Source organism: Gallinula chloropus, assembly GCF_964237585.1.
Source record: "Gallinula chloropus genome assembly, chromosome: 1".
Taxonomy (NCBI): Eukaryota; Metazoa; Chordata; class Aves; order Gruiformes; family Rallidae; genus Gallinula; species Gallinula chloropus.
In genome coordinates, this window is record NC_140085.1 from 12,200,185 (window position 1) to 12,272,273 (window position 72,089).

At 38.4% G+C, this 72,089-nt stretch overlaps 1 protein-coding gene across 1 annotated transcript; it reads right to left on the reverse strand.

Moving 5' to 3' along the window:
* Nucleotides 1–3,410: 3,410 nt before the first annotated feature.
* Nucleotides 3,411–40,001, reverse strand: GNAI1 (G protein subunit alpha i1; the record flags this gene model as incomplete). Its single annotated transcript, XM_084261377.1, has 8 exons — nucleotides 3,411–4,492; nucleotides 5,457–5,610; nucleotides 6,792–6,921; nucleotides 13,523–13,651; nucleotides 15,367–15,524; nucleotides 19,997–20,138; nucleotides 20,225–20,267; nucleotides 39,884–40,001. 8 exons carry the CDS (start codon nucleotides 39,999–40,001, stop codon nucleotides 4,302–4,304), a joined length of 1,065 nt encoding a protein of 354 aa, XP_084117503.1. The 3' UTR covers nucleotides 3,411–4,301.
* Between the last annotated feature and the right edge of the window lie 32,088 nt (nucleotides 40,002–72,089).

The window sequence follows — 72,089 nt, forward strand, 5'->3', positions numbered from 1 at the left end:
TTTGCAGCATACAGTCTCCCAGTGCAGCCTGATTTGGTAGCAACAAGGACACTTCTTTTTAAGAAGTATTTGAGATGTACTCTGCACCCTACTGATCTGACTGTGTGCCACCCTGGAACTATAAGCTACATAACTGAAAAACTTCACCTGCTCAAGCTTCTTGTTTCCTAGACTTGTCTTCGTGCTTTTTGATATAAATACATGCAGTTTAAAGTACGCTTATTTATTCTCTCATTGTTCTGTATATTCTTATGTTATAATAATAATAGTTTTACATTACACACATCTATGTTATTTGGAAAAGAAACTAAAGATCAATGCATTTCACAGGTACCCATTCCTTCGATGTCCCCAGAATAGCAGAACCTGTGAGTAGGAAAGCACAGTTGACAACACCTCTTCCCAAACCTGTTAGTGGAAGGACAGAAAAGACCAAAAATGACATTACGCTGTCCCATACGGATCTGAATTTACTGACTGCACTTTAAAAGTAATCTGAAATAAGCTTTAGTCCAAGCAAATTAGTACTAAAACTGCTCAATAACCCTTATCTCTAAGGACAAAAGGAAAAAAAAGGGAAAAAAAAACCCAACAACAAAAAACCCCCAAACAACAAAGGAAAAAGAGCAAACTAACTGGAAACACCTTATCTGGAACCATAAAAATTACTGGTCCTTAACATGCTACAGATAAAATGTTTGATAAATACATTTTAACTCACACATTTTTAAATACAACATATTTCCATGGCTTGGAAACATAACCGATTGAAATGCTGCTCCTGGCTTCCTCTGCCTCAAGGCAGCTTTTCTGCAAAAGAACTGCCGACCCAGAACTAGAAATGGTTCTCTTGTACCTATGCAAGTGGCATTTTAATATTCCTGTTCTTCAGAGTCCAAAAGACCTAAACTTATGTGACAACCACAGGCAGCGATATCAGCTAATGACTGGTAATAATTAAGATACTCAACAAAACATGCCCCTTAGATTTGCATTTCCTCAGTACCACGTTCCTCATTCATAGCCTGTTAGCGCACTCTCACAGGCTATGAATTATTTGAGGATGAGCTCCTTTCAGCCTCTTATTGCACCTTCTGCACTTTTTTCAAAATGAAAGCGTCACAGATTTGAAGTTTAACAACCCTGGCATTACTCTTTGACCCACAAGCTATTAGTTATTAATATGAAGTATAACAACTTCAAGAGACATCCACACAGCAGGACAGCCAGTGTCTTGGTAGGGTTTCCTTTTTGCTTGATTTGGAACAGAAAGTTATAATTTTCCCCAATTCTAAATGCATACCAGCCATCATGCTGCTCAGCTCCCTAAGGCTTCATGTAGAATTTAAATCACGAAGCTGCTAATTGCACACAGGGAAACAGAAATTGCAATCCAGCAAATGCTACACTGTTCCCATGCTACCATCCTGACCCTGGTTTAGTTACTAAGAAGTTACTACATCAAACTTTCACCAAATTCAATAGGTCGCATCTTGAAGCCAAATAGCATTTTCTAACTCATGCCTTGACACGGTGAAGCCCATTAAAAATAACTACATGTCTAATGATATCTGAGCAACTTCAACCACAGACAATAAGCTCACAAGACCACAAAGGCTGGAGAAGCCTCATAAGGTTCCAATTTGCTACATATACTAAAAATGTAGAATATTTAAAACAATCTGAAGGAGTATCTAAGCTAGTAGAGGGAATGTCCTCATGCAAGACTAAAATAGCAATTTGCCCAGATACTTTGCACAAGAGGAATGGAGAACTGGAAGAGAACTGAGGCTGACTGCTGACGGACAAGACTGTTCTGGACAGAGGCAGAGCTGCAGGATTTCCTTCATACGTTTCCCAACAGAACAGAGATGGAGTGGACCCTTATTACAATGGCAGTGAAAACCGTGTGGCTCTCACTATTGCCCATAAATCCTCTGGTAGCTTTTCCTAGTGCAGTGCCTAAGGCTGACAACCTTCACCTCAGGACCAAGACTGATCAACCAGTATAGAGCAGCTATAAGGAAACATACCTGCTGCCCATTCATCACGCCAGAAGAAACATGGTCATCTGCCTAGACTAGCAAGCAAAAGTATTTCACAATTTTGTCTGTGTTAAAATGTAATTACTTCAGAAAATGCCACTTACAAAATTCTAAAAATTCTCCAACTGAATGTGTTAGGAACAATGGTAAAGGAAAAATACTTCAGAATTAATCATAATCCATTTAGACTTTTTTCATTTTACTGTTTCTTGCATGAAGCTTTTGAATTTACTCTTGACTTCGTATCTTCTGATTTTTATTACATAGTTATCTCCCAAGGATGGATGTAAAAAGATTTCCATCAGCACATGTAATGAAAAACATTTCTTTCAAGCAAGGCACAAAATTTAGATTTATTTATGTAATCTGATTAATCCCAATTTTTGTTTTACATTAAGTACAAAAACCAACTTGAACGTATGCGTAATTACAATTTCCACAAAGTAGTTCAATGAGATTTTAAGTCAGTTATCTCTCCAGAACTGTAAAGCACAATTAAAAGCAGCCTAGGATATACAGATTGCTTACCATAACTGCCGAAAGAGCTCATAACGTATGAACATATTTAACAACCTCCAGTAACACATTATCTCCTTTCTAATCTTTCATTTGAAATGCATTTAGAAATTCTGTACCTAACAAAAGAAGCATTAAGGAATGAGAAATGCAGGTAAGTTTTACTCAAGCTGAAGTCTAAATGGAACACATACAGAATTAAGAATTAAAATAGAGAACAATGACTTAAATATTTTAGTTCAACATTTCTAACATAAATGCTGAGATAACATAGAAAAATAGCAACAGGTTCAGACTCATTTACTTCTCAAAGAACTAACCATAGCTGCCTGAAATATTTTAACAATTATAGAAAACCTTATTTCCAAGTTAGGTACATTTGTATTTCCTAGATGACAAACATTTAAGACAACCAACCACGAACTTATTTACAAATAGAAGCGTATTAATTTTAAAATCTGTATAAAAAACCAGTTTTGGCACTACCCATAAGGCAATGGATGATAAGTACCTAAGATAGCAAATCACATAATGACAGCATAAGCAGAAGAAAATCATATTCTTTAACTTATTAAGGAGACTGTGAGACTTCAATTATAATTAAAGAGGAAATTAAAGAATTGGCATTTGCAAGTAACTAAAACACCCTATCCAAAATTCTGAAGATTCTTTTCATATGCAACAGGAAATTGCTTTAATCTGTGAAGCCACTGTGCCATGTCTTGTGGGAGAACTTGGTATTTCTATCTACGGTTATTTAATAATAAAACTAGTTTTATTACCATAAAATAGCAAAAAGCTCAAGGAGAACATGATTTTACTTAAGTAGACAGAAAAAGTCCAGCCTGTGTTAACGCTCTATTAAAAAAACCCAAGGTAATTTTGCCATTCACTCCACTGAGTAAAGACCACAGTTTCAAACTTTTTTTTTAATTGGTATAAATGGTTTTAATAACCTCCTTTGCGCATTTCCATCAGCTTCAATGAGAGTTGAGCCTTAAAATTCAATTTCTCCATGTTGCCACATTTACACTGCAAAGACTGCAAGCCCAGATTTCATAAACTGTGGATTTAATTTAAATTTAAAAAATAATCTTTGCATTTATCTTAATTTTATCAAAAGATTTTTTCAAAACTTAAGGCAAAAACATTTTTATTGGTTATATTTTGTTAAATCTGAGCACGTGTATGAGGCTGTTTAAATATCAAAATAGCTAACGCCATATACAGTTTTACTAATAAAAATGAAGAATAAGGCAGCATGCACCCTTAAGTTTAAAAGAAAATTTAATTTTACAAGATGTTTAAATAATTCAAAGGCAAAAAGTGTCTGTCTCTTCTAAGAGTATCTTCATAAAACATGGAAATTTTAGAGGACATCAAGTTACTAAAATATTCCGTTCAACGTTTATACAAATACATTACTACAATTATAAGTTTACATACAATCAACTGACATCTCAGTGTTAACTAATTACTTAAATTTACAAGACAAACATAAATAAAGCTGTTAAAACAGGCAAGTACAGTACTGATCTATCATTCAGCACAATGCATTTATTTCTTTCACCTTGAAAAGAATCAGATTAGAATTGTGCGAAGTCGTTCTCCAAACCTAGAAATAAAATAAGAGAGAATTAAGTATATCTATGCAGGTTTTACACAGCATGGGCATATTCCAAATGCCTAAGTCCCGTTTTCAGGCATGTAATTCACCATTTAACAACCTTTTGTCTGTTCTCAGAAGAGGCCACAGTCTTTAAGGTTATTTTTAATAATGACATCAGTTACAGCATCAAAAACAAACTGCACATTTTTTGTGTCTGTGGCACATGTGAAGTGAGTGTAGATTTCCTTTGTGTCTTTTCTCTTGTTCAAATCTTCAAACTGACACTGAATATAAGCAGCTGCTTCTTCGTAAGTGTTTGATCCTAGAAGAAGAAAATTGCCTAGTAAGCAGATTTCAAACTGAGGAAGAACAAGATGCATACTTTGCCTCCGAAGGAAGTGTTTCTCTGGCCAGAGTTAACCTAAACTTGAAGAGGAGTAATTTCACAGCCGTTGCTTTAAAATATAAGTAAGTCTTTAATGGAAACCATTCGGACACATTTTTAAGAATAAAACTTAAGGAATCAATTCCAGCTGAAGGAACAATCTTTCCATTTGCTTCAGTGGCAGACAGGGCAAGCCATTAATGACCCATCACTTCTCCCTAGATTAGGATATTTTGTTTCCTTTCAGTTTGTTTTTAAAAGGTTTGGGGTTTTCCTAAACCAAATTAAACACATTTGGCATACATATTTGTCCTACGCTTTTCAACTTTAATGCAGAAATTCTGTAGACTGCAGTTATAAAGAAAATGATATATAAAAAGGCTAAGAATAATTAAAAGAAATCATAGGATCATAGAATATCCTGAGTTGGAAGGGACCCATAAGGATCATCAAGTCTAACACAAGGCTCCACACAGGGCCAGCCAAGTCAGAGCACGTCATCCTCTTTTGCTCTGTATTTCCCATCTAAATCTACCTACTTCTAACATGTATGTAAACTCCCTGCTCAAATAAACTCTTTTGTATCTTCAGGGATTCCTGCTAGTGGAAAAAAATAAACTACACCCAAGTACAAAAATAGGACAAAGAAAAAAGAACAGGCTAAATAAATTAGGCTGGAAAGAGCTGCAGCAGAACAGCTGTCAGGGGACCAGTGTAATTTCACCTGGTTAAAAAGACGAATCTGACTTAGCATTATTTTATTTGTGATCCATCCCCTCCAACCCCCCACCCCCAACTTAAACTGTTTGACATCTAGAGCTTTTAAAGTCCTCCTGATCTGGGCATCAAAATGAGGTAATTTAATCAAAAACTAATTGACATCTCTGCCCCCCTCCAATACCTGCGTATTCAGGGTAGCAAATAGTGAGAGGACTCCTTTTGATTTTTTCTTCAAAAAGATCTTTCTTGTTCAAGAAGAGAATAATAGAAGTGTCTGTGAACCATTTATTGTTGCAGATACTGTCAAACAATTTCATGCTTTCATGCATCCGATTCTGTAATTGAAAGAAAACCATATTGTATTTTATCAGATGTCAGTACTAAAATCAGGATACATATTTTTGATTAGTTACAAACGAACCAGAAAAGTTACAGAACTCAGGTTCTGGCATCCAGAATTTCAGCTTACCACAGGGAAACACAGAAAGGCCAAGGTTACTATAAAGAACACTTTCCACAGCAGTTTCTAAGCAACTAGTTCCCCCCCTCATCCCACTCATTTTGAGGCTTAAGCTGATCGATATTTAGAAATTTTTGGTGTGTTTTGATATTTTGCAGTACACATATTCTACAAGAGTTGTAGAGTTACCTGAATGTGTCTTACACAGATTAGATGTTCTAGAATTTGATAATTAAATTCTGCACTTAGCTGAGATTCCAACACAAGGAAAAATCAAAAGTTCTATAGAACTAGCGAAGCAAGTGAGCAGGTTTTTTTTCCTCTTGCCCTAATTCTTAATGCTGTAGAAAAATTATAAAAAAAAATCTAAGTACTTTGGCCAGGCTCCAGTCATATAAGTAGATCCTCTTTGACTACATTTGAGTCGAAAGTGATTTATTTCACTTTCCTCCCATAACTGCATTTTATAAGAAGTAGCAGAACATGAGGAAGAGCACAGAAGTTTGTTAATGATTGACACACAACAGATAAGCATCACTTTAGACCACTAAAAAAAAAAAGCCTGCATGCTCTGTGCATACTGGTACAGGAGTCACACCTTGAACAAGAAGAAAGAAATGGAGAGGGTTGGAAGTGAAAAATTTCTGGAACTAATGAAAGAGATCACAGAAACATATTTGGAAAGAAACAAAAACCGAAGACTGAGGAAGGAAAGGAAAACAGAAAACAAAGTAGAAACAAATAAGTCAATCAATTTCTTATACTCCTAGTATTCATTAAGAGACTAGAATGTGTGTTACTGACAATCTATCCTCATGAATTTGCATGTCATTTAAAACATAAAAGAGTGTAGCTGAAAAGAACACTTCTGAGAACACGAAGAAATACTTTGTAACCTGAAAGCATGAATTACATCACCATTTCTCTGAGACCTTTCACACAAACCCCATACATCTTATAAAGCAGTAATAGTCTAAAGACATATATAGATTTCCTTTCAAACTTATTTAGTTTCTATCCAACAACTACTGTCGTCTTCAAAGTTAAGGTACTTGCCATTTCTTCATCTTCAGCCAAGACCAAGTCATAATCACTTAACGCCACACAAAAAATAATTGCTGTAACACCCTCAAAACAATGAATCCACTTCTTCCGCTCTGATCTTTGGCCTCCAACATCAAACATTCTGCAATACAGAAGTATAAAGCAGGAAATGAACTTTGGAATTTCTAACTTTCTCAATGTTAACCAATAAAATCTGTGTAAATCTGACCACAACATTTTAAGAGAGGCATAAAAATTTGCAGTGTTTATTACTATTTAATGCATTGGTGTAGAACAATAATATTAAACCCTAGCAAGCTTTCCTACACGTTTTACAAAACATGAGAAAAATAGAGATGAAAGCTAAACAAAACTGATTTACAACACTATATTTCATTAATAAAGTTAACTGTAAGCTGTAAAAAAATAAAAATACAGTTAGTTTTACTAAATGTAAACTAGATAAAAGTATTATTCAACCTTCAGGCCAAATGAATATAAAGCTACAATAATAAAGGGTATTGATTAACAATGTTATGATTCTTTAATACTTGTAAATAATGTAATACCAAGGAAGTGGTACAACTAACACTGACTTTATTATTGTTGTTTTAATATTCTGAATATAATCTTTCAATTTTTCAAAGTCATCAAGAATGTCTTATGTCCCAGTGAGTTTCAGCTCCTCTCTCACTCTCCAAAACCAGATTGCAACTTGATCTATTTTTCACTTGTCCATTTTTAAACACAGGTTTGGGTTTGAGACATTAAAATTATTTTCAACATTATCTTAAAAGACAATCTAAATATTACATAATAATAATAATTTTCCTTCTAATAAATACGTATTTGTGAAATGGCCAAGGGTGACTCTTGTTTTGTTTGATTTCTTAGCTTAGCAGAAATAAAGCAATAAAGAAAGACCACATTCCAAAACTTGGCAGCAGAGGGTCAGCAAATTATCAGAAAATGAATGGATTTGCTTTTTCTCTGCTATCAAAATGTTTTAAATGGCTATTTACTATTATGGGCTACTGCCACTTTGAAAGGCAGAGCTTTCATTAGACATTATTAGGAACTTCCAGTATTTTGCAAGCCAGATAAATTGCATCCTGATGTAATGAACTGTGGAGCCAGAGGAAAATGGGACCACCATCACACCCCCACCGCCTTACCCATACTCCACTCCCCCCGCAGAAAAAGAGAAAAAAAAAAAAAGTTAGACAAACAGTGGTATCCTGCAGTGATATATACATTGCACACTTTGTACAATCTTCTCAAAGAGGGAGAACATGGACTTCACAGAATCATAGAACATTAGGACTTGGAAGGGTCCTTGAAAGATCATCTAGTCCAACCCCCCTGCCAGAGCAGGATCACCTAGACTAAATCACACAGGAACGCATCCAGGTGGGCTTTGAATGTCTCCAGAGAAGCAGACTGCCCACAACCTCTCTGGGCAGTCTGTTCCAGTGCTCTATCACCCTCACAGTGAAGAAGTTTCTCCTTACATTCACATGGAAGTTCCTATGCTCCAGCTTGCACCTGTTGCCCCTTGTCCTATCCCTGGCCATCACTAAGAAAAGCCTCACTCCATCCTCCTGACTCTCACGTTTTAAATATTTATAAACATTAATAAAGTCACCCCTCACAGTCTCCTCCAAGCTAAAGAGGCCCAGTTCCTGTCCTCATAAGGAAGGTGTTCTACTCCCTTAATCATCTCAGTGGCCCTTCACCGGACTCCTTCAAGGAGTTCTATGTCCTTTAACTGAGGGGCCCAGAACTGGACACAATATTCCAGGTGTGGTCTCACCAGGGCAGAGTAGAGAGAAGGACCTCTTGACCTACTAACCACAGCCCTTCTAATACACTTCAGGATGCCATTGACCTTCTTAGCCATTGAGGGCACATTGCTGGCTCATCGTCATCCTGCTGTCCACCAGGATCCCCAGTTCTATCTCACCTATGCTGCTCTCCAACAGGCCAGTCCCCAACCTATACTGGTACCTGGGGTTGCTCTTCCCTAGATGCAAGATCCTACATTTGCTCTTGTTAAGTCTCATTAAACTTCTCCCCGCCCAGCTCTCCCACCTGTCTGTCTTGCTGAATGGCAGCACAGCCCTCTGGTGTGTCAGTCACCCTCCATCCACCCCCACCCTGCAAGTTTTGTGTCATCAGCAAACTTGCTGACTGTGCACTCTATATAGTCCATCATCCAGGTCATCAATAAATACATTGAACAGTACAGGTCCCACTACAGACCCCTGAGGGACTTGACTAGGTACAGGTCTCCAGCTAGACTCTGTCCCATTGATCAAAACTCACTGGCTTCTTCAACCAGCTCTCAATTCACCTCACTACTGGTCCTTCCAGAACACACTTCCTCAATTTGGCCACGAGGATGCTGTGGGAAATGATGTAAATGCTTTACTGAGGTCAAGATAGACCACATCTACCGCCCTACCATCATCTATCCATCTGGTGATATCCTCATAAAAGGCTATTAATTAAACATGACTTCCCCTTGGTAAAACCATGCTGACTGCTCCTAACAACCCTTTTATCCTTGATGTGCCTAGAGACAGCACCAAGGGTAAGTCTTTCCACCACCTTTCCAGGGATGGAAGTGAAGCTGACTGGTCTGTAGTTACTGGGGTCCTCCTTCTTGTCTTTTTTGAAGGCTGGAGTAGCATTTGCTTTCCTCCAGTCCTCAGGCACCTCTCCCGTTTCACAGTATTCAGCAAAGATGACGAACAGTGGGCTAGCAATGACTTCCACCAGCTCCCTCAGCACCCTCCGGTGCATCCCGTCAGGACCCATGTATTTATGGATGTCCAGATTGCTTAATTCATCCCTGACTCCTTTAATTCTCACCCACAAACTCTCAACTCATTTCTTGTCCACCCCGGACAGAACTCAATACAGTCTAGCTGCTCCTTCACATAAAGAGCAACTCCACCTCCTTTCCTTGTTGACCTGTCTTTCCTAAAGAGGACAGAGCCATCCATGGCCACATTCCAGTCATGTCAGTTGTCCTACCATGTTTCTGTAATTGCAACTAGATCATAGCCCCTTTACCACATGCATATTTCCAACTCCTCCTGTTTATTCCCTGTACTGTGTGCACTGGTATACAGGCATTTCAGGGAGCAAGCTGAGCACACCATTTTTGTCTTGGGGGGGGGGGGGGGGGGAGTGTGTGAGGTCTTCTGGTTCTCATTACTACCAGAACACTGCCCCACTGGTGGGAATCCAGCAACAGCCCCATCCCCCTTCAAATCTAGTTGGGACTTGTTGCTGTGTGGCTATCAAAGAAAAAGTCTGTTGTCTCAAATTCTTGCAACCACTTATGGCTTCAAAATAATCTAAATACATCACACGTTAGTTCCCTCACTATGTTCACCAATATTCAATCACACAAAGTTTTTCCTCTTATTTACAAGCTAATGCTTGTAACTTCTTTTCAAAGAAAAGGCCTGATTTTTGCTTAAAATTCAGTAGGTGCAAAAATACTCAAATGGGAGGGAGAAGGAAAAGAACGGAAGGCAGACCATTTCCTGCATCTCCATGCACTGCTGTAAGCCACAGAATGGCCAGTTTTATTACAAAAGCCTTATCTGGCAAAATGTCACAAAAATAGGAAATTTCTCCATTTGTATCAGTACAGGGAAGTAGAGACGCAGAAAAACACACACCTAGTCAGTACACAAAATTCCTGTTTAAAAAGAGAAGGCTGCAATTATCTTTCAGAAAAAAACAGCCATTCTGAACAGAGCAAAGTTCCATCTGCCCTGTTTTAAGTCATACTGAGGCCTATTAGGTCAGAGTCACAAAGAGACTGAAACACTCATAGAAGCAGCTTAACCTGCAGATAAAATTTTAAAATGTTTCGAGATGATAAATCACTGATTCCACCTTCTGACACGGTAGGGTGTGCACACAGGGTTGTGTGCAAGCCCATCTTTCTGCTTCAAGTGCTAAACTCTGTATTACCATCTGTGGTTTGACTAAAGAGAACCACATTTTGCCAATGCAAGGTACATCAGAGCCTGTTACAACATAAAAAGTAGTACAAGGCAGTGCTGAAAGAACCGAAGTTTGTAACAGCTGAATCTATGCCCCTCATCAAAAGAAGTTATTAAAGAAATGCTTTAGAAAGAGAAATTTAGAAATCAGAGAAATGCCAAACCCAGGACAATGACTTTCCATTATTTAAAGAGAACAGACTACTCCAATTAGATTTCAAGGAGACTATGCCACATTAAGACAAATTACTTGACTGAACTAGATGTAAAGCATTAAAGACACTTCTACAATCACCACAGAGGTATGTTACTTACTCAACCTTTCTGAACGGTTTATATGCAACTGTGCAAATTTAAGGCCTTGGACAAGGTGCTCTCATTAGCATAAGAGTTTTGAAAGCTGGGGTTGCCAGCTTTGCTATGTTCTGTTTCTTTCAGACTATTTAAGAACATGATTCCAGTACCCATATGCAATGTGACATAGGCCAAAAGGACACAAGATATTTATTACAACAGCTTTCCTCTAAGGTTATACAAGTTGTTTATTCCAGTCCCCAGTCTTGCAAAACACTAAATTTGACAGATACTTTTTGAGGCAGGATAAGTGTTCACAAAAACATGATACCTATCTGGAAAGTCTCTCATATTACATACTTATAATTTACATGTGTTTTATTATCCCACTTTACTGTTTTCCCTGTGCTGTAAGATTGCATGGGGGTAGACAGATAAAAAACCCTACACTGATTTAACATTGGTGTAATACATTTCTAGGTAATTGGTACTTGAAAAGATTCAGTTACAGTTGTTATTTTTAGAAACCTTAAAGCGTTTGGGGCTGCTAGATTTTTTATTTAAAAAACACAGTAAAATAGAAAAGGAAGCAAATTAGAAGAAAAGACAAGACCCTTGGCTTTCTGATCAAAAACCTTCAGAAAAATCAGAACTTCCTCTAATGAGGTTTCCTTTTTGGTTATAGTGCTCATTGTCCATTTAATACTCTACAGTGGAATAATGCCATACTAAAAACATTTTTAAAAACTTCCATCAAGTGGCAAGTCAGCCACCTAGTCCTACTTAGCTCTCAAATATCACTGATGACTATACCCCATAGGAAGACATTTTGTACTTGTGTACCTTAAATACCTTAGTCTCTACTTATGCCAATTCTAATGCTAATGTTTTATAATTTTTATTGAAACCTTAATTTCCATATGAGGCTAAGTCATGACAAGAACATTTTTACAAAGTAAGATGTTCTTAGACGACAAAATTCAGTAAATAATCACATTCAACTTTCTGAAGTAGTCTACAGAAACAGGATCAAGACGACTTGCTATTCAGATTGAATCAATAATCAAAGCTATGCTAAGTGCTTTACAGGGAAGGCTGAAATGAGATTCAGCTTCAAAGAATCTACACACCTAGCAAAACAGGAAAGAAACCAATGAAAAAATTAATTACACAATGTTGCACAGCCAGTCATGTCTATGTACCCTCACCTTGGTATAATCAAGCCTTTTATACCTTTAGTTGATCTTCCAAGTTCTTTTCAGATTACATCAGAGTATGCTTCTTCAAGTCCTTCCAATACCTCATTAAGCCTATCTCCTAAGGCACCTAAAATTTGAACACCTGCTGTACAGGTGTTTAAGTGTACAACGTACTTCCAAAGGTCTGCCTTAAAGTTACAAATTTTACAGAAATGTAATCCTATGGGCTTTTAACAGTCCAGACTTGATAGTAGCTACCTGCATACAAATCCATTGAGAATGTAGAGTAATTTAAACCCATCTACAATAGGGAACTGACCAAGAAATACTAGAAAATGAGAAAATGGATAGCTCCTTAGAATACTGAAGGCCTCTCTTGAGGCTTGGCTAAGGACACTCTCTGCTTACAAAAGATTCATTCCCATTTACCAGCTATTATTTTATGGATGAACATGAATTTTCTATACTTAAGCCCTAAAATAAGGATTGCCACAGTACTGATGACCCTGAAGCATTCATATTACAGTATTTGCTATGCATTTATACGAAAATATTGTCCCTGAAGATAGCAAACAAATAGACTGCACAGACAAGGTGACAGCAATCTCTGTACAATCTAAGTGCAGATACAATGTGAGTTTAACTGAGTTTTCTTCTCATTCCTCCTGATCAAAAGGACGTAGAATTTTATACTGGCCTATGCTTTCATCATTAATGTCTTTGGACATAAAATGTTCAGAAGAGTAACATTATTTTGTAAATCCTACATCACAGGAAACAGAAGTCACATACTTTCACACCTAAATAAAGTACTACCTTAATGTACAACACGTATTTGAGTCCAATTTTTCAGGAAAGTGGATTTACTCTTTCATACAAAACCAGAGAACATTTATAAGCCTTCATCCTTCCAAATGAATTCAAAGGATATAATCTGATGAAAGAACAGCTATTTAATATGGCAGAAAGCAGAATATTTTGAGACCTAATTTATATAAAAAATATTTTTATAAAAATCTTCAAAAAACCTGAAAACATTTATTATTTAATATCTCCATATTTGTTCTGAGTTATTCCACTCCACCCCTTCAGCAAATTGAGCCAAGCATGAGAACTTTTTTTTTTTAAAAAAAAAAAAAGAGGGGGACAACAGTGGGGAGGAATCAAATTCTTTTGGAACTTGACAGAAACTGTGACAGATGAACATGCAGAATCATTTACATACTTAAAATGAAGGTCTTTGAAAGTAAAGTGAGTTTCCACTATTCCTGTGGTTTTCACTCTAGTCCTGAGAACGTCCTGTTGGGTTGGAATGTAGCTGGTTTGTGCTATCCGGTCCAAGTCATTCAAGTAACTGCAGGCAAAAAATAAACACTGCTTTCAGTTGTTCTTCATAATTATCTTGTTATTATTTTATGAATTACGGAAGTTCTAGGTCCATTCATTATACTGTGCTTGACTTCTATAAAATAGCTTTCTCTAAGGCAACAGACAAGGCACATTGTTCCCCTCAATTTTCCAGTATTTTTTTAAATAAGCTTCAGAGACACCCAAATATTTTACCTTAAAAAGAAACCTTTCCATGACGCTGCTACAAATAATTCTTCTTTTGAAATCCCAAATGGAAACATGGTTCCACATACACCAATGTTATGTGCATTAACTAGAACACTACCTTCATCTCTGCAACCTACTGAACTACAAGTTAACTTTGAACTGTAACCAAAGCCTAAAATTACTCAGGATTTGATAATATGCATGAAAACAACTCAATGCTTTGGCCAAAATTTATTTGTTTGAGAAAATGCTTGATACATAACAATTAACTTTCTGTTGAGAATTTCTAATTGTATATTTTTTTTGCAATAATATACTTTCACTGCCAAAGTTCCTGTGACGCAGGCCAAGCAGCCCAGTGTTTCCAAAACCCATACAAATCTTATTTGTGCTTTGCTCATAACAAATAGGAAAGGCATCATGTTCTTTCAGTCTAACCAGGAGTTAGAAGTTTTAAGGATTCAACTGTATGGTTAGAAAAACAGTTTCCCTATGAAGGTAGCAGTATCTAAAAAACCAAAATAGGACAGAGTTGTTTACCAAAGAAAAATAAATGATCTTCTGAACGAAGCACTCCATATTGAAGGAAGTTTATACAAGTGCTATCTCTTACGTAAAGAGATCTGTCATTGTGAGCTTAGTTTGCTATCATCTACCCTCTATAACCTTAGAACAACTTCAGCAAACAAGTAACACTCTCGCTGGAAGCATCCCTTATTTCAGTACCATTTGATCGCCCTTCTATTCAATCAGCATGCCTAAAATAACATTACCCCAGCTTCTCAGAGTCACTTTGTTTACGTACAGGTAGCCTAAAGAACAGAAGTACCTTAAGGAAAGCAAAAAAAACCTTTAAAAACTATAAATTCAGCTTTTAAGAATTGCCCTGTAAGGCCAATACCACTGCTGTGCCATTCTCTACCATCTCACCTTTTCTTTAACTGCCTTACCATTACTTGCTGCCATCACATTTCTCACACCCTTGATGATTCCTTACTATTTTTATTTTAATTAAATACCCTAGCATAGAAGGCACATCCTGATTACTACCTCTGCTCAACACACTTCTAGCAGAGACAAAGAAATTAACAAAGAAAAATGCAGCAAAGTTGAACCACAGAAGAAACGATTATGAACACAGAAGTACTTGGTAATACAGATTCATATCACAATCAAGTTTCCTGTACATGTCCAGGTACTAACAGGTACCTGAGTCCTACTTTTCTAATAAAAATGTAACATATTCAAGCATCTTAAAGCAATTTTTGTTTTCCTCAAGAAGAAGAAACTACTGGTCAGGACATGACTCCAATTCCTAGATATACCAAACCTCTTCAACCCCAACCCTGAAGGTTAGTTGCAGCATTTTGACCCAAGATTTTTGTCCAGATAGAGCAGAAATCCTCAGAATGTAGAACTATCTACATGGGAGCAGAAATCCTCAGAAGGATGAGATTTCTATTCCTTTAGCTACTACTTAAAGGGCAGTCTTGCTTGTCACATAGTACTTACTAGGCAGCAGAGTCATTAAGCTGGTATTCTCTCGATCTGTTGAAACATGCTTGAACTCCAGTGTCTTTCCACAGTCTCTTGATAACTCCAGCAAGCTCTGCAGTCATAAATCCTTCTTCTGCTGCTCCAGCCAACACAAAGAGTTGACGAGCATCATCCTTTCAGATGCAAACAGAAAGAGATACAGACAGAAATACAACAGAAGTATTATCACCTAAGAATGATACTCAGCAAATAAGTTACTTAACCTAGGAAACATGAACAGAACCAAATCAAACACTGTGAAGGAAACAATTGGTTTCTGTGTGCTGCACAGGATATTAATTCCCACTTTTTCAACAACAGAAAAAGACTAGTTAAACAAATTTCTCACTAGCTGACAGAGCTTCTTCAGATCTGTTCATAACTTGAACTAAGCTTCTATAAACAGCAGTAGCATATTTTGTGCTCAAGTCAACCTTATTTGGTTATCAAATACCACAAACTGAATGGAATGGCTACAAAGCATACTAGAACCTTCAGAAATGCCAATGTATATTGATTGAAGAAAACACATTAATCACTAAAGCTTGAAAAAAGCCCACTGTCTTTGAAAGTGACAAATGATCATTTCTTCCCAAATCATGCATAAGGAAACAGAAAAATACCTCTTAAAACCATTCTATATGAATCAGTTAAAAATAAACATTACCTTAATTAGTCTACAGAGAGTGAATTTCATTGGTAATGCCATATCAAGCAAACATCAAGATTTTACGAGTGCAAATGCTGAGTTTTAAGACTGTAACACCTGCCTCCAAAAGTGACCCTAAGACCACAGGATATCAATCCACCAGTCTCTTTTTAACAGAATTTGACCAGTCACCCTCTTTCATACAATTTTGACTGAGGAAAGAAACTTAAACATGTTAGACCTCTAAGGCATTAGAAAAAAAAAAAGACAGCAGCTGGGAGAGGAAAGAGATCCATATTACTACTCTGTTGTGGGTAGCTGCTTGACCTTGGTTTTTAGCTGTATGTGATCTAATGCCAAGGTACATCCGCCAGAAAATCAGCATACTTGTGGCTTTTCAACACAGCATGTACTGTTTGTAAAAAAATAAAAATAAATAATAATAAAAACCCCCAACAAACCAAATGATAGTAGAAAGGACAAAGGGAAAAAAAAAAGACTTAGGCACATCAGCTAGGAACTGAAAGCATTTCAAGAAAGAGGAGGAATAAAAAGAATAAAAATAAGGTTACTCTCACAAAACACTAAGTATAGATACAGATGAAAATCTGTAGAAAAATCCTGTTCTATCACCTTTGCTGTTCAAACAATAAGCTGTGAAAAAAAGCCACAAGATCAGGATAAGCACAGGAAGTGGTGATTGTTCTAAAGATATTGTGTGCTGTAGACTTAACTCATCGAAGATTATGACAGATAAACGGTAAATTGTTTGTAGATGTTTAAGACTTATATTCATTGCTTGAAAACAAAAAAGCTTGCAGTTCAGACAACTAAATGCAAACCCAAAGAGATTCACATATATATGTCTACATAGGTAGCTATACATATGAACAACAGTTTTCATATATATATAGTCCCAAAAGTCTTTTCAAAGCTGGAGTAGCTACAAATCTAAAACATTTTTCAAACAAATTAACAGAATACTGTTTACTGTACATGCACAGGACAAACTGTGGGCAACTCATAAAACTTCAATGGATTTCACTAATAATTCCATAAAAAACCCACAGAGTAGTAAAGATCAAAGGACTGGATAATCAGATCTCACTGACTGGGGTTTGGGCAATGTGCCTGCACAAACAAATGTGAATGACAATTCTGGTCTCAAATATTGTTTGTGTGTACAAATGCCAAGGACCTACAATTCAGAGCAGCAGCAGATCTCAAAGAGCCAGTGTACTGAGACACATGATAGAAATAGTTTAGAAACTGACAATCAGTTTTGTCATGGATAATTACACCACTTTACAGGTGAAATGGTCTTTCAGACATGCAAAACATATTGGTTCAAATACTTCTAAAACTCTACACACTCCAAATAAGTGGGAAGGAAAAGGGGAAGTAAAGCAAGAGAATCAATTTCAACTTTTCAAAAGCCTAAACATTAAAAGTGGTCTCTGCTACCCCCATACTCCTTTTTCTAAGGATGATAAATACTGCAGACACAAATGAGGTAGTATGCTATGATAAAGATCAATTTTCATTATTCCCCAATGCTTTCCTTTAATTACATTGGAATGGGGCAGCTTCTTCTCCAGGTGCCACTATTTTTATACCAGATTTCATAAATGAGATAATGCAGTGAAAATAATTTAACGGTTTCTCTAGCTAATTACAGTAAGTCTCTTACTCAGAAAATGGTCCACAACAGTCCTTTAAAGCACATTCATTAACTTGTCTCTCTAAATATAGTTTAGACTTTAGTACTTAAACATCCTGTAGGACAAAGAAGGATACACTAGTCTTGAGACTGACCATTACTGAAGCTGCTGTGCTCCTTTGATTTAATAACTTTAAAAACATACTATTCAACTGGCTGTCTACCATTAGATTTATGGCAAGCAACAGCACATGATTTTCAAAACAAATATTCCATTTAGAGTAAAACCCTCAGAAATTTAAGGAAAATAATCTCCATGTAATTTTTTCTCATGAATTATGATTTTGATTTTTTTTTTGCAAACTCCCCCGCAAAAATTACAGTGAAAAAGAATAAAATTTGAAAGGCATAACGCAATTGTCAAGTAGTAACCATACTATTTTTTTAAGTGGGACTGATGTCTAAACACAAGCTCTGAATTCCTTTTTCTGCTTCTGACTTTACATTTGGTAAAAATTCAGCACTGACATTCCAAAGCATTGTCGCTCTGGAAAAAAAAAATTGTGCCACTAAGATGTAAGTGCAAAGGGGTGGGCATCTATATTAAAATTATCCCTGACAAAAGTTTGCATTACCATTTATACAGCTCTCTGAAGTCAACAAACTCAGTTGACCTCAAACTGATATAACATATAAAATAGCCCTCAAAATCATCTTGCTGGTAATTTTACCTGCCGACACCTAAATTTACTTCTCTTGTTTTCTCTTACTATGGATTTAGTAAAGTGGGTCTACCATCTGCCTCTTTCTAACATTAACTGCCAGACCCCAGAGAGGACTCCAGAGCACAAACACTGAATGAACGTGTGATAAGATACTGCTGTTGCCCTGGAAAACTTTGGTCTTAAGGCTAGACAACAGCAAACATGAGAACAAACGTAGACATTAATAACCAGGGAAAGCAAAGCTTTTGCTAGTTACTTTTACAATCCAAAAAGGTTTCAGGTATGTACATAAATGACTATCAAAGCAAAATGAACTAATAATTCATGACTGTCAATTAGATTTAGATTTCAGATACAACTTTATGACCCACTTTATGTAATCTTATCAATGTTTATCTTCCTTATGAAAACTATACATAATGCATTTCACAAAGTGAATTAACTATGACAAAATATCTGGCTCCCTTAAATATTTCAATACATGAACAGTAAAAAACATTCCAACTTCCTCCATCTTCACTGACAGACCTAGCGAGGGTAGTTCCTGCTTCAAAAACTACTGGTGGCCATTCCATATTTCTGTGGAAAGAAAATAAAGGCACACATCCCAAACTAAATTTCAATGCGATTCCGACTAACAAGTTGGGTGACGAATTTCTGCACTGCAGCACGGAGTGGATTCCTAGAAGCAGAGGACAAGCAAAAACACCCAACATAGGTATTTCACAGAAAGATTCAGAGCCTCTAACCTCCTGACCAGATGTGGACATAATCAGGGTCATCACATAAGATTAGGACTGAAGAAAAATAAGCCAAAAGAATAAGTTTTGCAGACCATCTTCAATAGCTGGAGTGGCACATAGAGGTTTGTATACTGGACATTAGGTGAAATCAGATGGAAAAGGTACAGAGAAGGTTAGAAAAAGGTCTCTTATTTCTTGGGAAAAATCCTAAATCCGTATCTTCAAAAAAAAAAAAAAAAAAAAAAGGGGGGTGGGTGGGGGTACCAGCAGCAGGTAAAGTCCTCCACTCTAGAACTCAGGATGAAAGAGGGTCAAGCCCAGAGGGTAGCAATGTTTGTAGGCACTGCTGTGCCTATGACTTATTTGAGAAGTGCAAACAATAGCAAGATGCCACCCTATTTAAGCTGTGCTTTTTTTAAGAACATGAAGCTCTCTAACTTACATTGATTTGCACAACAGTCCACAAGTCGATACAAATAAATAGACATGATTGCATGGTTTATTTTTTCATTTTATTCCCAAAAATTCCCTAAGGCTGAGATAGTTAGTTCTCCAAATTTAGATAGCACTTGGGAGAACTGTATCTAAATCAAACAGTTGTGAATCAACCCAGTACTGATTGCTCTGTAGGTCACCTTGCCATGTAAAGGCCAATGGCATTTAGTTTTCTATAAAACTTTGTATCCCACAGAGAAGTTTTTCAGATACCAAACTTTTTTCTGTAAAGGACAAAATCTGAAAGTGTATGGGTATTTCAGCTGTATATTGTATTTCATATATATATGTGATGATATTTCAGGTATATCTCTGTTTATACTTCAATACTCACAGCCCTCGTTGGATCACCAAAGTCTATCTTCAACCTCCCCATTGCTCTAATGATAGCAATAATGGACTGTATAGTGTTACTGTAGACAACAGCTTTGTACTGTTTACATTCTTCTTCTGAATAGCCAGCTTCATGGATAATCCTACAGAAGGAAGAAAAAAAAAATAAATGCTCTATCCAACTTATAAAAAACCCCATTTCTCTATCATAGTATTTCACCATACTTACTTCATTTGTTTGACAATTGTGCTTTTCCCTGATTCACCAGCTCCTGAAAAATACATGTGTGAGAATTCATTAGAGCAGACTTTTGTTCATATTTGAAAATACTTATAGTATTACAATACCTAATTGATATATGTCTTACTAGCTAAAAGTACATTTGTTACAAATTTATTTTAAATATAAAAATGTTAAGTGTCTTGAGCAGGAAGTTTCAAAAATCAAGTAATTTTACGAACAAATCATTTGGCTCTAAAATATTTTCTTTTTTCAAAAGTGTGCATAATCTTGACACAGTGTTCTGTTGTTTCTAATGCAAACAGATGATCAGCTTTTCAGCTTCAAAGGGGTCTGAAGCTCAAGTCCTCTAATTGCATAAGTTCTCCATGCTGTATTAATGGTTGTCAGTCTGGCAAACAAACATCTCCAATGTCTTCAGGTTTCTAGGCCTTCTAACTATCTTTTGTCCCTTGCAAGAATATATCAAGAGTCAGGACTACCTTTTGTTGGAACTGACTACATGAGGTTTGCCAGACATGCTGATAACATCAATTAAACAAATTAAAAAATAAAAAATGCTACATTAAAATACAAAGTTTACACAAGTGATTCATATGTCTGTCAGCAAACAAGGAAAAAAAAATGCAAGTTTTTCTGTCTCCACCACCTTAGTTTACCCCCACTTTCTTTAGTCTGCTGCTTTCTCCGAAAAAATGATGGAACTCTTAGAATTGTGACCTATTCCCTTTAGACAGCATGCTCCTGGTTTGCCTGGTACTTGTGCAGAATTCTCACTCTGACATTTCCTCTCTCCAACACAGTTTTTCAGAAGTGAGTACAATCCTCACACAGTCTACAGGTGTTTCTAATGCAAACAGATCACCAGTTGTCCAATTCCACCACAACCAAAGAAAACTCTCTTCCTTAGAGGTCACTGTGACCACAGGAAGCCCCTGATAATGGCTGCATTCATCTTCTAAGTAGGGGGAGAAGAGGAATTTAAGGCATCATAGGCAATCAGCCTTACCTTGATCCTCAGACCAACTATACAGCAAGTACTTCTGCAAGTCATTTCTGTGCACATGAATGAAAACAAGGTGACTGAGAATTGCCAGAATTGATTTACAACTTTTTGTGAGGAAACAGCTGTGTCTGGGTACAAAGGACACCAATGGAAGTCATTTACTTTGGCCTAACAAGGCCTCTGATGCTACATCCCATAGCATCTTTGCACCAAGTTGGATAAATATCAACTTGAAGGCATCTGAAAATCTGCCTAGGCAGACAGACTTAAAGGCTTGAGGTTAATGTTTTAAAACGGAAGAATAATAACGTTTATGACAGAAGAATCCCAGACATAGATACAGACTGGGAGAAGAGCTTCTTGAGAGTAGCCCTGCTGAGAAAGACTTGGGGATTGTGGTGGATGAGAAGCTTGACATGAACCAGCAGTGTGCTCTTGCAGCTCGTAGGGCCAGTGGTATCCTGGGCTCCATCAGGAGAGGAGTGGCCAGCAGGAACAGGGAGGTGATTGTCCCTCTCTACTCTGCCCTCGTGAGGCCCCATCTGGAGTACTGTGTCCAGATCTGGGGCCCGCAATACAAGAAGGATGTGGAACTGTTGGAGAGGGTTCAGAGGAGCCACAAAGATGATTAGAGGGCTGGAGCACCTGCCCTACAAAGAGAGGCTGAGAGAACTGGGCTTGTTCAGCCTGGAGAAGAGAAGGCTGCGGGGGGACCTCATTGCAGCCTTCCAGTACCTGAAGGGAGCTTATAAGCAGGAGGGGATTCAACTTTTTAAAAGAGCAGATAATGACAGGACAAGGGGGAATGGACTAAAGCTAAAGGAGGGAAGGTTTAGATTAGATATTAGGGGGAAGTTTTTTTACAGAAAGAGTGGTGAGGTGCTGGAACAGGCTGCCCAGAGAAGTAGTAGATTCCCCGTCCCTGGAGGTGTTCAAAGCCAGGTTGGATGGGGCCCTGGGCAGCCTTGTGTAGATCCAGGCCTGGAGGTTGGTGTCCCTGCCTGTGGCAGGGGGGTTGGAGCTCTATGATCCTTGGGGTCCCTTCCAACCCAGACCATTCTATGATTCTATGATTCTATGAAAATCTAACTGGAAGCCAGTTAGAAGAGGCAATTTTCAGGAGATGATACCGAACAAACAAAAGGTTAACAACTTTATCAGTAATCCGAAAGCCAGGATGGAACTGCATCCACATCAGGTCTGCAGGCAGCATCAGCCTGGGAGACCAGGAAGCAGTCACAGCACTTGAGAACACAGGTGCTATTCAAAAGGTCCTCAACAAGCACGAAGACTGAGCTGACAGGAATCTCATGACTCAGAGATAAACGTGAAAACCTGCTAATGCCACAATACAGACTTGGTACTAACAGGTTAGAGAACAGCCTTGCAGAAAACAACTGTGGGCATCAACAGCCTGAAGTGGGCTCTCATGACTAGAAAGGTAAATCCCATACCATGCTGCTGTGCAGGGTCTGGCTGGAAGAGTTCACTTTCTTCACAGCAGCCTGTATGGTGCTGTGATTTGGATTTGTAGCTAAACCAGCATGGATAACACACCAGTGGTTTTGCTATTGCTGAAGTATGCATACACAACGTTAAGCCTTTCTCTTTTCCATCCTGTCCCACCCCTAGCAAGTAGGCTGGGAGTGCACAAGAGGTCAAGAAGGGACACAGCCAGGGAAACAGAACAAAGGGATATTCCATACCACATGATGTCAGATTCAGCAGTAAAAGCTCAGGGAAAGAAGGAAGAAGGGTGGATATCTGTGGTTGTGGCGTTTTGTCTTACCAAACCACCACTATGCATGCTTTCCAGGAAGTGACCAAACTTCTGCCTCCCAGTGGGAAATAGAGAATCAATTATTCTTTTCACTTTGCTTGTTTGGGCAAAGCTTTTGATTTCCATATTAAAATGCCAGTATCTTGATCTATGAGTCTTCTCAACTTCCTATTTTCTCCTTATCCCAAGGGACAGGAGAACGATCATACAGCTCTCTGCGTGTCTAGCTTATAAACATCTACCACTGCTGCACTGGAAAAGTGCAGTCAAGTCAAAAGAAGCCATTATTCCCCAGCAATCAACATCCATGATGCTGTAGCTGAGTACTGACTGTGTATTATTCTCCCCCAATAGCACCCAATAACTAAGACAGTGATAAACTAGACAAAAAAACAGTCGAAGGTCACTTAGTTGATTAGGAGACTGGTGGACACAGCACATAATGAAAAGCTACATGGAACTGAGCTTCTTTTTTTATCCTGGAAAGACTACTGGGGGGGAGGGAGGTGAGAAGGGTTGTGTGTCTAATTACTGTCCTCTCCATAAAACCCACTGAAGACAAAAGCAAACTTCTCAGAGGTAAGTAATAAAAAGATGTGAGGCAATCAAGAAGCTGAAGCATTAGCAGCTTCAAAGACATGTAAGGGTGGTCACGGAATCTATCCCCATGGAAGAGATGGAACTGACTGCGCAGGGAGGAAGTCAAAACTCAGACTTGGAGACCTTCAAATTTCAACTGGACAAGGCACTGAACAACCTTTCTACTCTGATGTTATCTTGGCTTTGAGCCAAGGGTTGAGCTAGATGACCTCTAGAAGTGTCTTCCAATTAAAAACATTATTTTATGTCAGCGTAACAGAATATTTCAATACTTTAGACTGTATCACTACTGTATAGTGATGCTTTGGGAAATTACCCCTATTAAGCCAAAGTAGCTTCATGACAGGCCCCAGTCAATTTAAGACCAGCTGCCAACAGTTGTCCCACCTCCTCGCCAGCACTGGAACTGATGTGGCTAGGCCCCCCCCTTTGACACACAGTGGAATGAGTGTTAGCACCAACAGAAGCTACTGTGCTGCAGAATTAAGTAGCTAAGGAATAAAGCAGGTATGTCAACATCAATCTTAAGATTGTTTTAGCTAGTGTCCAAATTAAAAGACTAAGTTCTTTATAAAACTGCAAGTTTCTTCATAGAGTAGCAACAGTTCTCAGACTGAGCCACCACGGAAGCTCAGTATCAGTTTATTAATATAAACAGAAAACAGACACCACTTCATCTGTAAATATCTAAGAAAGAAACATTACTACAGCATTTAATTTACATTTACCACCTGAATAGCTCTTTCTGGTAAAAATACCCAAAACCAAACCCACCATGTTTCACTAACTGAGCAGGTCAGTGTCAGGGCTAGTCATAGCATCAAAATTGAATGATTCTGTAATACACTTTCTACTCAGTTTTTCCTGAGTCAGATATGCATATGTGTACACATATATGAATATGTTAGTATTCACCTGTACCAAATATCAAAAGGTCTCATAAAACCTCTCACAGTAACAACCACATTCATAATACATACAGGGGGGAAAAGTGATTACATATTCTAATCTCAACAATGAGCTCCTGGAAGATGGATCCCCCTATTTTATTTAATGGAAAATAGATAGTTGTGTTTGCACTGCTGGGGTTTTTTTGTTCATTTTTTTGTTTTGGTTTGGGCTTTTTTTTTTGGGGGGGGGGGGGGGGGGGTGTTGTTGGTGTTTGTTTTATTGGGTTTTTATTAAACTGCACGCTAAAATGCCTGGAGCTTGCCTAATAATCTTTGCAAAGTATGTAAGAAAAACTACACGTTACTGTCTCATACTGAAAGGAGATTAATAATTTTTGCACTCCCAAATGTAGAGCTCACCCAAGTTTTCTGATAGATTTATAAAATTTCCTTCATCTCAGTGTGACTATGTTGTCCAAACAGCAAAATAAGAACTCTGTCTTAAAGTTTTAGACAGAAGCAAGCAGTATTAAATATTTAACATATTACAGCTCCACATAAAATGTCAGAGCTAGCTGTACTGTCATGATCAAACCCTCTCCAGATTTAGAAAGACTTGAATGCATATTCCTCAGCCTTCTTTATTGCTTACTGAAGTGTGGTATTTCATTTCAGCTTCACTACTGCCAATAATTTGAACAGCCTTATTGGCTCAGTTACTATTTGTGTATAATAAAAAAATAATAAAGAGACATTACAGTTCTGTTGGACTAGACAAAATCAGTTCCAAATTTGGATGAATGGTGAGATTTTTTTTTTTATTTGCATAGTTTTTAATTAAAGTCTAAGCTGACTGTTAGGGCATCATTTTCACACAAAAAGTTTTAACTGATAAATATTTTCACCTCTTCCACAGTTTGTGTGTTCCCCCTGCCCCCCAGCAAAAAAAAAGGAAAAAAAAGATCAACACATCCCATGCCCAATTTAAAACACAGGTTTTTAAAACTGTTATTCACATAGAGCAGTAGGAATATAACATCAGCTAAGTCTAATAATCTTCTTACACTTACTTGCCAGAAAGCAGGTGGATCCCTACGCTTCGTTTTCCAGACTGAGAAAGTGTGGAAACAAAGCATGTCCAATCTTACCAGCCCAATTATACATTTTCCTCCAGAGATTTTACTATAACCTGAAGGCTCTACTGCCTCTTAAGTTTAGCAATCAGTGTCTATCTTCACATGTCAATACCTCCAGAGACAGTACTGGAGCTATGCAAAGTAGTCATTTACCTGGACTCAGCATAAGTTAAGATAGAACTCAGTGAATTAATACTTAGCACAAATTAGGCCTATGACTAACACTGCTTCACTACTCTTGGCACAGTTGACCTGAAGTTCAGTCAAATAAAAGACTAAATCCATATTACAATTTTTTTTTATTCTAAGCCAACTTTCCATTTTGGAAATAGAAAAACCAAAGTATCTTCATGTTCAAGCTCCTTAAAGCAATCAAAAACAACAGAAAAGAAATTTAACATACAAACTTCCTGTATAGTAATCTAAAGGAATGGAGTAGGGCTAGCAAAGCTCATAAATTAACAAAGTGAAGTAATATTTGATTCTCCAAGCTTAGGCCAGTTATACAACAACTTACTAAAAAATATTCAAAGAAGAGATACTCCATTGAACTTCATGATCTTCAAGGTCTATTCCAACATAAATGGTTCTATGACTCACTACTATGAAATTGTAGTGAACATCATTGTAGACAGATACAACATTCTTTTACTTTCCAAATGGAGCAGGTCTGTGTTTAAAAATAATTTAAGTACTTTATAATTTGACTAAAAAGAACAGGTCAGCAAAAACATTAAACTAGTCATAATGTCTCGTGGTTTATTATCCCACACACTGCCTACATAGCAAGCATTACAGAACTACAAATTTCTGGAACAAATGTTTTATGCACCCAAGCAGAGAAACTGCTGTTTGGAATAATGTTCTTAATGGTAAATTTTCTAACTTGTAAAACATCTAATTGTTTACTGAAGAAACTAACTGAATACTGAAATAAAAAGCAATGCAAACTTCAAGTTGATAGCATTCCTCTTTGGAGGAGAGAAGAGTTAGTTATAAACCAAAGAGCAGAAAGGGTTTGGCTTTGAACCACCAACTAAGGCAAAAAAACAGAACCCAGAAACAAGTAGAATAGTCCTGTTGCCAGAAAAGAGTTCAAGTACCAAGAAGAGTGATTAATATAAAACTTTCAGTGGATTCTTGTCGGTTTTTCAGACTGTAAAACAGGAGACTTGCACCAGACTAACTTAATAGACATGTGAAATGAAAAATTAAAAATAAAAATACACTGACTTATAGTTGGATTCACCTATGGTAAAGTTCTCTCCCTGTAACTCTCCTATCCAGTTTGCTGTCAGGTTGTTAGCATTTCACAGCAGGAGGCACAAGATGAATGATGCCTGTTCCTTTGATGCCACTGGTCACTGCACAAGCTAAATGCCCAAGGATTTCTACTATTTCTGCTATGGGGCCAATAATCTCTTACAAAAGCACATGGTAATCAGATAGCTTGGACGTATCATCTCTTAACTTCATCACCTCATGACACATTACTAGATGAATTAGAGTTCAAGCTGCTAATCATTATTACTGTATTAAAAGTACATCAATGCTAGTACAAGAAACCTGCAGACAGTGGAAACCTTGCTATACATCCACTTGACAGCTTGACCACTAAATGAAACTTTCTCTGACATCAGCATCCACAACACTATCTCCCCACGCAACTTATTTTTGTCTTGTGTTACCACTCCCTCTGTTTAAGCCACCCAGTGCTTATGCTTCTCATGGACCACCATCCTGTATTCTTTTAATTATGGGCCAGCTGCTCCACTGACAGTTTATGTTCCATTTCCCCTTCTCAACTGTTTTCATAAGGTCAGTCAGAGGTTCTCTTTCAAACAGTACTCATTACCTATGAGGTGGCATTGGAATTCCCACAGCTACTGAAATTTGAAGACCAGGAAACTTTGAATGAGTTAAGAGAGTAGCTGTGTGAATAATATCTGGAAGAAAATATTTCAGTAACTTAGCAATGTAGTAATAGAGTGTGAATCCCAGATTACATCACTGGTTGAAAACACAGGAGCAACAGATTCTAAAATTGTGACACTGACTCAGATAAATATCTGAGATCATTCTCAAGGTTTCAGTAGCTGCAGGCTGGCTTAGTTCTATGGAAGAAGCACCATTTAAACCTACTGTCACTTCTGTAAACTCCCTAATAAACAATTAACTAATTATTTCTTTCCTAGGTGTTCATTCCTGCTCTTTGTAGATGTTTGAAGTCAACAGTATGCAACAAAATAGTCATCTTATATAAAACATGATTTAAGAAAACCATTAATATAAAAGATTACCTCAACAAGCAATCACATATTAATTCACATTAGCATTTATTTGGGTCTAGACCTATGATAAACTGCTTTAAGTTTCTTGGGTACCTAGGCTATTACTAAACACATAATCAAGTGATAAAGACCGTATTAATGTAAGTATTGGAATAGCAAAGAAAAAGTTTATGTTCAGTATAACCTCTGGAACTAAATGAATTCTAAAAAATAAAGCTTATGGTGAGATGAGCAGAGCACACACTCCATTTTGGAAACCTTAAGGTAACTTATATGCTTATATTAAGAGGTATGAATTGATTTTCCAGCTGTTTCAAATTTTCTATTAATGCTTAATATCGTCTTATGACAAAGGTTTTATGAATTTTCTTCTCTTAGAATTTGATGCATGTAATAAGCAGACACCTTAGCAGAATTTTTAACGTGCTGCTTTGTGCACAACACTCTGGAACGTATGCAGCTTTTGAAGACGAATTGCATCCAGCTCTTCAAAACTGTACTTGTATTTATATTCCTCAACTGGTTCAAATTACTGACTGCAGAGCTACCCTTTTATCACTGTGTACCGCTTACACCATAACCATATTGTGGTCTCATTGTCTCACTATAGAGGAGAAAGAACACCAGCACAATCCGAAGTGTCATATTTCAGAAACTCTTTGAAGCATTCAAAAGGAAATATGGTAGCTTTGAATTGAATCTACTTTTAAAAGACGTATCTTGCAGAGGGACAGTGCCACTCTACTTAAAATCTGAAGCTTTTTCTTCCATTAAGATACAGGCATAGTTTCCTTTGTGTGAGGCGCCAAACCCAGCAAGACCATGACAAACTGAGACTCCAAGGTTTGGAAATAAACCTCTTACACCAGAAATTAAATAAGGGAATGGATGCACATTTAGAGATGAAAATCACATAGTAATCACGCTTGCTACCTAAGAACTATATATATATACACCACACCACCAGCACCCGAAACATTTGTGGCTCCAGGTTTGTCTAACATGTAAATGCTGACAATTACTCAGATTGTCCTTTTAGCACTTAAATGTATCAAAGGCCAGCCTTCAAGGTACCGCTATCCTCTAAAACATTTGTAAATCTCCTCAAAATTTAACATACAAGAACATGTTAGTGTGTCTAATGGAACTTCACTAATGGCAAGTATCTGATCTGCTTTTCTAATGGAACTTCACTAATAACTAACACTGCATCTTCTCTTTCAAAGTTAAGATAAGATTTAAATCTGTTACTTAATTTTTCTTTTCTTTCACATATAATAGTATGCTCAGAAACAATCACCGTTATTTCAAATGATGTAGTATGAAAGAACATGATTAAAGACCTTCAAGAACATGAGTTCGGACAGGTAATTGTATATGATCACACTACACCAGAGAAATACCAAGTGCTCCAGCAGAAACACAAACTGCTCCTTCCCTCTTACAATGTTTGCCAATAGAGTTACTATCAATTTCAGACAACGCAGTGCAGCATACCTCAACCAGACTTCCAAACACCTTTCTAATAAACCTCTAGAAATCCAAGCTGCTCTGTCATTTTTCTTGACAGTGGTTGGCCTTCATAGGCTTTTACTGTTCACTGAGCTATAAATATGGTGTGCAAAGATGGTTGCTTCGGTGACTGAGATATGAGATGACTACTCCTAAGCAGACTATCATTAATCACAAAGATACTTTAAAAAAAAAAAACAACAACAATGCCCACTGCAACACAGACATACTTTATGCAGGTTATTCTGGTGGAGAGAGAAAAAAATTGGAATTCACAGCATATTTTCATCTCAGACTTTACTTGCAATTCAGAACAAGACTACTGTTGTATTATCTACAATTGTGACAGATCCAACTGTCCCTGCTACCTCATATTACTATGTAACTCTACCAAGAGTTAATAAAACCAGAAAGCGAGGTGTGTCCATTACTATCAAACCAGGAAAAAGATCTCATGTAAATCTCAACTGATTTTATTCAAGACTATTTGTCATGTAACACCAAGGCATTATTTGCAAATGAGATAAATGGTTAACTGTCAAAGTTTATAGCAGGGCAAATACACTTATACTAAAAGTTAGCCTGCTATCATAAAAGTAGTACAATAAACTTTAGTTCATATAAATTCTCAGTCTTCAACTGCATGTAACAGTGTTTTACATCTTGTAGCTTGAGATTTAAGATCCACAAAAATAAGGAGAACCACACTGATAGGTGACCTAAATTCACTATAAAAAGGTCTCTATCTCTACCAAAAACTTGTAAAGACTTAGAAAGGACACAGATTGAAATGTTAAATGAAAAGATCTAGCTATCCAGATTGATCTTTTTCAAAAGCAAACTGTTTCAGAACTCTAACCTATATCTGAACCAGGAAAGAAAATTCATTTGTATACTCAACCATTCTTTTGTTACATACACATGAATTTTTTCAGTTACCTACAAGCAGAATATTATTTGTGGTTAACAGTACAAACCCAAAACCTCACTTTTTTGGTTGTTATTTAAACAGATCACATTCAACTGTTCTCAATTTAAGCTTAGAAAAAAATACAGTTATATAAAAATTTCCACCCATTAAACGAAGGTGCACCCAACATGGCAAGAAGGAACAGCACAGATACCTACATGAATAGCAGCTTGTTAGGCCTCAAACAAGTATGTTGTCAAAGACTGATCTAATCTAACCCCAAAAGGCCATATGTTCCAGAACAGCAGACAGCAAAATAACCTAAGTAGTCTTTCATCTAGGAATTAAATGACAGCCTTTGCTAATGAACAGAGGCACTAAAGCATATTAGAAGGAATCCCTGTCAATGCCTTTAAGAGCTTTAGAAAGCATATAATGGTTTTGCTAAGAGTTTACTGGATTTATTAAGGATCAGTAACTGAAGCTGCATACAGCTGAGAAATCCACTTTCAAAATGCTTCAAGAAATATTTAATGCATCAAGACAACACTTAAACGAGACTTGGCAGCTTATGTTTAGTCCACTCTTGTATAGTACAACACTGATACATTCTAAAAATCAATGAACATTCAAAATAACATTTAATTAAATAATCTATAAATACTTGGAGATAATTGTCTTGTTTATTCCCAACTTTATTATTGTAAGACATTTCTCTCCAGTCATAGCAAGCTTTAAAATTGCATTCCAATACTAATTTCACACTGTATTTTGTTCATAGTATTAGTTTGACTTTACCATTTTAACTGGAGACTAATGTCTCGATTATCCTGTTCAAACACTGAGCTGTCCACTGCCATCTCTGCTCTCTTCACAAAGTGCCAGGTAGATGACCCTTCCTACTCCAGTCTGCAACCTCTAACTTAGAACAGCATTTGAAAGAATAAAGAAACATAGGTCTAAGACTAAACTCCTACCTCTGTTTTTCCAATCAAATGCCCTAATCAACATACTCCTTGAGAAAAACAGGTACTATTTCCTATTCCAGTAATGAGGTTTTAAATTAAGTTACTTTTGACTAGTGTTTAACATATCTATCAATTCCACAAACTGTGACACAGAAGTGCAGAAACTTGAAAGGAACATATTTTGCCCTCACTTTGCCCGTGACCCACTGATATGCATTTGCAGAAGTCCATTTGCATACAACATGCATCTCTGCTCATCATGCTTGTATTCAGGTCCTCACCAGACCATTTTGAAATGCCAGTTAAATCAATCACTCTAGCAGCAAACTAAGCCCAAACAAGAGAGCCAATATGACTGCTAAACCAGTGCAAAACTCAATTTCAGAATTTTCAGTAAGGGTGACAGAGCAGGGGACAGAGACAGGGGACAGGCTGCCCAGAGAGGTAGTGGAGGTAGTGGAGTCTCCTTCTCTGCAGATATTCAAGACCCATCTAGATGCCTACCTGTGAGACCTGTCCTCAGGAACCTGCTTTGGCAGGGGGGTTGGACTCTATCTCTGGAGGTCCTTTACAACCCCTACAATTCTGTGATTCTGTGAATTAGGCAGTTAAAAGTGCCAGGGTGATGGCAAAACAATTCGGCCAAATGCTGTGAGTACACTCTCCTTTTTAACAACACAGAGCTTCTAGAATGGTCCAACTGCTTGTATCACTGAAGTATCAGAAAATAACAGTATTTTCATTTCAAGACAGAAACCATATTCAACTCAAGAAAATATTACAGAGTTATAAACCTGCTTCACAGCTTCAGCAGGAATTTTCATCACAGTACATTGATTTCTTCTTTAAAAGCAATCTGTTTAGAGCAATGATTGTAAAGATTTCCTGTCCATTCTGGTTGCCTAGAAACTGTTAAATTTCACTAAAGATTTAATCAGGTACCTTTGCTAAGTATATTACACACTTCAAATGCAATACTACATTTCTAAAAACCATTTATGGAAAAGTAACGTACAGTTTATTTCAAACTGAAACACTATATATTTTAATTCTGTTGATTCTTTAAGTAGCTTTATGAAAAGCATTTTCTAATTTCAATATCAATTTATATAGGTACATGTATATATTGTAGTTTACATGCATCTTTAAATATAAACATACAGTACTCAAAGATATACATATCAACTTAATAAATCAAGTAATGGTGTTGACATATGTCTAAACAAACAAATCATGTTATTCATCGCTTCAATAACCCTTCATTTCCACAGCCAGGAAAGGAAAGCAATTTATTTGTCTATCATAGAACATTTAAGAACCAGTTCTTTAAATAAAGAGATATGTTGTTGAACCTATGTCAATTACCCCCATCAGTTGAGATCCTGAAACAATGACATCAAGATAAGTTTAAAAATATTACACAGAAATATGGTTTCCAAGGGCCAGCCACCAATTAAACCAAAATGAAACAATGTCAGAATTTCACCTAACAGATAAAATCCTTCCATAGCAAAGAATAATGCATATAGGTATCTCTGACATTATGTGATCTTGAGGCCATTTTGCTCTGAAAGCATAAACATACACACAGAATAGTATTTTACCTCCTGTTACTTATTCAAGGTACAGATAATTCCAGATTTTGAAGATAGCTCCATAGTTCTTCAAATTCCATGAGCAAAGCCATGATAATAGGAAATACTTTTCAAATCCCCAACTCTAACACTTCTTACAGCTACATTGTGAAAGGGTCACGAGCAGACAGCTGCAAACGTGGATAATTAGTCTATGAGATCATACGATTCCTTCAATTCCCACTCTGATTCTCATCAACCTTATTTTCTTGTCTGCTACTACTCAATGGACAAGTAGAACGAAATGTATAGCATTAAGAGATGAGTTCAAATCTTTTATTGCAAAAACATACATTCTTAATACACAAACGTCTCAGTAAAAAGCATTTATTTTTGTCTTAATCATCCAATAAATTTAAGTATCTTAACTGTCTTTTCATTCAGAAATGTCATAAAGTTGAACCACTTCAAATACTCTGCTTTTTTTTTTAATAGCACACTCCAAAATCCCCACTCTCAAGTTTAAATTTGATTTTTCTGACTGCTCTCTATATACTTTACCAACTTAAATACTTCTTTTCAAATACAGACTCACTCAGGTGAAGCCAACTAAGTTCCATTTACAGAACAACAAAACAGTAATTTACACAAAGCCTGAGGAAACAGTAGGGCACTGAACAAACAAGGGCAATAAATAGAACAGCTGACCTCAGTAAAGCTGGACAATGACTAAGACTCAACCTCAGAATAGCAAGTTTACATCAATACAGGTTCTTCTATACACATCTTGGAAAAAAAAAACCCAAAAACAAAACCAAAACTTTCAATAGCCAATTATCAAGTCAGTTCAGCTCTTTACTTCAGTGTTCCTGTGGCAGAATAACTTCACACTTAAACAGAGCATCTCAGGTATCTCTTTTTTACTTCCAGTTTTCTACCTTGATGTTTGGCAGATAGCATATTACAGGAAACACTGCAGACATCCATCAAGCTCAGCAGCAGCAGCAAAACTGACTTCAGAATTTCATGCCCTCTGAAGCCGGAGTAGCAGTGTGGTTTCAAAACATCTAGCCAGATTTTAGGATGTACCAATTACTCAATTCTTTCTTCTCAGAGGACCAAAACATGGTAAAACGTGGCAGTAAAAGAACAATACACTTCGGCAATACAATTATATAAATCTTTACAGCATGAAGCCCAAGGTCAAGTTGTGCCAACACAACTATGCAAGGAGCTACACTGTAAAATTCCGTTCTGGAGCAAGTTAAAAGTAAACTCACAAAAGAAGGTTAGCTTACATAAACTGTTGTTTCAGTACCACAATCAATAGGGATGAAGTAAGCTGTCATATCAGCACAATGATAATATAACAAATTGTGCTGCCTGAGAAGGTAGAAAGAAACTAAGTCAGTGTATTAGAGTGTAATCTTGAAGCAGCACTGATGGTGGGAATCAACACCTAATCAAGTACCTTACAAAAGCTTTTTCTGTTTCTAATTAAAAAGGGAGAGAAGGAAGAGGGGGCAAGGGGGCAGAATAGAAACATTACATTGGTATTAAAAGACATGAAGGAAAATATTTTTAAAACTTAAAATGTTTTTTAACTCTTATAATATATAAGGGCCTTAAGGTCTGATGCAAAAGATAACTAATTTTTATATATCCATAAATACACTTTGCAATCAAGAGACAAAAATAATTTAGTTGCCATTACCGGTATCATGACATAGTACAAAACATAGTTTCTCTTTAGCCCTTTCTAAGAACATAGAATCATATAACGGTTTAGGTAGGGACCTGAAAAAAATACCTACTTCCAACACCCTGCCATGGGCAGGGACACCCTCCACTAGCCTGGGTTGCCCAAAGCCCTATCCAGCCTGGCCTTGAACATTGCCAGGGAGGGGGCAGCCACAGCTTCTCTGGGCAACCTGTGCCAGGGCCTCACCGTCCTCACAAGGAAGAATTTCTTCATTGTTACTTATCAAAATCTACCTCTCTTAGTTTAAAGCCACTACCCCTTCTCCTGTCGCTATACATGTATTGAGATTTTTGGGTTTTTTCCTAAGAATGTAAAAGATTTAAAATCCTCAGTGGTGATTTTATAAAGAAGATAATAATTAAGATTTAAGATGATAATGCAACAGTTGACCCAAAATGACTAAAGATAATCTGTACTGTAGTAAAGAAGACCATATACACGGAAGACCACTATTATTGCAAATTATTATTGCAAATTATCACACAAAATTTCAGTAAGAGACAAGCATAAAAGAACCCATACAAACACAACCATAACTGAACGGATGTGTTATGTACATCCACGACCTTCCTTTCACAAACATAAGAGGAATTATTGCACTACAGGAATCTAGCAATTTTGACTTTTAAATTGTTTTTAGTACAAATGCTTGAAGATTTCATTGACTTAACTAAACAGTCAGATAGAAGAGTTGACATAAATAACATCTGGTTGCCAGAGTCCAGCTGTCCCACATTGAAATGCAAGAGAGCTCCCAGTTCAGAACTCCTGCCAACCTAACACACTAAACACTCAGGTATCAGAAAACAGCTTTGAAGTAAGAGGTGAACTTTGTAAATATCTATAGATCATTGTTTCCCAAAGTGAGATAAGAAATGTTTTTTCAGAAATGTTTCAGACTAGGCTGGTTTAACATACAAAAATGAGGTTGGTATCTCTGAAATGTGCAATACTTGTTTATGAAAATAAGGCTTTGAGAGCTCCCATAAGTTCAGAATGCTGAAGTCTTGCATGGAGAAAGAATACTATGGAGGAAACACGTGAGAAGTAACGGTACAAATAATTTTTGGTTTTCAGTTCAACGTGCAGTCAGGTCTGAGGGAAAGCAGATATTGCCAAGAACTGCAAGGATCATGCTGCTGTAAAGATGAGTATGCAGTGGGAGTTCAGTTGACTGAGCAGACAGAAAGATGCAGGTCTGAAACAAAAGAAAAGCAGCCAGAAAAAGATGCTTGAGATGATTTAGAAGAACAACTGAATAGATTTTTTCTAGTTACTGCCTTAAGGAACAGGAAGAGCTGCAATGAAAAAAGATGTAGTTGTGAGATAAGAAAAAGATGTAGTTAGAAGATGCAATGAAAAAGAGTAGTTATGTATTAAGTTAAAAAACAGGTATCTAAGAACACAACATGCCAACCTTCCAGTACGAATCACAATCTATTCAGGAGTGGAAAAGTGGCTCTGTTGGCCACGGATATAAACGTATCCCCTGAACTTAAATCTGCAAACATGATTATCCAGAAAGAAGACATGTAATTGCAGTCGTCAAATATATGGTCTGTGACCTCCTAGCTCCCAGGATGCACTCCAAAATTATGTTTGAGACTTATCTATTGCCTTTTTCTTTCAAGATACTAAGAACCTGAACATTGAATTTGCTATATTAGGTAAAGAATGTGATAATCCACAAGACAAAGTGCTAATCCTGTAAACTCATGCTGCCAGTTTGAATGTATTCATAACACCTGATGAGTTAACCTCATACCAGAAGGCTTTCTACTAAACGAGGTACTGCCTGTTCTCATGCACTTGGCATAAATTCAGTCTTATGTGCTTTAGCTAATTCAAAGAAATGTACTTGCAAATCCACACCTGATCTGGATCACATGTATATTAATGCAGCACACAGACCAGTCACACAGAAGAACAACGGCCCAACATGAGCAGAATTACGTTCATTCTGCAAACACTGGAACTTTCATTTGTTGAACACTAAAAGCTAAGATGAGGAACCATGGAAGAGAAAAATAATTTGGGTCTACTGCTTTCTGTAATTGGAAGCCAGCCAAAATATATACTGCTTTTCAGAAAGCTGCTGTTACTAAGTATATGAGCTTACCTATAAGTAACAACAACAAACCACCCAGTAAAACAAAATATTGCTTCAAACAATTAGGAAACCGAAGTTTAGGAACCATCACTTTGACACATAAAGTGCTTACAGAGAAGTCAAACACTAGAAATTTAACATGCAAAGGTACAATGTAGTAGAATGAAAATATTTTTTGTTTAACTCACATGGTATGTATTTCTTTGTCACACACTGATTGAAAATAATTTAAAATGAAAGAATCTATTTTTAAAAAATAAAATCACCAAATTTGATGTATAAACAAGCATTTTTCCTTTTGCTAACAAACTATATGCTCAAAGCCAGCTTAGTTCTAGTGATGAGGATGACTCTCAAATTTTCTAGAAAAGGTTTTCTTGCTGTTGGGATAGTCTATTGAAGTGCATACATAGCAAGGTTAAAATATTGTTATATGTGGATAATATTCAGAATCTGGTATTCTTATTCCAAGACCTGATACATAGTCAGCAATCAAATTTGTAAGAAATCATGTACCTATTTACAGATACGACAAAAAAGTTAGATAATTCAGGCCAACAGCATTTTGCACAGCTTAAATATGTCTGCTTCCTAGAGACAGGACAACATATAAGTGTACTGGATCAGTGATATTGTTCACAAAGTGACAGTTTAGGTACCGCAGTGTCACATCTATCTCTTAGTCAAATCACTGCTATTCCCTTGTTTCAGAAAAACCTTTATAAAAGCTGATAACAATAAATTAAATTTAAAGGCTAGTAAGAGACTGATTTTATAAACACCTTTCCTCAACTGAGCATTCTAGCCTAAGTGTTTCTAATCATCACACAAAACCCATAGTTTTTATAGATGCTGGAATAAATCTGTTTTACTGACCCCATAGGTATACAGCTATGTGCTCCTTTGCTACATAAGCAAGGCATTTTAGACGTCTCTGACACATTGTAGTTTCCTGGCAGCACACCACAATTTGTGCTTTTTGCTTTTTATTTCAGTATCTTTTTAACAGAACAAGTCCATAAATAGATGCAGGAGTACAACTCAGTAGATGATAAACTGTGACATACGGGCTGAACAAGCAATTTGGAAAGTGAGCAGTGAGAAAAAAAAGTTACTCTAGTGGAAGTAACTTTAAATAGTTTTACCATCAGATAAGGCATTCAACATCCATGCAGAATTGCAAGGAAAGCTAGTAGGAAAAACTGAATTCCAAGAAGTGTGAAACACACAAATGCATCCATGGGTGCATATGTACAAGACCTCCTTCTGAGTCCAGTAAACGTTTATGCAATTTATGCAACCCAGGACACTATGAGAAAACATATTTATTTGAGCATTTACATATACTAAGATTTCATGAGATTTCAGCATAAAAATACTTTCTTCAAAAGCTTTTCTGTATGCAAATTGACACAAAATTAACTCTGAAGTTAAATCCTCTTTCTACAGATGTGGACTTCATCCATTTCAACAGAGTATGATGAAAGATATGAAGATAGCTATAAAACTACATGTACTAGAAGTTCATACAGAACCGCAAAATACTGAAAAATCATTTTACAAGCCTCGATGGAAGACATAAAATATTATTGTGCCACCTTCAAAAGAGACTGTAACATCTGCAATATTTCTATTGATTGTATAGAGGATAACTTTTCCATACAACCCTCTGAGGATTCCAAAGGCATACAGGACCAGGCTCAGTTAACTACCAAAAGTCCAACACTTTCTGGAGAACAGAATAAAAAGAAAAGCTTTAACTGCTTTCTTCACCAACAAATTTTTAAACCTACAAACACATTCTAGGGCATTTTCCTTTTCCTATACTGGGTTTGTTTCTTCTCTTCATCTACACGCCCCAGTGCATCAGTTTCCTGTACCTTTCCTGTGTTTTAGAGTTTATCAACAGAAAGAAGTTATTTAAAGAGGTCTACTACAATGTTTGTAGTGAATAGAGTCTACCGGTGTCAAAAGGAGCGAGAAATTGGGCAGTTGTTACAAAAGTCTGCCTGAAACTGTGGCTCTGGAGCAGGAAGGGCAGCACAAGGAAAGCCGCAACTCAACAATTCTTAAACTCCGGATTAGAACGGTCCAACCCTGTTTAGTTATACAGCATACACTGCAGAACTCTCTACTACAGTACCACAATGCAGATTTGGCAGCACTCAGCTGTCCACAAGTCGTACAGTAGTTTTTAATCCCGCACAAAGGTATTTCTAATTAAAAACCTTGCTTCCTCTTTTCTAGTATATTTTTTAGAAAATAATTTCATCTTTACACACAAGCATATCACTTAAAATATACAAAAAATCCCCCCTATCTTCATGTACTTTTGAACAAAAGTCAGGAACGTACGACAGCATATTCTGTGAGTCACTACATTATACATTTAGAACCTCCATCAAGGTTGTACTTCCCGTTTCAGCAACATAAGCAACTTCCACAAAAATAAAACAATAAAAAGAGTCAAACGGTGTTTTGCCTTTTGTTCCTTTGATGCTTTCTACGCTTTATTCTTATAGTAATAGTTTAGGAGATGTTTGGATCTACTCTACAAGAAACATTGAGAGCAACAATCCTCTAACGTAAAATTCCATTCCTTTAAACAGAAGTAAACAGAATCCACGTCAAAAGTTTGGGATGTTACCCTCTTCTCATGCAAGCTAGAACCCGCTCTAAACGAGAGCCGCGGGACAAACTCCGCCGTGCCCTTTCCGCAGAACCCCGACAGAAGCCGGGGCACCCACCTGCGCTAAGGGGATGCTGTGCCTCCCCTTACCCCAAAAAACTTTTGAAGGGCCGTGAGCACAGGCCCCACGTTACCCGAGGAAGGCATCCTACCGCCCATCGCCCTCCAATCCCCAGATGCGGGGGCCTCCCTCCTCAGCCATCCTCGGGAGCCAGACGAGATGCGAGCTGGCTCGGCGGGCACCTGCCCCGCCCTCACCCACACGGGGCCCTTACCTCAGAGCTGTGAGGCGAGGGGGCCCTTACCCCAAGGAAGCGGTGGCTTACCTCAGGAAAGCCGAGGAGGAGAGTACGGAGGGGGGACCCTTACCTTAGAGGCGGGGGGGCGGAGAGCGGGGGTTATTTCAGGAGGACCCTTACCTAAAAGGAGCAGTTTAACCTCTCTGGCCGCCTTCTCGCCATCCTCACGCAGGTTCCTGTCGATCATCTTGCTCCTCTCCACCGCTGCCTTGTCCTCGGCGCTCAGCGTGCAGCCCATTTTGGGGAGGGGGCTGTTTTACTTCGCCAGGAGAAGAGAAGCACGGGAGCAGCAGGGTTTCGCGCCCGGGGCCGCCGGAGAGGCGCTGAGAAGGGAGGGGGAGTGAGCAACTCCCCCCCTCTCTTTCTCCGTCCCCCCCCCGCCCCTCACCTGAAACGCAACGGCGCCGGAGGCACCACACGCCGACTTTACCTCGCACGCAAGCAAGCGGAGAGGAGGAAGGCGGGTCGGGGGAAAGGGAAGGGAGAGCCTCGCCTGAAGCCGTCCCCAGGGGAAGGCGGAGAGGGAGAAAGCAGAGGGCCGCTGACGGAAACCACGCACCGGGGGCCGCTGCCGCTCCCGCCGCCGCGGCCCTCGCGCTCCCGCAGCCCCGCCCCCGCCCCACCAGAAGCGCCCGGTCGCGCGCACCGCCCACACGGCGGCGCGGGAGGGAGGGAGGGGGCGAGCGCGCGCACAGTGGGAAGGGCGGGTCGGCTGCGCGTGCGCACGGCGGCGGCGGGCCGTTGATGGGGGAGTGGGAGGGGAAGGCGAGCAGCGTTGCCGAGGCGTGACCGAAGCGGGGAAGAGGCGCGGGGAAAGGGCAGTTTTTGTCGGTTCTAATGCGTCTGTGTGACGCCATCGGCCACCTGCCGGGGGCGGGAAGGGAAAATGCTGTGGGATCGAATTCAAACGTGAGGCGGGAGCGTCTGTTCCTCGGTGGGGCGGGCGTAGGGCGCCTGAGGCGGCAGCCGGAGGGGGAGGTGGCGGTGGCCGCTCTCCTCAGCCGCAGCCCCGCCCGGGTGCCGCCTCCGTTCCCGCATGGCTTGAGCTGGTTCGTTGCCGAGATGCGCATGAGGGCCTCGGGGTCTAACCCTGCCAGTGTTGGGTGCCTGAGGGCTACACGGAGGTCCTTCCCTCACGATGGGGATGCCGGAGGGGTCTGGGGCAGCAGCAGAGTTTTCTATGCTCGAGTCTCACCAATGAACGGCGTTTCAACCCACCCAAAAAGAGAGCCGGGTGGAATGGTCCCACCCCACGGCTGGAAAGGACTCTGTCGGCTTTCTCTTCCTGGGCCAGGCAAACTGTCACGCGTAGGACTATGCATATTACATCCCATCTATGGGTTGTTTTGTTCTTAATGTAAAGCCCCTAAGAGAGCTGTGCACAGTGTGTCCAACTCTTTCCCCACCATGTGTGTCTTGAGCTCTTCGGATCACAAGAGGAAGATCCTGTTACCTTATAATAGGATCACAGAAAAATCCGGTTTGGAAGGGACTTGGGGAGATCAGCTGGTCCAACCTCCTGCCCAAAGCAGGATCAGCTGAGCTTCTGCATGACTAGTGTCCACCACTTCCTATGCCTTTCCCCAGCCTGTGAGTGCAGTCAGTTTGAATAAAATAGATTTCACAGAATTTCTTAGATAACACGGCCTGCACATGAGATAAAACTTTGTGAATCTCAGGAAAAGTTTCAGTTAAAACATGTAAGTCTATGAGGCAAATCTGTGATTCCCTGTGGAGTCCTTAGGATTTTTTTGTTTCTGTAAGATATCAATTTCTGCCCCTGGAATGAGCTCCAGAAAGAGCAGAGTTTTACAGTAAATTTACAGGATTTTTAGCATTAAGAGTACAAAGACTTGTCAGACTCAGCTATTGCTATACTTGGTAAATGTAAAGCTTTTTCCTGTGAGACTTAATCTTGATAGTATTTTTTTATTGGATGTGTTGGATTTTCTTCTTTACAGGGGTCTTTAAATGATGTTGCTGAATAAATCATAAGTAATGATATAAAATGAAGCAGATAAAGCTCAATTAAATTGTGACTTAATTAACATTTTCTGGTTGGTAAGTGTGCACTCAGCCCTGGCAAAGTATGGTATAAAATCCTTTCTGAAAGAAACCTTGAACAACACTAACTTAAGTGAAGTGAAAAGACGTCTGAGAGCTTTTATTTGGCCATCTTCATTGTGCTACCACTATGGCTGGGAAGCTGAAAGGTGTGACTGGCTTCGTTGCCAGCAGCCACTTGCCCTTCTGAGTGGCCCATGTACACAGTCCATTTTGTGTCTTCTTGTGCAGACTTCCCCACTGGTACCAAAACAATTCCAGTACCACTGAACGAAACAGTTCAGCTCACATGTGGTAACCTAGTCTTGCTTTAGTGTTTCTGGCAACTCCTGTGACAAAGTGGCAGAGGAAGCAACGTTGGTTGCTGCTCAGGAAGGAATGAAGTGAGGGGAGAGGAAAAATAATGAGTTTAGCAATAGTTTTCTGGTTTGGAAATAAAGAATGTTTTCCTGAGATAAACAACACGTGGTTTGGCTGTTGGCAAGTGAAAGTGTGCAGATTAAGGGATAAGAAAGTAGTAAACAGAGATTATGGTAGATGGAAATATGTGATAATGAGAGGGGTAGATGTTACAAGGATGGAGATATTCCAAATAGGATACCCCAACCTTGCATGTTTCATTTTTTCATGTGTCTAGCACACACTTTTTTTATATTTTCAATTGTCTGTTACAGTTCTGTCTCTGCCCTTCTTACCCTTTTAATACAGTCAACTGCACCCACAGGTAGGTTGGGTGAAATAGTCCCAAGTCTCTTTTCTTTGTAACACCATGTAGGAGGAAGCCAGAACTGTATAGTATCTCCCTATTTTACACACTTAGCTAGTCTTAAATATAGACAGAATTAATTATCTTTTTAGTCCTTTTTTTCTTAAAACCACTTTATTTTATAATTAGGGGCCAAAGATCTACTTGCATGTTTTCTCTGATGTATATGTTCACTTGCAGCCAATTTGTATTGATTTTAATTTTACAGGAGCAGAAGAAATACTAATTACAGGTCACTTATGATTCACCAATCTTTCCTTATGCAGTGCCCTTTGAAATAATAAAAGATCTTTCCACCTACGTTCACCAGTGTCAGTTATTTAGTTCTACATATGGAATGAAGGCCCACCTGGTCATACATTATTATATTCTAGAGTTAACTTGGCATTAAGAGAAACTCTCAGGATCATGTAATAATGCATACTCTCTTCACAATGCTCAAGAAGGATGAAGAATGATGTGCTAACTCTTGTGGCCAGGAAATTTCCAATATTCCGAACAAGGTTTGTTAGCTTTACATCAAATAGTGTCTTACATGGTTCAAGCTGTAGACTGGTGGAGGCCTGAATCTGTACCTGAAGTTAGAATAGATCCATACCTGGTGGCACAGATTCCCTTCTGGTGTCTTAAAGTATTGTCTTATAATCTAAAATCTACTGTGTAGTACAAGTGACTAGAGTTAAATAATTAAATATTTAGTCTGTATTTGGGCAGTAAGCCCAATCAGTTTCATTGAAAAATGTTGGGAATGTGTTTGCTCTAGCACATTGACTAGAGTTGCCTCACAGTAGTATGGTTATATGAGATAGTATACTTTATCCCTGTAGTTAGAATTATATAGCTTTTCCCTTCATCAGACAAGTCAGAAGATTGCTCAGATGTGTGTGTGTTTTGCAGCTTCTTTCCTGAGAGAGGATTTCAAGAGATTTTGTTGTTTTGCTTGATTTAACAACAAATAGCTGTTGTTTCGTATGACCTCCTTTTGAGTCCTCATCACCTGCTCTTGAGCTCATTTTTTTTTGTGAGATTATCTTTAGCTGCTACTGCATGGGCTTAATAGATAGAAACTTCTGTGTTTGGTGTGGAATATACAGTGTTTAGTGGGGATAATGATCAGCTTTCAGCCTTCTATTTTTCTGGTTTTCAGATTTTAATTTAAATCATGTGGTTCAGCCATCTTACTTGCTCTTGTCTTTAACCAAACACAGTATGCAAAATCATATATGACAAATTGAATAAAATTGTTATGAAAGAAATAGAGAAAAATGGGGAAGAATTTCAATTTCTGTCTTTAGAAAAGTGGATAAACTGAGATAAAATGCTTTCTGAATAAAGCATGTAACTATGCATAATTATAACTCAATCTAAAATAAAATTATATATCATTTATTTAATTTCTTTTTCTGCTAAGAAAACAAAATCTCCCCAAGATTCTGTTCAAGGTATCTTCTTCCATACTGCTGCTTCACTTCCCAAGTGTATATTTTGCAGTTTTGCCTTTATCCATATTCTTGACTTTTTTATAGTGCTAGTAATCCCTTTTTTTTCCCAGATTAACAAGGGCCCTACTGTGTGGTGTTGTGGTCCCGTGTGGCGCACTTCCTAAATCATTGCCAATGGTAGGAGGCTGTAGTGCACTATTTGAAAGTTAAACAGATGAACAAACGGTAAAACACATCGAAGGAAGTTAGCAAATACAGATAGGCTGTATGAATGAAATGTCAGATGCCTCTCTGCCCCATTGCTAAGTCTCCTGGCAAAACAGGAGTTCACCTTCAGCGACCTTTGGATTATGATTGTGTCCATACACAGAGCTGATTCTCCTCTCATGTTAGTGTGATTAATAAGTAGATAGTGGATACATTAGATGCTAGTTATCTATGTTAATGTCCCTGTTCAGCAATGTTGCTAATGACAGGGCAGACTTCAGATATCGCTTGCAGCATTTCTGTGAAGGGCCTTTCTGACTGAGAGTTTTTTATGTTTAATGCAAAATGAAATTTTTCTTGGGACCACAAAACAAGTTCAGTTTTCAAATTTCTTAATGATGTAGCTGAACAATACTGAATTGATTAAGGTGTAACTTGGTAGCATGCTAACAACAGTAGTGCTTGTTAATATGGATGGAAGTAATTATTGTCATAATGATTAGTTCCTTGGGAGATTCCAAGGAAATTCCAAGCATGGTGCTGTTGGGAGGGAGAAGAGATGTATGACATGTAGGCCACTGCCATGTATGACCTAGTAGTCACTGCTTCCCTGAAATACACAGGGAGGATTCTGCTAATTTTAATGAAAGCAATAATAATTACATTAATGTGGGAGAAAAATCAGCTTTGTGTATGCACACAGTGTAATCCAGAGATCCTTGAACGTGGACTGTACATGTATTCTTCTAGAAGAAAGCTCAGCAGTGGGACAGAGGGGGATTTGACATTCAATTCATATTACGGTGACCTTTACAAAAGATCAGGTTTCCAACAAGTTGTGAGCCTTTAAGTTGATGATTTCAGTGTTCAAATTGCTGTAGATGTCATCTCCTAGAATGTAGAGTCATAGAATCATTTTATTTGGGAAAAACTCAAAGATTATCGAGTCCAACTATTGGCCTAGCACTGCCCAAACTCCACCCCTAAACCATGTCTCCAACCACCACATCTACACTTCTTTAAATTCCTCCAGGAGTGGTGACTCAATGAGTTCCCTGGGCAGCCTGGTCCAATGCTTGACAACATTTTCAGTGAGGAAGTATTTCCCAACATCCAATCCAAACCTCTTCTGAAACAATCTGAGGAAACCTTGAAACAACCTGTTTCCCTTTTCTCCTAGTCCTTCTTGCTTGGGAAAAAAGACCAACAGCCAACTAGCTACAACCTCCTTCCAGGTAGATGAGATTAATAAGGTCTCCCCTCAGCTTCCTCTTCTCCAGGCTAAACAACCTCAGCTCTCTTGGCCACTTCTACTAAGACTTGTGCTTTATATCCTTCGCCAGCTTCATTGTCCTTCTTTGGACACAGTCCAGCACCTCAATGTCTGCCTTGTAGTGAGTGGCCCAAAACTCAACACAGTAGTTGAGGTGCAGCCTCACCAGCCCTGAGTACAGGAGGACAATCACTTTCTTAGTCCTGCTGACCAAAACCTCTGAAACAAGTCAGGGTGCTATTGGACACCTTGGACACCTGGGCACGCTGCTGACTCCTACTCGCTGCTGCTGACCAACAGCCCCAGGTCCTCTTCTGCCTTCAAGCTTTACAGCCACTCTTGCATGGAGTTGCATGGAGTTGCTGTGACCCAGGTACAGGACCTGGACTGAGCCTTGTTGAACCTCACACACTTGACCTCAGTCCATTAACTCAGCCTGTCCAGATCCCTCTGAAGACTCTCCCTACCCTCCAGCAGATCAACATTCCCACCCGACTTGGTGTTGTGTGCAAACTTACTGAGGGTGCATTTTATCCCATTTGCAGATCATTGTTTAGGATATTCAAGAGCACTTCCACAGCCCTGAGGCCTGGGAACACCGCTTGTGACCAGCTGCCAACTGGGTTTGACTCCATTCACCACAATTCTTTGCTGTCAGCCATCCGGACAGGTTTTTACCTAGCAAAGTAGTACACCGGTCCAAGCTGTGAGCAGCCAGCTTCTCAGGAGAATGCTGTGGGAAATGGTGTGAAAATGATGTGTAGGTGGCCAACATTCACAGATAGAGCAATCCAAATGATAGAGCCAGGAGTAAATATTCATCTAGGTAGATTTCTTTTTGTACAGTTTGCAATTTTTTTTTAAATTATCTTGTTAGATTTAATCTTAGATTTAATTCAGAATTGTTACAGCAAAAGAAGCTACATAATTTACTGTCTGTTCTAACCTTGAGCTGCACATGAAATAATAATGTTACAGGCTACATAATATAAATAAACAAAAGAAGAACTCATTGAAAATTTGAGTATGTTATTAATAAAGATTTTATTAATTTGTAAGAGAGAGAAACACACAAAGATACATATTTGATGAGGCCAGCACAAAATCCTATAGAACTTTAGAACATTATACATTAAATAATTTGACTGCAGAAATTAATTATACAAGAAATAAACCACAAAAATAAGTTGCACATGTGATGTTATGAGATAGATGCCTCTTTGTGATATGTTCTGGTTAGTTTTGTTGTTGTTTTTTTCCTTTGTATGTATGTACGTGTGGAGTGAAATTCTTCCACAGTGAGTGTGGAACAGCGCTGCGAACCACTGTGTTATGCTTATAAAGTTATGTCATTGTGTGCGAGAAAAAGTCATATACACAGGTATGTATATTCATGTGCAGTCATCTCATCAGCAAAAATGGTAGAGTGGATAGCATCCTATTTGTTTAAAGCTTTAGTATATCTTTTTTGTAGTGACTGTTTCAGTTTTGAGATGTAGGAAGCAAACATTGGTGTTTATGCACAAATACCCATCAGTACAATTTTTACTCTAATGATGCTAGGTCATCATAAATTGGTGGGGGTTTAAATGAATTTAAGCTAAACATCTTTATTCAAGATCCTTAAAATATAGTGGGTGAAACAACTATGTAAGATGTTATACTAAAGAAGATATTCAGAAAAATTCTACAGGATTGTGAGAATTTTTTCTCTCACATAAGCACAAAGTGACGGTAAGAAAAGGTAAGAACTTTTTGACTATCATAGCTAGTGTCTTCACATGTACTCGAAAGACAGCTCTTACAAGCAGGTAGCTTGAATAGTCTCTTACTGCATTTTTAAATTTCACGTGAACATTATTTGTTGTGCTAAATAGATTCTATAATGTATTAATACAAGATTTTAGTTACTAGTTAGAAATGTACCACAAATCCAGCTACTGTTTTGGTGAGAAAGCGTATCAACAAAACAAAGAATAAGACTGATTACTTAATGAGATTCAGAGGCTTTTTCAATAATTGCAAATTTAAAGTAAATTGCAGCTAAAGTCTATTGATTGAATGGAGTAGATTATGACCATGTTATCCAATAAATTTATTGGTTTTCATGCAAATGAAAGGTACATGACATTTACATGGAAATGAAAAATAATTTTTTAATAAGCGATCCCTTTTTTTGGTTGCAAACATTTATGGGTGGGTTGTGGCAGTAGTCTTTCCATTTTAGAATGCTGCATAGCTGAGAGTACAGAAAAATAAATCCCAAGTAAAATAACTTTGAAGTATATATCAAAGTGGGTCTGTCCTCCTCTTCCCCAGGCCCAGTATTAGACCTTGAGGTTCTCTTACTACAACTCTATACAAATCTCATTATTGCAAGAGATGGAAAAGGAAAAGAGTCATAAAACTACTGATTTCCTTACATTGATTATTACCATGCAGTAGTGTCAATGGTTTGAAGGAAGGCTTTTGCCACAGTTTTATGTTTACATGTATGCTGAATCTTCAGAGCATTCCTGTTCACTCTCAGTCATACTAGGTCTCAGATTTAATCCAGAGCTATGTTGACATCTATGCTTGCTTACTCTTAGCTTGTACTTACCTTTCTGCTGCTTCTGGAGAAGGGCTTGTGTGCCCTAAAGCTTGCTGTAGCTGCAGCAGGAGATCTAAATAAAAGAGATTACCAAAAAAAGTTAGTTTTAAGCAGCTTATTAGTAGCAAGAAAGTCCATGGTTCAAATCCTGGCTATCCTGAAGCTAGTGGAAATGTTGCCATTACTATTACTCTATGGTTACTGTACTTCAGTACAGCCAGATTTTCTCTTTTGGAACTGCTCAAATGCTTCAAGTTATACATGTGTTTAAGTGCATTCCTGATCTGCAGCCAGGGTCCTCAGCATCTGTCAAAATTAAACTTTACGTAGTTAGACAGATTATGCTGACAGTGTGTTGCAAAACTACCATTTTTCACTGGAAAAAGAAAAAAAGTCATTATAACTTTCTGTCTAAAATCTGATCTTAAACAATTTCGGAGGAAAGATATGGTGATAGTTTAGGTCTTGGAATTGTAATGTCTAAGTTAATTTCCATCTCCATTCAAAATTTTGTGTTTCTGGGTAATTTTCTCATTTAAGTTTCTCCTTCAATTGCCTAAAAAAAAGCAGAACCCTTCCTATCATCACAGAGATGTGGATAAATATGCAGGATATTGTCTAATGCAGTGGCAAGATGGATTCTATTTTGTTGATTTCTATGAAATGAATAATTACTCAGAGCAAAGCAGATATTAGGCTTATTACAGGAAATAGTGGTTTCCAATGCTTCTTCCTTCTTCTTCCAAACAGGAACAAGTAAACCCAGCCCGTAGTTGGGTCATATTTCAGTGCTCCTTTGTTTGCCTTGGCATATGCTTCACTTTTATATAAATTAGTCCAAGTTGCCTGGGTAATGTTATTCATTCTATTGTTTGTTTACATGTTCAGTGTCCTTAAAGCTTGTAGTAATAATGAGCAGCTGCCTGTTCCCAAATAGACTAGTTCGCTTCTCACTATCTGTGCAGAATACAGAAAATCAATGGTTTCAAAGTTATTAATTTTTAATTTTCATCATGAATTGAATGTCATTATGATGTTTAGCTGAATAATACATTAAGTCTAATGGCGCCTGGTCTTATAAATTACATTTTGAATATAATCTTCCCTTTGAAAGCTAAGAAGTTTTGCCTTGCAGCATTCTGTGGATCTTTTTAAATCTCACCGAAATAAAAATAATAATCACATCACATGCACCATAGGAGGATTCTGATGTAAGATTTTTTTTTCCTGGAATAAAGTTTATAGAATCAATTGTGTTAACAGAATAAAATCCAATAACACAACATTTTCTTAGAAGATACAGTTTTGAAACAGGCATAAAATCTATTTGTAAAACAACAAGAAAACATTTTCAGTAATATTTTGTCTTAAAAATGTTGTGGTTAGCAATACAAATAATATATATTATCTAAATACTGTCAGCATTGTTAATACCAAATCCTAGATCCACTGCGAGGAAAGAAGAATGCTGTCATCAAGATCCATAGGGCTTTGGGTTCCACAGTATTCAAGGAAGCAGTAAAGGAATCCAGAAATAAAAATCTTGTTTAACAAAATATTTTCTTCTCTTCCCCAGTATGCAAAAATAATTCTTCCTTATCTGTCACAAGATCACCTGATTGAATAATCTGGCAAACTGTTGTATGCAGTTTATTCCATCATGTTGAGTTTTGGCTAGTGTTTCTAGGCTTTATTCCCAAGAAAGTAGATGCTGTTTTCAGCCTCTCTCATGAGAAGCATTTGGAAGATCCTGATACCTCCCTAACTGGAGCAGAACTATAAAGCTGAGTTGTGAGCCTTCGCTGCAAGAATTTAAGGGACCCAGATTAAGAAAACTATGTATTGATAAAACTGTCTAAGGGAACAAAAACAGGAAATGTTTTTAGATGAGAAAGAGCTATCAGGAATTTAAACAGGAAAGACAGAGTACTGCGTGTTACTGCAGAATGCCATTGCTGTGTGCAGAATGACATTGCCCTAAAGATCAGAGCTTTAACAGCTCAGCTCAGACAATCCCAGCCAGCAGTGCAAAGTGGTCTGCGAGGTACTTCGCAGGTTAAAAGAGCTGAAAATGGAATCAGAGACAAGGGATTCAGGAGTCAATCTATCTCCTGAATTAGTAGGACCAAGTTGCAAACTGGAATTATGATGAGCAGTAAATCGGCACCCTGAGGAAAGACAGGTATTACAGCTAGGGCCAGAGGAGTCAGAGCCAAGGCACGAAGCCCAGACCAGCAGTGAGCCCTGGCTATGGTACCATACAGAGTGATACCCTGCAGAGACAGTGAACAGGGGCTGATCACCAGTGGAGGTACAAGCAGGGATGGTGCTGTCACACAGGATGGGTCAGTATCTGTGGGGCAGAAAGCGTTGAAAAAAAAAAAAAAAAAGAAGATGTGGCAATGGTTTAAATGCTGTCATGATAAGGTGCTATATGGTGTGACTAAAGAGCTGCACTTCCTGCGGGTGTGGCAAGGCAGGTTACACCATGGACCGGCTGCTGGGCTGGTGGGCTCACAGTGTCACCCGGAAATTCCTGCTCACCAAACTTTTAGAGAAACGACTACAATTCTTACCAGCTCCTTCGCTGGTAGTTAAGAATTATTATGTCAATGAATAGCAATGAATTCACAAGTTTCCACTTCCCCCAGGCTCTCCACGCCCATGGGTGGCCTGGAGCCGAGGCACTCATTTCAGAGCAGACCAACCAGCAATAGGCAACTTCCCCCAGAACTGTGTCTTAGATCAAAACAAGATAAATGGTGAACAAAGCAGTTTGGAATCCACAAACTTCATTTTTACAAAAAACAAATAAAAACCCCCAACAAACCACAAACAAACAAAAACCCCTTAAACCTTATAACATTCTCCTAAATGCTAAACTGACCCATTTGGTAGATTTCCTTTGTCTTAAATAATTCTTCTCTCTCACTGATATGCTTCCTTTGCATATTGGAGCAAGATAAGACTAAGTCCCAGCAAACCCCTTGTTTTTGCTAGGCAGTTGGCATGGGCTGTACTGTGCTTTTTCACTTCAGGAGGTGTTCTGAAGTGTGATCAATGAATGTATAAACAGTAGGTTTTTGCAACAACTTTCTGATTCTTCAAGAATGGATCTGATGTTATTGTATTATCTGTTAAAAGGGAGTAGTGAGATGATACACATAAAAATATTTTTTTAAAAAATAAATATTAATATTACAACAGTGCTGCTGAGAGATGCCCCGCTGCAGTAGGTTGGTCACCCTGAGTCAAAATAACAGAAAACTGATAGAAAATTCACTTCCTTATTAATTAGAAGGTAGGAATGAAATAAATTCCAATCATCATTTCACTGAATTCTATTTTCCAAAAATAAACATTTTTTCATTAAAACCTGTAAGGTTTTTGACTACGTATTCCATGACATTCAGATTGAAAAGGCAGCACTATGCTTTATGTGCTTTATCCATGACTCAGACTTTAAATATCTGTAAAAGAAGTGAGCTGGCATATTTTCACAGTGTATATAAAATTTTGTATCTTTATATAGATATCTATTTTTTTTTTGTCATTTGTGACACTCATGGAAATAATATGTCCAGATTTTCACTGATGAATGGGATTTGTAGAAGGGTTCTGCAGAAAACAGGAATTCTGTTCTGTTCAACACTGTGCGTGATAACTTTGGATTAATTATCATACCATGTCTAATAAAACTTGCAAATGACACACATTAAGTAATGATGAGACTAAGGCAGTTATACAGAGTGACCTAGGATTATTTTAATTCTGGGCCCTCGGAGCGGGGAGGAAGATGTTTATATATCTAAACAAAGAATAAGTGCATAAAGAGGCAATTTCACCTCTCGTTTTTATGACACCAATATTGAAATACTACTTACAGAGGTAGTGTGGACATACCAAAGAAAGGAAGTTAAAAACCTCCAGTCAATGCATAAATCATCCTAAAAATGCCTAGGGAGAGGTGTCTACTAAAAAGGATGAGGAACGTGCGCAGCAAGAGATGGAGGTGGCTGTGCTGTCTCGCAGCAGCTTGGTCAGTCTCTTCAGAGGGCATCGCACATCTGTGTTACACTGGAATGAAGGGTGGATCCTGCCTTGTGCCAGGCAATGCACAGAGACCACTGAAACTTCCTCAAATGACAAGTACATAATTTAAGGGACAGTGTTAGATGGAAAATCAAACTAGGTAAGAGGTTTTATACTTCTTAATCCCATCATACCTATGATCAAATAATTTAGGAGTGAACTGTCGCAAATGTCTTCTAATTAGAGATTACAAATTATCTCGATGTGATCTTGTGAAAGGTCCTGCAAGTGAAGAGGATTCTCAGAATGGCATCATTGTCCCTTAGTTAAAAGAAAACTGTGTGGCTTGCCACCGAGAGCTGTGATGATACAGAATTCTGTGATTTCAATGAAAGCAACCTTATAATTCATCATGAAACATGGTGTAGATACCCAGCAACTTTCATGTTCCTTTGAAATCCTTCTTAGCTCATTGCTAAACCTTACAGTTTTAGTTCAAAGCCTGATTTATGTTACTGATTAAAAATCACCTGAAGGCAGTTGGAAAAGAGAAGTACAGCCACATACAGATGCAGTACAGATCCATCTACCCAGTTTACCAATGCTTTTACTAGATCTGGCTGCTGAATTTTGATCCTTTTAGATCTTGGTGACTGACAGAAATGAGAAGCTGGTTTTGGTATTAAAAATCCGACTTTTGTAGTTGTATTATTGCACAGAGTAGTCTAATTCTCCAGTCTCTCATCTGATATCTAAGAAGACTAGCATACGTAATTGGTAAGGCGATAATGAGAACTGGGGAGAGAACAGATAACACTTTCCAGTGGTGGCGTCATGGGTGAACATGTGGTGTGCATATGTGACTCAGCCACAGAGATCACAGAGACAAAGGATGCTGTGACTGGCACTGATAGTGAGTTGGTTTTGCTCAGGGAATGCCTACACTGGGCAGTGGTCAGGAGCATGGCCATTTCTGAACTTACATGGCCATGCAAGGAAAAACTCTTTGCATTACATGCTTCAGGGAGGTCTTGTAAGGTCAGTCTTAGCACAGCATCTCGCCTCCACTGTAGAGCCAGCTACCCAGCTCTTCTGGCTCCTCTGCACGGCTTGGAAGTGTGTGGGTGACCCGGACACCCTCTGCTAGTGTCCATGCTACAAAGGAGTCATGAATGTCCATGGGTTGCTATGCCCTATTTAATGCCATAACAAAGCACCCCGATTTCAGGGATGAGGAACGACAAAGGTATCATACAAACGTGGCAGTTTCCTCGGGAATAGGTGTTACAGTACTGACTCGGCCATGCCACCCTAGTCTATCCAAATATAAATGTTATTTTTCACACCAAAGTTTTTCATTTTAACTTCCTCTTTAAATATGTGTATATATTGTTAATTCACAAGCATGTTACAGCTTTCAGTGAGTAGAAGCAGGCAGTGGGGTGTCTCTCTATTCATACATTTCTGGTTTTTAATAGGATCTATTCAGAGCAAAACAAAAGCCTGATTGAATGCTGGGAGAAATTTTGTATCATACAGTCATTTAAATGTGAACTAGGACATTCTCTGGACAATTACATAAAAATGGCAAGTGACCCTCTGTACAATAGTTGCTTTCAACAAGATCCAAGGCCAAGACAGGCTTTTGACAGTTATATAATGCAGATGGGTCATGGCCAGCCAACACAGAAATGTTCGGCATTGTACAAAATGAGAATCACATTTAGCAACGTTGAAACAAAAGAAAAAAGAAAAAAAAAAAGACAAAAAAGCTTTCATTTTCAGCACTCTGATCAATTTTCTAATTGATAATATTCAAATTTAGAAATATTTATTTGTAGTTTGAAAGCTAAATACAGGAATATTGGGAAAGGCTGAAATAAGAAATCTGGGAGGTCTTCAAACTTTGATACACCTGTTTGCAAAAGCGTCTGCAATATCTTGTAAATGGTTTATGAAGCTGTGTATTAGTGATCACATATGCTATTGATTGATAAGAAGTGCATGTATTTTTATTTAGAAATACTTTACTATGCCTCCAAAATAGCTATAGATTAATTTAGTTACAGAACTGAATTCCAGAGTGAACCCAAGTAATTTAGCTCACTACTAGTATGCACCCACCTCAGCTTTTCTTCCTGCTTTTCCACTGCAAAATAATGTTTCTTAGTTCTCTTGTGTTAATGCTTATTTGCTCTTTCTAATGCCAACAGTAATTTTACAGAAAAGTATCAACAATATTTCTGAAAAAATACATTTGCATCAGTAAATGCCAGGTTGCAGCAGTGTGAATTTTTTCTTCCCCAGTGGTAATATGGTCTTAAACTAAATGGAATTGTGTTGTTTCAGTGTATTTAATTTATACTGTAAAAGCCAAAGGCTTTACAAACAAATCTATATATATAAAACTAAATTCCACTGAAAGGCCTTATATATATATATATATGTGTGTGTGTGTGTGTGTGTGTACATAAATAAATAAATAAATAAATAAATAAATAAATAAATAAATAAAATTGCTTCCAGGAAGCTATTAGAACAAGCATCTTTGCTGTCTCTGCTCTTATTTTTTCACTGTAGCTTGAAGATAAAACTGTTGATATTAAGGATAATTTATGGTCCTCTTTTGCATTCTCTCTTTCACTTTCAGGATGAGAGCAGGAATGTTAATTAACGATGTACAGGAATTGTAATATCATTTCAAATTAATTACCCTTCCGTTTTATCCCTTCTTTCAGAATAGCTGGCCACTGATGTTCCACATACTGTAATGGGCAATCATGTACAAACACATCAATGAGGAAACTTTTGTAAGTGAGGCTGCTGGTAAATGGTTTGTTTATACAAACTGGTGTTGCAACTATTAATATCTTTACTTTGTGTGGCTAAAGGCAATATTATATTATTTTTTCTGGCCTTTCCCCCATTCCCCGCCGCAGCCCCCCCCCAACCCTTCTTACATCTATGAAGATACTTTATAGTAGTGAAGAAATGAATTACAAGTTGTGTTAAAAACAAGATTTTCATATCTGCCCTTAGGTTCCAGTTTTTGATATGTATAAACTGAATTAGTGTAGTGAATTTTATCAAGGATCATAAAAAAGGCCTCTATTACTTGTCACAGAGTCTTTTCTGCTTCGAGGCTAGCTAGTTTTAGTTACTACCTCTTTTTTTGAAGATGTATGCTGTCAATTTGTGGAACAAGTATACAAAAGACTGAATCTGAGGAGAGTGGAAATTAAATTTTATTCAAAACATCACTGAACATTGAACAAGTGTTGTTTAATAGGACATGCTTTTGTAACTTAAGTTGTCAATCGCTGCTGGTTACCAACATGATTGTCCTGAGTTTGATAGTGATTAATCTCAAGGCTGTTTTTCATCAGAGCTTTTTCTTGAAACCCTTGCTAGGTAGGAAATTATTCCAAAATACTTTCATCTCTTCAATACAGTAAATATGCAAAGATTTTAACTCTTCCATGGAGCCATAATAACGAAGATAAAGCATAATTTGATCTTATTAAAGGTGGCTTGCTTCCAAACCCTCTTTTTGCTCTTCCAAGTTCATTTCCTCCTCATGGGCTCATGTATGGATAGATTGCTGGGGATATGATATCAGTAAGTGGTGCTACATCTTTTTGCAGAACCCTGGAACTTGGTCCTTAGTCCTTAACTGAACCAGTTCATCATCTCTGCATATCAATGAAGAGTTGTGGAATGACGGGTCCTTGATAGTAGGAAATGTGTGTAGTAGGAAAGTAGTATTGGATCAGGTCATTGCCAAAAACACATAAAGAATTTATAAAGCAGTCAAGCACTGGTTGACAACACAAAGTCAAGAGTCTGACAGATTAATTGTTCCTTCTTTAATTTTGGTTAATAGGCTTAATGACAAAAAAAGACCATTCCAACTATAATATACAATAATCTCATAAAAGTAGGTGGAATTTGTGTGTGAATAAACTGAAATATATATAGAGAAAAGTGAGGTTTCCTCCACACAGTAGTACTTCTCAACAGAAAGATCTTATTTAGGCCCTTTTCTTGATTCATCTTAATTTACAAAGAATATTTAAAGAATTGCAGTGAACTCCACATAAGGTTCTTGCTGCACAGAATACCTGACAGGGGGCTTTATTTACCTCAAGGCAAAGCAAAAGTGCTAACTTAAAAATATTTAATCCTTTTCATTTAGTTTGCATGAATGAACCTATACAGACTTTGAGAAATACATATAGTGTTTAGTAACACAATACCCTCTGCTGTGTTTTTCAGAAATAGGTATTATAATGCTGGCTAAACTCCACTTGGGGCCATTAGCCTCCATTTAAATATCCCCCGTGGTTCCTCCTAGTTGGAAAATGTTACACTTCACTGACCTTTCTTTGAGGATAGCTTGCTTTTCCCATATTAGATCTGGCTAGCTTTTCTATCAACTTTCTGCCTGTCAACTCTCTTTGGCTGTAGTTGCTCCACCCCATTATTTTCTACAAACCTGTCTGCCCCAACCACCATGTGTCTACACAATGTTTAGTTAAGGCTTGTGCTGGACAGCCAATGATACCAGCAATAGCCTAAAGCTTGCTGTGCTCTAAAGAACCATCCACACTTAACTCACTTCATAAATAATCATACAAAATAACAAAGATTTCATGCTGGCATAGATATCATCACTGTGTTTCTGCTGCTGTCCAGCAACACTACGATCTCTGGCAAATGCATACTCAGCTTAGTTCTTTGCAGTGAACTGTAGGTGTAGAGTGCCGTTTCGGTTAGTACCCCAAGACTGAACGTTGAAGCAGAAGCATGGATGAAGCAGAAACAGAACACACAATCCTTGGGTGACGTTCTTAACATGCACATACAAATATGTACTTTTCCTTATAAGTCTGGGATCTGCTGTGAACAATTCAAGGAAAAACATGTATACTAACTGTTACCAGCTGCAGAGAGAAAGTGAACTTTCTTGATATTAACAATACTGATTTGTTCTAAAAAAAACCCCAAATGGTAAGAAAGATATGTCAGAGGTTTGTTGGAGATAGAGTCCTAATCACCTATCCCTATCTTGGGAGTTTGAACAAGTGATTTCTCCCCACATTTTGGGAAGGATAATTTGTAAGGCCTCTTAAGGCTTGGTGTAAATGTAAAATTACACAAGGAAAGCAGCCTGGAGAGAAGAACACACAATTGTTAAGTTCACATTGTTAATGATTATAAAAACATTAGCAAAACCAATGTTAGAGTAAGACAAGATAAATATAAATTTGCAAATGGTTGGTGAAATATGAATATAGAAAAAATCATGCACACGGCGATGCTATCCACAAGTGTCAGAAATGCCATGTCCCCTGCTGCTTGCACTCCTGAAAGCATTCAAATGACACCTTGCATCTAAAATCACAATTACCGAGCTTCTCCGTTTGCTTCTGTGCTGAGGAGAAGAGAGAGATTGCTATGGAGACAATATATAGCTAATAGCTGGAGGGTAGGTGGAATAAATTCAATAAATAAACAGTCACAGCTGAAAAGAAGGAATGAGGGATGACAACCAAGTCTGACAAAAAGCTTCTGATTTTATATTGAAACTTTGAAAAGGATGTAGAAATCAAATACTGTCACTAAATAATGATAAAGCCATTGAATCAATCAGAGAAAACCATCACAAATGATCTGTTCAAAACAAGAAGCTAACAGGCAATCATACTAAACTCTACAGCTGTTCTTATGGCTTTGAACTGGTCCTTTATTCACACTGAGCATCAGATTACTATGAAATCCCTCTAGCTATCCAGTCTGGGTGTCATATGAACACTTGCCCTCTCTATTTAGCCAGTTGATTTCTTCCTGTGCTCTTAAAAGCAGCAAAAAGCTGGGCTTGATAATACAAGCCAACTCCAAGGGATACAATCAAACAATCTTACAAATCACCTGCTGATTTTAAAAAGCAATTATATGTCTGAGAAAGGTCATTAAATAATGCATAGTATGGCAAGTGACATAGAGTTACGTTAATGGAAACACTTAACACTGTTACCATGGTTAGTGTGAAAAACATGCCCAAAAGGGGCCAGTGCTGTTCGCTGCCACTATTGATTCCAGAAAACCTCATTAGTTCTGCTTCTCAACAAGTTATGAACTACTGGAGAAAGGCCTGTCATTGTTCTTCTGTCAATTAGAATCAAATATAACAAAAGTGTAATCTGGGTTTTTGTTACCCTATCTCTGTTCTATATGGAGCTGCTGCCCGTATTATGTTATTGACTATTAAACAACAGAAATATTTTAATGGTGGGAAAGGAGAACTCTGACAGAAATTATTACTTTCCAATATGCTACTGTCTTTCTGTCTGCCTGGTCTGACTTCACATCCTTTGTTGCAGAGCCAGATCATATATACTTTTCCTTTAGTGACTCCTTCCTTTTCAGTCGGATGGCTTTTAATCGTGAACTTGTGCAATTAAATGCTCCCTTTCCTCAGATTCACAACCTGCTTGGGATTCTGTCCCTGGCCATGTCTCATGTCCAGAAAAGGAAGAGGGTCTTTTTGGAATGGATGGGGGTAGAATGGAAGGGCTGGAAGTTGAGGGTTTTCTGCTAGAGTCCTTCTGTCCCAGTTATTCACCCAAACTGTTAATCTTGTGTGAATTTTGACAACTTGGTCAATTTTTTGCTGTTATTTGTAATAAATCAGTTTTGTCCTTTTTATTAGTGTGTAGCCTGAGTTCTTGGAGTTAATTTGAGTTCCTCATTACTCTTCTGTAAAACAGTACAAATCTTTTAATAATTTGCAAATACCACTGACAGGGCTATGGCTGGAAGATGATGTTCAGCTCATTTTTCTCCCTGTTGTCACCTAATATCTTTCTAATCAAATGTGGCTGGCAGTGAACTGCAGCAGTTGAGAAGCTGACATACATTAACTTTTGCTCCTTCTATTGCCCATGAAATAAGCTATGGCAAAGAAACTGTAGTGAATGCTGACATGGCTAGATCCAGCAAATACTGTTTACTGGGGAGACTCATGAGCTAGTCACTTTAATTGCTGTCATAATTGGTGGAAGAGAGCAAGTGTATGGAGAAAGAAATAGGAGGGTTTATAACTGAGAAGCCCGGACTCCTACTGCTAACATGTCTTAATTTTAATGCAAAGAAGCATCAATGTTTTTCCCCATGCCTAGAAGTGTTTAAGGCCAGGTTGGATGGGGCTTTGGGCAACCTAATCTTAGTGTAGGGTGTCCCTGCCCGTGGCAGGGAGATGGGACTGGATGGTCTTTGAGATCCTTTCCAACGCAAACCATTTTGGGATTCTATGATTCTGTGTAGCAGATATGAACCTGCATTGTGGAATTCTGTATATAGAGAAATGGAAGGAAGTCTCCAATTCCCCCTGGACAGGAAGAGCTTGATGTGCACACTTCAGTGAACCCCAATGATGGAGTAGTACTCCCACTGTTCTCTGACCACGACCTGTCTATCACAGCCTAGGCTTTCTGTCCTTCTGACCGCTACCCCTGGGCACACCAGTAGTCATGGAAGCAGCACGTGAGTGCTGCGTTACCTGACCCGTTCTTGGTACCTTAGGAGTCCAGAGAGAGTACCACGGAGCTGGCCATGTGCTAACCATCTCTTAGCCTAGGATGGGTTTGCAATGCATGCTGGCATCTGTGCTGCCACTGTAGTGAAAGGTAGATCAACTATGTCCAAACTATGGCCCTTCCACTATTTTTTTTAATTATTATTGCTTTAGCTATCTAGAAACTAGATATCTATTCTAAGCAATTTATCTAGTCAGTGTAAGCAATGGAAAAGGGAGCCTTCTGAAAGACAGTTTGTCTCCTATTTTATTCAGCCATTTGGGGATTAGATGAGTCACTCCACAGATTTATCAGTCCCTTTACACTGATTACAAAGGAAACCTATATGACTAGCCTAGATTACACCACTTTTCACATGATAAGACCTTGGAGACATGAATCCCACCTAACCGGAATGACAGGAAAATTGGCTGAAAATATACTTGAGTGAGGGAAGCTGAAATCGGACTGCACAGAAGCTATCAAGTAAAACAACACAAGTAGTAAAGCAATAGATCTACATGTCATTGTAGTAAAGTATTGTAAATGAGTTTGCAGAGTGATGAAGCCTTGGTACAAAATGGCCCAGTACACCTCAGGAGTGGAGACATTACTTGTGTGTTGAAATTCTTGTGCTTCCACTGGAAAGAAAGCAACCTCAAAATTAGCCAGCATCAGAGTATTTTGTCGTTTTATTTGTATGCATTAGTAATGCTCTAGAATATTTAATGGCGTCGAGCTCTGGATGCCAATGTCTAGGCACGTGAACTCTGTGAGCGAACTGCCAACTGTACAAATAAACGGAATTCCACTGGCGTAGGTACAGATTTATGCCAACTGTGATTTTGGAGCTATGTGTTTTGATAGAAAGCTTTGAGAAAAATAATTCTGTGTAAAGAGAAATCTGAAAACAGAAATAACTCACTCCGTTTAACTGTCCAAGATGAAACACAATTGCATCTTTTCTTCCTTTGTGCATTATTATTTATAGTACACAGTAACCTATCGAATGGAAACAACTGGTACATTGTGTAGCTTCTGACAGTGGTTGACACTAGTTCAAATAGATGATCTTGACAGCGTGCCCAAAGAAATGTTTCAGCTTTACAGACTAGAAAATGTTGTGTTTCTTTTGTGAACTAAGTGCTTACACGAAGCATATATAGATACGATTTTTAAAGTAAGAACGTAGTCTTAGCTTTGTTGTGCCTGCATTATTCAAGCTTGTGGCTCTGCGGGGAGGAAAAGAAGTTGTAAGAACAATGAATGAAGTGCTGAATGCACGTCACTGCTCATCTGAAACAGGATGAAAACTATTAATATAGCTGGAGTTGGTGACTCGTTCCCATGTTTTCATGTGTCCTCCAGGAACGGCAGTAGCTGTCAGGGCTTAGAGTGGGAGGCATGACCAAATCCCAGGATTTGCCAGGTGGGGCTGTGTGAACTCTGTAGGTCTGCACTGATCTGTGGCAATGACTGCAGTGCGGGGTGGCCAGGGATCAGCTCTGGGGGTTTGTAGGAATACCTGTGAACACATAGGCCTGATTTCAGGGAGTATCAACCCCACAAGCAAACTATGGAAAGGAAATAAATTCAAGATGTCCAGGGTACCAGGCTGTGGATGTTGTAAAGTTTGCATCAGTTTTCTATGTTTGCACCATCTGAGAGGTGCCTAGTCTGGATTGCTACTGACAGTAGCATGGAAACTTTGAGTGATAGACTTTCCTTTCTCGTGAATTATATTTATAGCTCATTGACTTCCTCTATAAACATAAAATAGTTTGGTGAAACAAATGACGTTTTGCAAACTCTAAAAGAAAAGATCATTTGCTCAAAGCAATTCTAATTAGTGTAGAAGTGTGCGAATAGATGATATTGTTCTGATGGTTTTCATCCCAAGCATCTGAGTTAACATTTATTCTTTCAGTAAAGGTTCCCTTCAAGTCAGAGGGATGAGGAGCCCAAACATTGTGTTCTAACAGGCTGCAGCCCAAACACCTTCACAAAAACTATGTGCACAAGGTGTGGCCTGAAAGGTATGTTTGGGTTTACAGTAAACTCACATCATCAGCAAAAGATTCTGCATGTGACCTTGCTGGTCGGGACAAACCAACAGCTGCCGTAGCTTATGATTTCTATCAGTTTTGTAAGAAATGCTGTGCCTGTGCCTGTGATATGCCTAACTATAAATTTGACTTACTTTAAATGAATAAATATTAACTTCTGCTGGAATACTCACTTCAAAATAACTATGAAATGATACAATATCACATATTCTGACATTTCAATTTTTGAAAGCATTCAGCTGTTTAATGAAACGCTAAGGGACAATATTTTGTCTTTGCAGGCAGCTATTTGCATTTACATCTTCACATTAGCTACATGTGTTTAGTTACAAACTTGAGTATACCTATTAAAATGTTTCATTGTGCTAATTCAGGCTGTGTGTTAAAATGATTCTTTGTGATAACTCAGACTGTGACTCACTCTCAGACAGTGCGGGGAGTCTGTACTGGCTGATGCGCTGTTAGAAGGGCAGCTGAGGTGTCCACTACTGTGCCAAAGCGTGATGCATTGTGGCACCTATGAGATGCAGTATGGCCTGAGAGGAAGCTTTTAGGCTGCTATAGACTAGTTATTCCTGGGTCTCAGGTTGCTCCTTACTGAATTTGTGACTTCAGGATTCTTTCTTATTCCCTCTGACCAGCTCTGTGTTAATTACTTTTGCTCAAAATTGCCTATGGTTGCTGTCAGCCTGATAGCTCCAGTTTTGGCAGCAAGAGTTGAAACCATGTCATTTCTGAGGCTCTGGTGACCATTGGCAGCTAGATCATACCTGGGTTCTGTAGACCTGCTCTGACAGGTTGTACCAGTGAAGTGCCTGGAGTATATCACAACCACTGTTTTCTGTTATTAATGTAATTTCAGCATAACCCACACATGTTCTGTTGGTGCCAGGTCAGCTGACATTAGGTCAGATGCTGAAGAAGATTGAAATCTGCGTTTTTCAGTCTCCAGCCTTTATAAAGATATGGCCTGACTGGGGTTAGAAGAAAAAGAAAAATATCAGGCTAAGTTGTAAGGTAGTGAATATTATTTTTAGGAAGAGCAGTATTTTATTTCATTTACTTATTTTTTTTTAAATTCCAGACATTTTAAAAAATAATCTTTTATTCAGTATGCTCACTCAAGGGAGAACAGACTCTCCATTAGCATGTTCTAATTAAAAGGGTTTTCTGCTAGATTACAAATGTGATTTTTTAGCTTAATTATGTACAATACTATTAACTGATTTAGCTCTGCATCTGTCAGTGCAGTCCATACCGCATCCTCATTCCCTTGTTTTTCTGTAATGTGAGTACTCCATAAATAACATCAGTTCCTCTATTCCTGGGACACAGCCTGCCTGGGGCTAGTTAAGTTTTATCAATGTTTGGGTTGTTTTCCAGTTTGTTTCTCAGAAACATACTGGCAGAAGTATACTGGCAAGTGTGTCAGATAGCTGAAAATAATTTACCTACCAGGCCCCAATCATGCAAACTCCCTTTGTCTTCTTGGAAAGACTTTTGGATTTGTGCTGAATCTGACCCATGAACTTGGTAACATCACTTCTATTTCTGAAGAAATTATGTGCATTTATCAAACCAGAAACTGACTGTAACTCATCCAAGTCCTGTCCTCTGACTTTTCTTCACACAAAGACCAAATGTGGGTCTTGCCTCACTGCTGCATAAATGTATATTTAAGCTTTGGAATTAAATAAATATGAGATATATTTTTTTTAAAGCAAAAAAAAAAAAACCAAACCAACAACAAATCCACAGAAAAAAATATTGTGTTACCTTTGCATTCATTAATGACTTGTTCAACGTGACCTGTGAATGAGGCTTCATCTCAAATTAAAATGTAATATCATATCTCCTGGGCAGTAACAGAACATGAAGCCTCAGTCCAATATACAGTCCTCCCTCCGAAACAGCAGCTGTTTTCTACTGTAAACAGAAAGTCAATTTTCCTCTTAAGATTATAATTATAGAATAAAATATTGATCAAAAATGTTTCTTATGAGAAATTCATAGTATAAATCAAAAGCACAGCTGTCAGCCAACAATATAATAGCGATATTTTGGTCAGAATTTGTAAAATTACCATCGTTCAATAAAGCACTTGAATCAGTAGGTACAGAAGAAGTATTTACATAGTTTGATTTTTTTTTTTACATTTTCCAGCGAGCTCACCTTGATTTCCTGTGTTTACACTTGTCCATCCATTAATGACCTAATTTCATGACTTCATGAGAGACACGTGTGACCCTGGATGTGTGTGCATAGGGCCAATAGCAAGTCGCTGGGAAGGCTGCAGTGCGGAGCTGGGGGTGTTTCTTGTGGGATGTCTGTGGGGACCACAGCATATTTAAAGCATACTCTTCATTTTATTTCTCATTTGAGCACATCGTGTTGATTTGACAGGGTACAGCAGCATGGAAATCATTTAGACAAGATGTCAGAGGGTTTTTACTGTCTGTGACTGAGGTTGCCTTTGGGACTGGGCCTGGTTAATACCAGCTGCCGTATGCCCATCATCTCACCGACTGGCAGGGAATGTCCTGCAGACCCGAGCAAACTCAAATCCTTCTCTTTCTTTAAATATTACCTTCTTGGGGAATTAAAAAAAAAAAAGGGTTCAGAAGCAAAGAAAACAGTGCTTGGCCTCTGCTTGATTTGTGACAGTTTGAGTACAGTTTTAGAAAGCCAGGTACTCTGCAGCTGAGGCAGGCTTATAAGGGCAAATTTAGTTTGTGGAACAGATAAAAGAACAACTCAAGACAAATACAGCTGAGAGGAAGAAGAAAACAGACAATTGTGGACAGAGCACAGTGTGAAGGAATAGATAGGAACAGACTGGTGTTGGCTGGACCAAATTCTGCAGAGGAAAAGTTATTCTATCATCACAGCAACTAAAGGCCAATGAGGAAAGAGTAGTAAACTATGGTAAGTCAGTCCTGTGGCCTTAACACTCTTCAAGGATGTCCCACTGTAACTTTCTTTCATTCGAGTTTTGGATTTGGTACTAACTGCAGTTGTTTTATCACTTTTCTGCAGTGCAGTGTTTGCATACTTTGCACGTTGCAGGGCTGTTTCTAGGGAGTGCTGGGTGCTTCATCGCCTGCAGAGGTGAGGCTGCTCCACAGCAAAAGGCACCACATCCCAACCCAGGTCACAGAGGAAATCTGCATTATCTACTTCATAGTACCCAAATGTGGAACAGGCTGCCCAGGGAGGTGGTTGTGTCACCATCCCTGGATGTGTTTAAAAGATGGGTAGATGAGGTACTTAGAGATATAGTTTAGCATAGGACAGGAACAGTTGGACCTGATGATATTAAAGGTCTTTTCCAACCTTGTGATTCTGGGATACTGTGAAACTTTTTTTGTATAATTCTACTGAGTTCCTATTTTATACTGTGCAAGATGAGACAAAAATGTCAGAAATTTTTGTAGTCTGCAAGCCTATGAGTGAGAGTGATTAGTACCATCTGTCTCATCAAACTTGTTACATCAGATGGAAAAAATTAACTGAAAGCTGGGCATACAAATGAGCAGATATTGGCAACTGACTTCTGCCAAAGACTAGCTGTGCAGTAAGAGAAACCCTGTCAGTGTGAAGTAAGGCTACAGACCAGGGGGTGGTTCCCCAGAAAAGGGAAACACGCGGAAACATCACAATGCACTATTTATTTCTAACCATCCCTGTTTTGGTAAGCAGGGTTTCTAAAAACAGCGTCCCTGAACCTTGAGCCCTGTGTCCTCACATTGGAAACACCATTTTGCCACCTAGTGGTGGACTCCGGACTTATGCTGCGTGGTTTATCTGGTTTGCGTGGTTTATGGGGTTTGCGTAGTTTATATGATTTGTGTTGCTTGTGTGGTTTATCTGGTTTGTGTGGTTTATAGGATTTGTGTGTTTTGTGTGGATTGTACGGTTTATATGCTTTGACTTCTCAAACTTGCATCTTCTTATGGTTCTCTGAATTGATTATTGTTCAGACAGGCAATTCTTACTAGAAGGCACATAATAATTTTCTATAAACATAGCTAATTGTTCGGTGTGAACAGAAAGTTTGTTGGGATGAGCTAGCCAGTGCACTTATTTTAAGTATTCTCTGATTTGAAAAGTTTCTGAATATTCAAGGTGTGTATTTTGTTAAAGACCAAAATTATTAGTCTTTTAGCCCTGTTGAAGGTTCTAATTACACAGCGTCTTCCAAAGTTTTACTCTGTTACACTTTTTGGAGTAGATAGAGGACTTCACACCAAGAAGAATCCCCTCCTACACATTGCTTTTTGAGACCCATTGGGCTGCAGGAACAAGGCTGTAGGTGCATTGCACCTAATTTGGGTGAAGGAAGGAAGCTGCTGTGCAGACCAGCAAGAAGCCCTTCTGAAATAACAACATCTCTTCAAGAAGTCTTTGCAAAACCATGCACCAAGAGTGGGATTTCATGCATGGAGACACTCCCATCTGGGATATATTTAGTTATAACAAAGCTGTCTTTTGTTTAGTGTCTCAGAAACAGCTGTGTTTTGTCCATAAGCCACAGAATGGAACTGAGGCAAAAAAAGGGGGAGTGGGGAGGAAGTGTATTATTTTAGTTTATGTAGATTTATTTTGCTGTTTTCTGCTTGTGGGATTGAATGGAAGGAACATGCTTCCTGAGTGGTTTGCCAAACATTTTTTTTCAGTTAAACCTGTGAAATACATGCCAAAAGTCCAGTGACTTTTCATTTTACTATAATGACTCTTGTCCTACTAGAGAGGACTAGGTAAATATTGCTAGTGAAACTACACCTTCCCAAGAACAGTATGGTGCTGGCTGAGAAAAGAACCAGAAAGGAAAACCAATCAAGACCTAAGAGACATAAGTACACTTTTTCCCAAGAAGATGACCTGTTTCTAGTTTTTCTCAGTCACTGTCATGGCTGCATGAAATGATCACAGAATTGCAGACCGGTTTGGGTTGGAAGGCACCTCAGAGGTCATCTAGTTCTAACCCCATGCTATGGGCAAGGACACCCTTCACTAGACCAGGTTGCCCAAAGCCCCATCCAACCTGGCCTTGAACACTGACAGGGAGGGGGCAGCCACAAATTCTCTGGGCAGCCTGTGCCAGGGCCTCATCACCCACAAAGGAAAGAATTTCTTTCTAATAGCTGATCTAAAACTCCCCTCCTTCAACTTAAAGCCGTCACCTCTGCTCGTATTACTACATGGCCTTGTAAACAGTCCCTCTCCAGCTTTCAGTGATGAGAAGTCAGAAGGTATTGTGCAAGACCACATCAGCAACAGTCTCAACCTGTGCAATGCTTCAGTCCATCAGTGGGGAGGTGGTAAGAGCACGCTCAGCGAAGGTGAACTCTGTTGGGGCCATCTGGTGAGTGAGAACAGTCTGGTGAGCGAGGACAGAACTACACACAGACATTCAGTCCTTGTTTCTGTTTGCCTGGTTATTCATTCACAGCAGAGCACCATTGTCCACAGTCCTTTAAAGGCAGCCTGAGTCTATGGTTTCCAAATGGAAGCAAATAACTGATTGTCATGTCCTATAAAAAGCCATCTACAGAAGCAATTTTTTCTCCAAAAGGCTAAAAGAAAATTGAGAGGGCAAGAAGACATCCAAAATTGGATGTGAATCGACAGAGGCTATGCAAAATTGTATCAACTTCCTGAATACATTTCAAAGTTAAATATCAAAAAGTTCCCCAGAAAACTATTTTAACTCACACTGACAAAAATGAATCTTAATGAAGATTTATTTTGCCACTTCTATCTTTTCTCTCTCTCAAAATTTAAAAAAAATATAAAGTTGAAATTAGACCTTACTTTATCAATAGCAGTCCTCATATAAACTTACTTTTTTTTTTATTGATGTTTTAACTTTGGTAAGTTTAAGTTGTAGAAGTTCCCAATAAGGATGTTTTTGTTTCTTTAAATGAATTATTTAATGACACCTGTAAACTGTTAAACAGTACTTTCTTCCTTGTTTGTAGAACAAACCATATACTGATTGACCAGTGACTTTTACTGTACATTTGAATCTGGTTGCTGTGGTATAGAAAGCTGAATCCATGACCCTTGTTTCTGTGAGCTTCACCTCTTTGGTAAACAGATGGTATTTGGTTTGGCTGAGCGAACTGAGATATTTGTGAACTGATTTTAATGATCCATCTGTGCAAGTTGTTTTTCAACAAACTCTAGGATCACAGGATAATTCAATTGGGAAGAGACCTCAGGATCTTTAGTTTAACCTCCTACTCCAAGCAGGGTCAGCCATGGAGGCAGACCAGATTGCTCAGGGCTTTGCTCAGTCAGGTCTTGAAATCCTGCCAGAATGAAGACTGAAACAATCACTCTTTGCAATCTGTGCTACTGCTAATAGTCCTCCTTGAACACTTTGGATGAGAATGGAGGCCTGTGAGACCTTGTAATTGAAGACTTATGCAGAGAAAGCACTGAGTACCTCAGCCCTACCCATATCTTCTGTCGCTAAATCACTTTCCCATTCAGCAATGGTCCCACATTTCCCTTGTCCAGCCTTGCACTACTGATGTAGCAGAAGGACTTCTTCCTTGTTCCCCCTGATGTCCTGTGCAAGTCTAAATTCCAGTGAGCTTTGACTTTCCCAACACCATCCCTTCAATCATGGGCTATGTTTCTTCCACCTCCATAGGCTGCCTGTTGCACTGAAGCTTCATCACAATTTCCCAGGTCAGCCAGTCCAGTCTCCTGATGTGTGTACTTTTTTCTTGAGCATTGTGATGGAGGCTGATGTCTTTAAAGACCTGCCAATTTTCTGAGCTCCTTAACCCTTCTGAGATGCCTCCCATAAGATCCCACCTGATATTTTCCTGGATAAGCCCACGTCTCTTTTCCCGACATCGTGCTACAGTCTTTCCTCACTCCCCACAGGATCTTGAACTGTATGATTTTGTGTTCATTATTAACAAAGCTACTTATGATTATCCGGACACTTCTGGGTAATGCCCAACCAGTTCTTCCTATGACTAGCAGATCCAGCTGTGTGTCATCACTGGTTGTCCCATCCAGTACCTGTATTGAGAAGTTTCCGTGGAGAGCTGCCAGTAGTTTCACTGACTGATTGTGTTCCATTGGTGCCGACCCAGCCGATGTTGGGCAGTTCAAGTTCCCCATGAGAACCAAGGTCTGTGACCAGAAACATCCTTGGGTTGTTTAAAGAAGTCTCTGTCCACTTCTTTACCCTAATGAGAAGGTCTGTAACAACAACCCACCACAGTCTCTCTTAAAAGTTCACGACCCACAGGCTCTCCACCAGCCAGATGCCCATCCTACAGGAGAGGTCCCTACATCCAAGCTGCTCTTTCCCACAGAAGGCAATCCCTCCTCCTTGTCTTCCCTGTCTGTCTTTCCTGAGCAGCTTGCATCCACCCCATTGCCCCCTCCCATTGTACAAGCCTTCTCAAGGTGTCTCAATTGTTTCAACAGTGTTGTGGTTTTGTGACTTCATGTGGAGCTCTAGTGCCTCCTGCTTTTCCCCCAGGTCTTTGTATACTTTGTATATAGTTGCTGTGTCTTTATCCTTTTTGTTGATTCTGAGGTGTTCCCACCACCCTGCACCCTTTGCTTTCCACCCCTGTTCACTATCTCCTTTAACTACGAGTTGTTATGTCCACTCCACATAATTTCTGCCAGACCCGAAGTTTTGCAGACTCAACTTGGATCGATGTGATCAATGCTGAGCTCGTTTATTGAAACACACACAGAGCTTATATAGGTTTCTATATCAGTACACGAGATATATTACATTACTGTTGCTTAGATGCTCCGTTCACCCGCCTTACACGCGTCTCACTAATGCTAATAATTGGTTAAGGCTACACAGTCATGTTGTTCCTTTTTAAGGCAGTTCTTATCTTGCAGTTTCTTATCTCATGGATTGTTTCTTACAAGCTCCTGTTCTCACAGACATCTGATCTCCTGTTACTGCATACCGACATGTCTCTGATACCTTCCCCAGGCCTGATTATATGGGGGTCAGCAGTAAATCTGGATGGGCCACAAACCCACTCCTCTCATACATTGCTCCAAATTTCCAGTTTAAAGCTTGCCTCACCAGGTTGACCAGCCTGTTGGCAAACACTCTTTTGCCCTACTTTGTCGGAAGGATCCCATGTCTCCCTAGAAGTCCTTAATTCACAAAAGAGGATTCTGTGTTTTTAAAAGCCAAATGCCTATTTATGACACCAGTTGCACAATTAGGTATTGATTTGCAGGACCATCTGCTTCTTCACAAACATTTCCCCTTCACCAGTGAGACCAAGGAAACACCACCTGGGTCCCCATGCTGTTTATCTTCATGCCTGGATCCGGGTAGTTACCCCTGACTACCTGTTAACAATGTAAGAAATCTATCTCACTGATGAAATTAGATGCTTGTATGATGCATTAGATGCTTTGAAATACAACTTGAGTCCAAGATTCTCTTAAAAACACAATTATTGTAATCTCAAGACTTAAAATAATTTTAATTTACTATCTAAATTTGATCAAACATTTAACTTTGGAAAATCAATTACATAGAAGTAGATACAATGATAGAAATCCTTTGAACTTAGATCACTACATTCATCTTGCATCAGTAGTATATCTTGAAAAATTCCTTTATCATGCAAATCTTATAGACAGGGATAGTAGGTCAGCTTTCTCTTTAGACTACAGACCCGAAACGTCTATATCTCTCTCTATCTCTCTCTATACCTATAGATTTTTCCAGCTTGTAGAATGCTGTCTCTTGATTTTGGTCTCACAAAGTAGAGAAAACCGACCGTTCTTTTTGTAAGAAATAACCTGTCTGTTGCTGAAATATCTGTTCCTTCAAAAATGTAGGAAAAATTGTCTGCATGGTTAAGGCAGTTCAAAAGGGAAATTAAATATTTCCATTGTAATTCATATGTTTCACTGGATCTTGAACCTCAGGTTAGATGCAATGCAAAGTAGTTCCCAAAGAACTCCTGAACTCTTGACTTCATGTCTTAAAATACAGTTTCCAAAGGGAATAATTTGTTAGGAATTAATTCTGAGATTTCACAACACCTCTGCAGTGCCATTTAAGGTCTTGGTTTCCCATTAGCTACAGTAGTGAGTGGGATTTTTTACAACAGCATTTTTTCTCAGTAATTTAACCCTTTTCTCTAATTATGTCTGCTGTTAAAATGGCTACATTGTCAAGTCTAATAAAAATTTCACAAACATTCATTGTATGCACAAACAGAATGAAATCTCAGCTATAAAATGCCTCTTGATTATACAGCCTTGAATGAAGCATTATACTGCTCATTTTCCATTATTATTACAATTTTCTTTTATGTTCTGTTCCAAAATATGCAGAACAGCTCTTTTTTTTTTTTTTTGCTTTTTGTTCAGTATTTATAGAGTACTTGATATGAATTCCAAGTTATGAAATGAACCTTTATCTCTGTAGGTTGTAAGTTTAGAAAACCATATGGCAAAAAGTTAGCAAACCAACAAGGGTGTCAGCAGTCAACAAATGCACATTATTCTGCAAAATGTTTCATATTAGTGTAAGGGAGATATGAGAGATGTAAGGTACAAAGAATAGAAATTAATGTTTTGAATCTACAGCCTTATCACTTTGTAAGAAAATACAAACTGATCCATCCAGTAAGAAAAGACATATAAAATCCCTAATTTTTCCCTGGGAGATCTCTGCTTATGTAAGGCTACAAACAGGTTTCACAAGTAAATAATAGTTTTATTCATGATTAAGAAACAGTCTAAATTGTGTAAAAGTATAGAATGGATCCCTCCACCCAGAACAGGAGAAAAGTTTAGCTATGATTCTGAGTACATGACACCCATAAATGTAATCAAAGGTGTGTGCAGCTTGCCTGCCCTCTCTGGAAGCGTGCAGAAAGAACACAGTGATGGGGGAACAAATTTCAGTGCCAGTCACTTTTTCCTACATAGAGATAATTTGTTGATCTAAAATTTTGGTGTTCCATGATCTCTAGAAGGGCAGTAACCAACTGGGCCTATCTGAAATCTGTCTGGATGTAGAAGAGAAATGCTTCCTCAGAGAGAGAAAGGATCAGTGAGAAAAACAACCTGCCTGACTGTGAAAAGACCTAAAGAAGCCTATACAAGCAAACAGGAAGATTTTTGTTTTCCCTTCAGGGCAGAAAGGACTGTGCTTGCTTCATGATCAACTTGTACCTCATCCCCTGCTAGCAGGAGGCCAGTAGCAATTCTGGTTTTAACAACGTGAATGAAACTTAACTTCAAAGAACTCTCATATCCTCAAAGTTCAGCAATAATA